The sequence below is a fragment of the Ricinus communis genome, chromosome 4 (genome assembly GCF_019578655.1).
Source record: "Ricinus communis isolate WT05 ecotype wild-type chromosome 4, ASM1957865v1, whole genome shotgun sequence".
In the NCBI taxonomy this organism is placed as follows: Eukaryota; Viridiplantae; Streptophyta; class Magnoliopsida; order Malpighiales; family Euphorbiaceae; genus Ricinus; species Ricinus communis.
Genome location: NC_063259.1, coordinates 18,164,467 through 18,236,555, shown reverse-complemented (window position 1 = coordinate 18,236,555; position 72,089 = coordinate 18,164,467). Strand labels below are relative to the sequence as shown.

General features: G+C 36.0%; 1 protein-coding gene and 3 non-coding genes across 4 annotated transcripts in view; all 4 read right to left on the bottom strand.

Annotated features, from left to right (window-relative positions):
• Nucleotides 1–25,141: 25,141 nt before the first annotated feature.
• On the bottom strand, nt 25,142–25,248 carry LOC112535080. The gene has a single exon (XR_003079279.2). It is a non-coding gene; the product is annotated as a small nucleolar RNA R71 (small nucleolar RNA).
• A 10,439-nt stretch (nt 25,249–35,687) lies between these two features.
• Nucleotides 35,688–35,792, bottom strand: LOC112535094. Its single transcript, XR_003079293.1, has one exon. It is a non-coding gene; the product is annotated as a small nucleolar RNA R71 (small nucleolar RNA).
• Nucleotides 35,793–61,076: 25,284 nt separating this feature from the next.
• LOC112535093 lies at nt 61,077–61,183 on the bottom strand. The gene has a single exon (XR_003079292.1). It is a non-coding gene; the product is annotated as a small nucleolar RNA R71 (small nucleolar RNA).
• An 8,212-nt stretch (nt 61,184–69,395) lies between these two features.
• LOC125369852 overlaps nt 69,396–72,089 on the bottom strand; it is a 2,858-nt gene continuing 164 nt past the window's right edge. The window contains exons 2-5 of the mRNA XM_048373125.1: nt 71,742–71,840; nt 71,358–71,516; nt 70,700–70,842; nt 69,396–69,940 (exon numbers count right to left, since the gene is read on the bottom strand). Coding sequence (XP_048229082.1) covers nt 69,396–69,940; nt 70,700–70,842; nt 71,358–71,516; nt 71,742–71,840 — 946 coding nt within the window. The remainder of the gene's footprint in view (nt 69,941–70,699; nt 70,843–71,357; nt 71,517–71,741; nt 71,841–72,089) is intronic.

Genomic DNA, 72,089 nt, shown 5'->3' with positions numbered 1-72,089 from the left:
AGGTAGTTTATAACCAGAAGCTCTAATCCTACTACGACCTTGATACTCACCATTTGTGCTAGTTTGCATCGATAGGTTTACTGCCTTAGATTTTAGCTACACAATTAGCTTATCAATACCATAAATAAGCAGAAGGGAGTTCTTCTAATGGTAGAATCACCCAAGGCTGCTAAGAGTAAGTCTAAAAAGAAAAAGAGAAAGAATTCTTAGAAGTCCAAGAAAGCTTTATAGGCTAATGAAGTTGTCAACAAGGATAAAGGAAAGTGTCACCATTATAGAAAGGAAGCACATTGGAGAAGGAACTACAAGATTTATCTGCTATTGTGAGAATAAGAAGCAAGAATAAGCTTCTAATTTAAAAAAAAAAAGAAATATATAGCCTTAAAGGCAATTATTGCCATTTAGTTTAGTTATTAGTTTTATTTTCCTAACTTAAAATTTAATAGTTGTTATGAATTCTTTTCTAGAACAATTTGTTGTTATTATTCCATTTAATAATATTAGGCAATTGTTACCTTGTTCAATTAAATGATCTATGCTTCTAGAATATCATACAAAATGTTGTATGATGTAAGAAAATAAAACCCTATTGCGAGAAATCTAAAGTAATTCTAAATAGGCGTAAATAAGTTATCTAACTTATAAATCTTATTAAATTAATAATATAATTTAATGGACTTTGAATCATAAGGTATACATGGGATGTATGATGCGCGCTATCCGCACACGGCAAAGTGCACCAATCGTATTAAGTAATACAATAATGAATAAGAGTATCGTTCCATTAGGGAGCTAATTGTGAGTACTACCTTCAATCATATACTAATGTTTAGAAATAAAAATGTTGTCTGGGTGTAGTAATATGTAAAAATAAAACAATCTTGAAAACAAAGATTTAAAGCTATTGGTAAACTTATCAAGGATAAAGCCTATTTAGGTAGTGAATCTCCTTAATATGTTAAGTATTTCATGAAACAAACAAAAACTAATTCAAATCAAGAGTTGAGTTAGAATTCCACAAAATTATGTTTAAACCTTTCTCAAGTGATTAAACCCTTAATTCCTAAGAAGAGAGCTGCTCCTTAGGGTTGGCTTCTGTGTTGCTCAACAAACTTCCTTGAGGCCTCTCACTTAAGAGTTTTGCAATTTGTCCCACTTGATTTTCCAAAGTCTAAATTAAAGCTTGTTGGTTTCTAATAGCAGTCTTAGTAGTCTGAAACCTTATTTCAGATGCCAAGATGAACTTCTCCATCATCTCCTCTAGATTACTCCTTCTAGGAGGAGCTTGCTGTTGGTTTTGTTGCTGAAATCCTGGGGTAGAGGTCTTTGATGATTTTGATTACTCCACCTAGGATTATAGGTATTGCTGTAGGGATTGTTCTGCTGCCTAGGAGCATTTCCCACATAACCAACCTACCCTGGCTTAGCCAAAGTATTAGTTTTTTGGCAATCTTGACTTTGATGACCACCCCCACGCTAATCACAAGTCATAGCCTATGCATGTCTTTCAGATGAAGACATAGTCAAAGCATCCATCTTCCTGCTGATGGCCTCTGACTGTGCATTTACAACTACTATAGGGTTTATCACATGGATTCCACTCCCTTTGACTCAAACCTCCTCTTTTGGATTTTTCCACTAATAGTTCATGACTACCATATCCTTAATAAGTTCCATAACTTGCTTAAGAGTTTTATTATTTAGTGATCCACCTATTGCAACATTAATTTATTGTTTACTTGTGTAATTCAATCCATTAAAGAATGTCTGAATTTGCAGCCATAAAGGTAAACCATGGTGTGGAAAGCTCCTTTGTAAATCCTTCAAACATTTCCAACAATCGTATAGAGTCTCATCCTCTTATTGAAGAAACCATGCTATGTCATTCTTCAACTTACTGTTTTAAAAGGTGGAAAATAAGAATTTCTCAGCCATCTAATTCCAAGTTGTAAATGTCCCAACTAGAAATGACTTTAACCACTTCTTTAGCTTATCCCTGAATGAGAATAGGAATAGCCTCAATTGAATAGCATCATCCGATAACCCATTAATCTTGAAGGTATCACAAATCTCTAAAAAATCATCCAAATGGATGTTTGGATCCTCGTTGGGCAAACCATCAAAATGCAATTGTTTTCCACCATTTGAATAATGTTCGGTTTGATCTTGAAGTTATTTGCCACAATATTCAGCCTCACAATACTCGATACGACCTCATTAAGAGTTGGACATGCATACTCTTGCATGGTTCTCTCCCTAGGTGGAGCTGCCATTCTTAATTGTTCCTCTTCTTGGTTTGGTTCTCCTTCTTAATTCTGATTCTGTAACTCCGCCACTGTTTCGGCTAAAGCTCGTTCTTTTTCTTCTCTTTGCTACTTCCTCAAAGTTCTTTCCAACTCTAGTTCGTAAGCGAATAACTCCATCGAACTAGCTCAGGTCATACACAAATTCAAGTACCTAGAGAAAACACAAGTACAATAAAGACATAAATAAAAAAATAAAAATGCTAAATCACTAGCTTTTGAATTATGTATAATATCACAAAAAGATTTTCCTAGCATCAGTGCCAAAACTTGATGCACATTGTCCGCACGCGGCAAAATGCACTTATCTTATCAAGTAATATAATGATGATTAAGAGTATCATACCACCGGGGACTTGATTGTGAGTACTACCTCCAATCATGTACTAATGCTTAGTAATCAAAATGGTGTTTGGGTGTAGTAATATTTAAAAATAAAAAAATCTTGAAAATAGAGATCTAAAATAATTAGTAAACTTATCAAGGATAAAGCCTATCTAGATAGTGAATCCCTCTAATAAGTCAAATATTTCATGAAACAAACAACAATTAATTCAAATTAAGAATTGAGTTGCCATACCACATAATTAGGTTTAAACCTTTCTTAAGTGATTAAACCTCTAATACTTAAAGGAGAGAGGGGAATCTCTTTCCAAATCCACTCACTTAGATCATGCATTAAGATTAAGAAACTATTGAACCAAAGGATCTTGTAGATCTATCTCTAGTATCCCAATCAATCCTCAATCCCTAAGATGTGATCAATTCATAAAAAGTTATCTCTAATCAGTTTATGCAAACAAATCCCAATCAATATGTTGACTTATCAATTGAAATATATAATTAAGCAACCAAAGGGACAAAACAACTCATAGAAAATATTAATTGCATTAACTTTGAATTAATCCATTCAGAGAAAATTAGGGTTCATCCAAATCCAAAAAGCAAGAAAATTAGTTCCTAAACTTCACAATAAAGAAATAAAGATTAAGGAAAAAAGATCTCAAACTATTCATGGAAGAGTAGAGATGAAAATCTTCAAATCGTGAATCTTCAATCTTATAATAATGAAGGAATTGATATTCTTCCTTGAGAAATGACCAATCAAAACCCTAAAAATGAAAGGAAAATGAAGTTTCTAAGTATTTCTCTGTCTAGAAAATGAAAATATGACGGAATTCCCCTAAAACAACCCTAAAAGTTCTTTTAAAAAGTGTCTTTCTATGCTCTATACGGGCACCAAATGGTTGTATGACGTTCTTAGCTCAAAATTACTTTTGAAGCAATCCTCTAGGTCACACGGGAAGGGCACACAGGCGTGTCCTCCTCCCTTGTCGTGCCTTGAACAAATTTCCATTCTTTGCAACTCACACGAGAAGGGCACACAAGCAAGTTCTTCTCATGTCGTGCCCATTTGGTCATCTCTTAATAAACAAGTGTTTCTTAGGCTGATTTCCATCTATTTTGATGCCAACAATTCTTCTTGTCGTGTAAGCTTTGCCAAGTACCTAAAAAGGATTGAAAACAAATTACAACAAACAAATTAAACTCAATTGAAGGTGAAATCAAGATAAAACATTACTCAAAAGTAAGTGCTTCTAGCACTTATCAATGTATGCTTGTACTTAGAAAGAGTTATAATAAAGTATCATATTAAGATTGGATCTTGATATAGAATACTTAGATCATCACTACTAGGATTATGCAAAAGTTCCACTTTAAAATGTCTATAACTTATAAATGCTCAAATTAATAAAGTTTTATAAGATATTGAAACCTAACTATGTGAGACATAGTTAAATCAATAAAGAGTGTTGCAAGACTTCTCATAGGATATATATTCTTATAATCATTAACTTCGATTTGTTCCATTTATGATATAGTGATAAATTATGTTCTATATAGGATATAAGCTACTATGTGATGTTTAAGAGAAATGTGCATAATTAGGTCAAGCTAGAAAGTTTGATCTAATAAATGTTAGTTTGTAATATGATATAAAAGGGATTTAAGATATCAACACTATTATACTCTTAAAACAAAATTGTTTGCGAACAAAAACATTGTATTGGAGCATTATCGATAAATGACTTATTAGTAGAATATAAAGATAAAAATGCCATTTAGGATAACAAAGTTAATCCTCCAACAAAACCGTTTGACCTAGTAAGAATATGATTGTTATAAGAAAGAGTTTAGTATTGGACACCATGATGGTTAACTTTGATAGTGCTTTAGTGCAAGAGGGAAATTGTTAGATTATGTAGTAAAGAGAAGGAGTTGTTTGATGATCTGTGTTAATTTATACATTATAATGATGGCATATAATTATACTAAAGGCATTGTTTTAATGGTGTGAGTTGTCATGGTATTATCAAGGAATAATCCAGACTATTAGAGATGAACACCATAGAATGTAAACTGAATGTAAGAGAAATTATAAAGCGAGTTTACAAAAAGGAGGTTCTCATTACAAATATTTCTAAACTTTGTTCGTAGTTCATGTTTGATAAAAAATTAGATATTCATCATTGGATATTAAGTAAGTGTTAGAGTATGACCTAAAGATAAGGAGTTGTCAGATAATCTATGTTAGTTTATACATCACAATTGATGATATACAATTATACTAAAGGAATTGTTAGACTCTAATGGTGCTAGTAATTGGGTATTATCAAATAATAATCTAAACCATTAGAGATGACCACCATGGAATATAGACACAAATGGAAGAAAAATTATAAAGCGAGTTTATAATGATGAGGTTCTCATTATGTATGTTCCTAAACTTTATTCGTAGTCGATGTTTGATCAAGAATTAGATATTGATCAAACAGTTGAGACTACAATAATATGTTATCACTTACTTATGAAGTAAGTAGTATGTATCATAAGGTTGAGGAATAAGGATTCTGAGATAAGCATATGGGTGCTTATTACAGGAATAAGTACATTGAATATGACTCCACTGAGTAGTCCATATGGAATTTACCCCAAGTGTCTATGGACAATGCTCTTATGACAATCATGTAAGACGTGATCCTTAGACTTGAGATAACAATGTATTATCTTATATGGGCATTACTATACTTTGATACTATCTTATGTCCTCCTATCCATGGAGTGCTCAAGGGATAATTATTGGGTAAAGTAAGAGTCATATGAAGATAATCATTATCAATAAAGAATTCATTGCCCAAGGTAATATGTCAAAGGAGCTTATCTTGTTGATTCTTGATATGATTTAACATGAAAATCATTGGTCAAGGTTATTTGAATGAAGATTATGAAAAGTGTTTCATAAATCTTATTCAAGATGATATATACGATTATCAAGAATAAATATGAGGATTAAAATGAGGCTTTAATCATTGGGCCTAAACTCATATATATTAGGCCTAAGTAAGAGTTAATGGGCCTATAGGATGCAACCTATGATGGGTATATTATCCATGAATTAGTGATGTGTGCTAAGTCAAGCAAGACTATGACCTAAGGCAGTGTACCTATCAGTGGAGTATAGCTAACGACGAGTACCAAGTGTCGTATTCCCCAAAGAACGTGTGAACCTAAATCTACTCAATCTTCTCTGTTATCTAATCACAGAAAATAAATGGTGTTAATGAATAATTCCTAAATTAACTAATAGCTACTCTAATTGTTGTCGAACTACGTATACTAGGGAATGATTAATTCAAGTAAAGGAATAACCCTTTGGGAATTCTTGTCTCTAAGGAATGGAAACTAAGGGTGGAATTGATTGATTGAATCCAATTTCCGTGGGAAAATCTCTACACAATTATGCCTTTCTCAAGGACACTAACATCTTAACTTAGATTAATTAGGTTGAAATCTCTTCCTAACTCTAATTACCCAAATTAGCATTATGTACCATTTAACACTATTGAGAGTTGTTAATTCTCAATCCGGTAGAACGAACATCCTATCTCTAGGCGAATTCGATTCTAGGTTGCAAGGGACAATCCAAACCTAAACGTCTTTCTCAAGATCATTCAAATTTCAAAATCATTCAACAAGATATGAAGAACAAATCAATAAATACTTCCATTGCAAACCAATATTGACAATCAATACATTCAATTCAAAATTTTTACAAAAAATTGCACAAAGAATAAACAAATAACTGAGATGGGATAATTGAAATACGATATATACATTAGAAAAGGATCTGAATTTCATATACAAAACAATAAAACATGAAAGCAAGTGTATATTAATATCACCACCCCACACTTGAAGGACACAATGTCCTCAGTGTACAAAATATAAGAAATGCAAAAGGACAAGGAAATAATACTGCCCTGACTATAGCTCCGTGGTGAAAAGAGGTGCATCATCAGGTATATCAGGGCGCTAGCTGGTCTGTGGTAGAGGAGTGGCTGCTCTCTGAGGGTCGGAAGTAGTGTCACATGCAAGAGCAAAAACCAACTGTAAAACCTAATCACCTAAGTTCACATAATTCAAACAAAAATTAATACCCAAAATGAAAGAAAAAAAATGAAAACTAAAGAATTAAAACGAAAATAAAAGAAACAAGCTTCTTTAAAGTCATAAGCTGGACTTTATTCTTTCCTTTGAATCAGAAATGGAGCGCCCAATTCACATGCTCCTCCACATCCAGTGACCCTCCAAGTTAATGCTTCAACCTCTGCCCATTAACCTTGAAATTTCCCTTTTCCGGATGATGCACTTCAACCGCACTATAAGGGAAGACTTGCGTCACTGTAAATGGCCCCGACCAACGACTCTTCAGCTTCCCTGGAAATAAACAGAGACGAGAGTTAAATAACAACACACTATATCCTACGTTAAATTCCTTCAAATTTTTCAATCGCTTGTCATGCTATTGTTTGGTCTTCGCCTTCTAGATTGTTGAACTTTCATAGGCTTGTTGACGCCACTGCCTTTGTCTACCTGCGCTATCCAAATCAAAGTTAAAAGATTTAAATGCCCATAACGCTTTATGTTCTAGCTCCATAGGTAAATGACAACCTTTTCCATACACAAGCCTAAAGGGAGTGAACCTTGTAGAACTCCTATAGGCAGTTCTAAATGCCCATAAAGCATCATCTAGCTTTGTAGTCCAATCTTTCCTACTGGCTCCTACAGTCTTCTCTAAAATGTGCTTAAGCCCCCTGTTAGTAACCTCTACTTACCCACTCATTTGTGGGTGATAAGGCGTGGAGAATCATTGAGATACTCCATATCTTTTAAGCACTTTCTCAAGTTGAGAATTATAGAAATGGGTTCCCCTATCACTAATTAATGCTCGAGGTGTTCCAAACCTAGAGAATAGTCTCTTAAGGAACCTCATAACTACCCTAGCATCATTAGTAGGCAAGGCTTGTGCCTCAAGCCATTTAGAAAAATATTCAATAGCCACCATTATATACTTGCATCCATACGAAGAAGGAAAAGAACCCATAAAATCAATGCCCCAAACATCAAAAATTTCCAACACTTGTATACTATGTTGGGACATTTCATTTCGAGCAGAAATATTACCTCACCGTTGGCATGCATCACAAACCTGGACATATGCTCGTGCATCTTGGAAGATAGTCGGCCAATAAAAACCAGCATCCATAACCTTCCTGGTCGTATGGTTTACGGCTTGGTGTCCACCAACCGGTCCCTCAGGATAATGCTTGAGAATTTGAATGATCTCCTCCCCATATACACACCTCCTGATAATTTGATCTGCACAAATTCTAAACAAGAAGGGGTCGTCCCAAATGTAATACTTCAAGTCAGCAAAGAATTTCTTCTTTTGCTGGCCCGTCATACCCTTTGGGAGTACCCTTGCAGCCAAATAATTTGCATAATCAGAAAACTAAGGAATAGCATTTGCCACCTGCATTGAGCATAGGTGCTCATCCAGAAAGAAGTCATCGATCTCTTTCTCATTAAGCTCCTCCAAATGTGGGTTCTCTAATCGAGAAAAATGGTTTACTGCAAGATTTTCAGCTCCTTGTTTGTCCTTAATTTCCAAGTCAAATTCCTGTAACAGAAGAACCCAACGAATCAATCTTGGCTTAGAATCATGCTTTGAAAATAAATACCTTAAAGCAAAATGATCCGTGTAAACAATTGTCTTTGATAGCACAAGGTAGGAACGGAATTTGTCAAAAGCGAACACGACAGCTAGGAGCTCCTTCTCTGTGGTTGTATAGTGTTCTTGGGCATCCGTAAGCGTCTTGCTAGCGTAATAAATAGGCTGGAATTTTTTCTCCTTCACTGGCCTAAAATAGCTCCAACTGCAAAATCACTATCATCGCACATAAGCTCAAAGGGCAGCTCCCAATCAGGAGAAACCATGATGGGAGCCATGGTTAGTTCTTCCTTTAATAACTCAAAAGCTCTTAAACAATCATCATCAAATTCAAAAGGTATATCTTTTACTAGCACTTGAGTTAAAGGCCTAGCAATCTTAGAAAAGTCCTTAATGAACCTTCTATAGAACCCTGCATGCCCTAAGAAACTTCTAACAGCCCTAACCAAAGTAGGGGGAGGTAGTTTACTTATAACTTCTACTTTAGCTTTATCTACTTCCAACCCTACATGTAACACTTTATGTCCTAAGACTATACCCTCTTGGACCATAAAATGACATTTTTCCCAATTCAACACAAGGTTAGCTTCAATACACCTAGCTAACATCCTTTCCAAATTTTGTAAACAATGGGAAAAAGAGTTACCGAATACAGAGAAGTCATCCATGAAGATCTCCATCAACTCCTCTATCATGTCATGGAAAATGGCCATCATACACCGCTGAAAGGTCGCAGGCGCATTACACAAGCCAAACAGCATCCGCATTACACAAGTGAATGTCGTCTTCTCTTGGTCTTCTGGTGCTATGGGAATCTGAAAATAACTAGAAAAATCGTCAAGGAAACAATAATACTTACAGCCTGAAAGCCTCTCAAGCATTTGATCGATAAAAGAAGGGGAAAGTGGTCCTTTCGGGTTGCGTCATTCAAGCATCAGTAGTCTATGCAAATCCGAAAGCCTGTTACCGTTCGCATAGGGATCAACTCCTCCTTTTCGCTTTTCACCACCGTCATGCCCCTTTTCTTGGGAACCACCTACACAGGACTTACCCAAGCACTGTCAGAAATAGGGTAAATTAAACCTGCATCAAGAAGTTTAATTACCTCCTTTTTAACCACCTCTTTCATATGAGGGTTCAACCGCCTTTGTGACTGCACCACTGGTTTGAACTCATCCTCCATCAAAATCTTATAAAGGTAGTAACTCGGGTTTATTCCTAGTATATCAGCCATCTTATACGCAAATGCCTTTGCATACCTTCTCAAAATACATAGCACCATCTCCTTCTCCTCAAGTGTGAGATGAGCGGAAATAATAACCGGTAATTGCTTTGCTTCATCTAGTTAGGCATACATTAAGTGTGCTGGCAACTCTTTCAACTCAAGAACGGGCGGCTCCTCTAAAGAAGGCTTTAGCTTCTTTACTCCTGACCTGTCAAGATCAACAAAACCATCAGTCTTTTCATCATTAACATCAGCAGCTAATAAGTGCTCTAGCTGCTCCAACACTTGTTCATTGGATAAATTATCCTTATTTTCTTGCATTGCCACTTGCAAAGGATCATCAATCATTATTTCCTGTAATTGAGATTCCACAACATCATTGATAAAATCAATCAAACAGACAGTACCATCATGCTCATATGGGTATCTCAAGGATTTAGTCAAATCAAATGTATTGCTCTCATCATCTACCCTAAGTTCCAGCTTTCCGCTACTAACATCTATCAAAGCTTTAGATGTAGCTAAAAATGGTCTACATAAGATCAATGGGACATCACTCTCACCATTCATATCCATGACAACAAAATCCACAGGAAATATAAATTTGTTAACTTTAACTAGCATATCCTCTATAATCCCTTTTGGGTACTTAACAGTTTTGTCTGCTAGTTGTATACTCATCATGGTAGGAGTTAGCTTAGAAGTGCTTAGTCCTAACTCCTCAAAGAATGAACTAGGCATCAAATTGATGCTAGCTCCCAAATCAGCTAATACTAGCAATTTCAATTTATCCCCAATCAAACAAGGTATAGTAAAACTCCCTGGATCGCGTCGTTTGACTGGAATCTTGCTCTGAAACACTGCTAAGCATTCTGCATTCAAGGTCACCAATCCCAAATCCTCTAACTCCTCTTATTGCTTAGAATTTCTTTTAAAAACTTCGCATACTTTGGCATCTGCGAAATAGCTTCAACAAAAGGCAAGTTAATCCGCAATTGTTTAAAAAGATCTAAAAATTTACCGAATTGCTGATCAACTTTATCCTGCTTGAGTTTTGCAGGATATGAAATAGGAGGTTGGTATGGCCTCAAGGGTATCTTCTTCAAATCCTCCTTCTCTTCAACTGCTCCCTTTTCTTTCTCCTCAGGCTTGTCTTTCTTTTTCAACTCATCCAGCTGCACATCAGAATCATCATTAGTGAAAGGCTTAGATGGACTAGGAAGTTCCTTACCTGATCTCAAAGTAATTGCTTTGGCATGCTCCCTTGGATTAGACTCTGTGTTACTTGGAAGCGTGCCTGGCTGCCTCTCAGCCATCATCCTAGACAACTGCCCAATTTGAGTTTCTAAGTTCTGAATTGAAGCTTGTTGATTTCGAATGGCAGTGTCCGTTTGTTGAAATCTGTTCTCTGAAGTTGCAATGAACTTCGTCGTCAACTCTTCCAAATTAGGTTTCTTCTATTGACTACCTCCTGGTTGATGGGGAACAGAATGCATAGGTTGTTGCGGATGCAACCTCTGATATCTTAGTGGACCTTGGTTATTGGAATTCCTCCATCCAAAATTAGGATGATTCCTCCACCCTAGGTTGTATGTATTGCTGTAAGGATCATTCTACTGCCTACCTGCAGAATCAACATGCTCAACGTTAGAAACATTAGTAGGTATAGAAGATGCAAACATACCTCCCGCTTTACAATTGGCACTGTAATGCGGTCCACCACAGAATTCACATCCGGGCTGAGCTGCTTGGATCGACATCTGAAGTTGTTCTATCTTTTTGGAAAGTAGCTCTACTTGTGCCGCCAAGGCTGCTGTAGGATCTGCCTCAGCCTAATATACAACAGGCTTTGGACCTCTAGCCCGTGGAGTTTGCCACTGATAAGTGTTGGTGGCTATCTCTTCTATCAAATCCTAGGCTTGCTCAGGTGTTTTGCTATTGATAGCTCCCCCTGCAGCTGCATCTACCATTTGTCTAGTGGTTGTATTCATGCCACTATAGAATGTCTGCACTTCCATCCAGAGAGGAAGACCATGGTGTGGGCAACACCTTAACAAGTCCTTAAAGCAACCCTAGGCTTCGTACATCGATTCTCCTTCACCCTGCACAAAAGAAGATATGTTATTTCGCATTTGAGCAGTCTTAGCAGGAGGAAAATACTTATTCAAGAACTTTTCAGCCAAAGAAGTCCAGGTAGTGATCGTTTTTGGTGGCAAGGACTGCAGCCATCTTTTCGCTCTATCCCTCAAGGAAAAAGGAAATAGCCTCAACCGTATGGCATCATCAGTTGTTCCATTAATCTTAAAGGTATCACATATTTCCAAAAAGTTTGCGATATGATCGTTCGGATCTTCGCTCGCCAACCCTCTAAATTGCTAGATTACATTCGGCTTTATTTCAAAATTATTGGCCGCCACGGGAGGCCTCACTATCCTAGTTTGCGTCCCTGCTAGAGAGGGCCTAGCAAACTCGTACATGGTCCTTTCATCATTACCTCCATTTGCATTGTGGTTCTCCATCTCACTAGTTTCACGAACAGGAATCTCTGCTTCAATCTCCTCCTCTACTGCCTACATATGCCTCCTCAGCAATCTAAGAGAGCGCTCGGGTTCAAATAAAGGCTCTGTAAGACTAGGATTAGAGCTCTTGGTCATAAACTACCTGAGCACAATAAAGAACAACAACACCAACAAAGAGGATAAGAACAAAACTATACACAGAAAACAAATTATGAACAAAAAGAGAAATGATTAGACTAACAAATATTAAAATTTCAATTTAGTTCACAGAAAACCGTTCCCCGGCAACGGCGCCAAAAACTTGATGTGTGCTAAGTCAAGCAAGACTATGACCCAAATCTACTCAATCTTCTCTATTATCTAATCACAGAAAATAAATGGTGTTAATGAATAATTCCTAAATTAACTAATAGCTACTCTAATTGTTGTCGAACTACGTATACTAGGGAATGATTAATTCAAGTAAAGGAATAACCCTTTGGGAATTCTTGTCTCTAAGGAATGGAAACTAAGGGTGGAATTAATTGATTGAATCCAATTTCGTGGGAAAATCTCTACATAATTAATGCCTTTCTCAAGGACACTAACATCTTAACTTAGATTAATTAGGTTGAAATCTCTTCCTAACTCTAATTACCCAAATTAGCATTATGTACCATTTAACACTATTGAGAGTTGTTAATTCTCAATCTGGTAGAACGAACATCCTATCTCCAGGCGAATTCAATTCTAGGTTGCAAAGGACAATCCAAACCTAAACGTCTTTCTCAAGATCATTCAAATTTGAAAAATCATTCAACAAGATATGAAGAACAAATCAATAAATACTTCTATTGCAAACCAATATTGACAATCAATACATTCAATTCAAAATTGAAGTACAAAAATCCCTAGATAAAGAACCCCAATGGGTTAATAAGTTTAGCTAATCATGTTCATAATCACAACCAACAAGAATTCAATTACAAGAAAAGAGTAAAGGTAGAGGAACCCGAATACACCCTTGGATGAGAGTAAATAGCTCCAATTCCTCATGCCCAATTTTGGATCGATTCTTGTTCCTCTTACTCGGATTGAAACCAATCGATAATCCTCGACAATCTTTGATCTTCAAAGAGAATCCAAGTGAAACCTTGATTCAAGTCTCCTTTTCTCTTAGTTTCAACTCAGAAAACCCTTAGACAGAGAAAAAGATGAGTTTTGGGCGTTCTAACCCTAGCTGCCTCCCTTTATCTTTTTTCTTTCTTTTTAAATGAATTTGACTAACTGCCAGGAACATGGCCGTGTTGATGCCCGTATTCCCAACACGTTATGGTGTTGATGCCCGTGCTCCCTAAAAACCTTTTTTTTTCTTTGATGTTTGTTGCATCCAACACGACCGTGTTGGTGGCTGTGTTGGGAACACGGCTAGTGTTGAATCCAACACGGCCGTGTTAACCTTCCTCATGGGCATACTTAGCTTGTTTCGGCAGCTTTGACGTCCAATTATGCTCCAATTCTTCCCTTTATCATACTTTGACTTCTTTTGGACCTAATGCACACAAACAGACACATAGGGTGAGTGTTGGGACCAATTCACATCCAAATATACATAAAATCAATCTTAAAAACCCCATTTAGATGTATGTATTTTATGCACATCAATTAGTTCTTATATTAATTCAATTCTATTTAAATAAAAAAAGCCAAACTTAAAGTAAGTTAAAGTTTTGTAGAAATCCTAAACCTATAAGAATGTTAATTAAAGGCCATATATATAGAAAGAGATGCATATGGGGCAATAAGGTTAGTTGCACATCTAAGAGAGAAAAACATTTTCTTGAGAAGTATACCTTAGGTGAATCAATCAATGAGGTTAATTGATTCATGCCCCTTACTTGGAACTAGCATTCAATCTCCTACATCTCTTCTCAATCTTCTAAAAGTGGTTTGGTGAGATTTTTTCTTAGAATCTTACGTGGATTACCAAAAGAGGCTGGTCACTTCAGTAGCTTTAAAGTGCATCAATCATCCTTAATCAATCAAGAATCAACAAACAAGAAGCACTCCTTTAATTGGCCAACAAATCCCTTTATAAGCCTTCTCCATCTTTTGCTTATTTTATGTATTATAACTATATCAATGAATGAGATCCTTAATAGGAATTAGAAAAAAATTTAAATTACTTTTGTTGCACCTTTCCTTGTATTTTAATATCAATTCCTAATAGTAAGAAATATGTCTTATAAGGTTGAGGTATTGCCAACATGTTACAAATCTTCTAGGTCACATACAATTAGGCTTTAAGTGAGGATCAAAATGAAACTTTAAGCATTGAGCTTAAGCTTATATATAATTGGTATAATTAACAGTTGATTTATTAATAGCTAATGGGCCTATAATATTCAGCCATGATGGTTTTAACATCCATGGATTAGTTTTTAATTAATCAAAGTCTAATTAGGAAAATAAAAGTCCAACTTAATATAAGCTAGGATTTTGTAGCAATCTTAAACCTTTAAGGACTTCGATTAAAAGGCCATATATATACAAAGAGATGCATGGGGCAGAAAATATTATGCTCTTATCAAGAAAATCCTCAAGTCAGTCACTGAATAGAATTAATTGATTCATCCTCTTTGCTTGGAATTAGCATTCAATCTCCTACATCTCTTCTCGATCTCTTAAAAGTTGTTTAAGATATCTTTACTTAGAAGCTTGTGTGGATCACCAAAAGTGGCTGGGCACTTAAGTATCTCTAAATTACATCAATCATCCTTACAGAATCAAGAATCAACAAAGTAAGAAGCTCCCATTGGATTGGTCGAAACTCTCTTTGTAATCCATCTCCATCTTTTCCTTGTTTTGTTTGTTATGACTACTTTATATCAATGCGATCACTGGTGAAAATTTAAAATATTTATTTTGCTTCCGTTGCACCTATTCTTATATTTTGTATCAATTCTCAAAATTGGTATCAGAGCCTCCTTTAATTAATTTAGTCATAATGGTTGCATAATAATTAATTAATCAAAAGCATGCAATTTGGTATTTCTGGGCAGTTTTTGGGATGTTGATGGTTTCTATAGCTATAAGTCAAATTTCCTGGTGATTGTTATTGCATATGAACCTCAATGGACAGAGCCTAATGCTTTAATCTCTTTTGATTATGGTTTAGGTGTCGGGAGTCTTAGATCATGCGCGTAGACAAATTTTTATGTGATTATCAACACCCAATTTTTAAATTTTGGGTGGTCAAATTGATTGAATGAAATTCATGTGTAATTATTATAATAAATTTTCTTGAATATTTGATGTTCAAAATTCATCCAAATCAATTTAGAATTTGATTCTTAATGATCAAAGCAAAACCATGCTCATACTACACATCCTAATGGTTCGGCATGTGCATTTATGTGTAGGTTTTGGTTTATTTTGATTTTGGATAGAAATGAATATGATTTAGAAAAAATTAAAGTACCTTTAGATATTTGAAAATTTATGACTTAATCTTCATGAATACCATATGTGAACGCAACATACAAATCAAGTGTTGATTTGATGAGTTATGCGGATAATATAGATTGTCTTGATGAACTCAACATGTGTATGATTTTTGATCTAATGGCAAGCCTTTTAAGGAGGAAAATAAGACGTAGATCATGCACATGATGAGTTCTTGAAGCAATCTTCAAGGTTGATTTAAGTCTTTATCATGCTCCTTGCATAGTTTCCTTGTCTCTTAATGTTTGCCATGTGAACCTTAATGATCTTGAATTGGCGTAATACATCCATAGCCCCCTGTACTTGTCCAAAATAGTCAGATAGCATCCTAAACTTCAAGTTTGACCTATTAGACACCTCTACTTAACTAATTACTCACACATAAACACCTGTAGGGTGATTTGGCAAGGCGCATTTCTTTCAGCTCTGACGCGCGAGTGAGCTGTTTTTTGGGACGCTAGCCGGATATAAAATAGCATTATTTAAAAAAAAGGTGGCTATCAATTTGGGGCCAACCATCATCTTCTTCATTCTTATTCTTTTCTTGATTTTTAGGGTTTTGTTAAGTTACATTCTCTATTTTTGTTTTAGAAAAATTTCCTTCTTCTCATGATGGAGCAGTCTAAAGTAGACCAATTGCCCTAAAATGTTGTGTTTCCAATGTATCATTATGAGCAACATGCTACATTAAAGGCTTCATGGACAATTTCAAACCCTAGACGAAGGTTTTTTGGGTGTATAAACTTTGGTATATTGCCATTTGTGTTGATATTTTAAAATTGTAGGTTGATTTACTTAATTTAATGTGTAATTTATTTATTTAAATTATAGAGGGTCGGTGCTTATAGGTATTTCATGTGGTTTGGTCCACCAGTGGCTGAACATTCAAACAAGTTATCAATGGGTTGTTGAGACGTGTTAGAAGAAGTGAAGATGAGATGCAAAGTGTAAAGAATAAAGCAAAGCTTCTAATGGTCTTACTTGTTGCTGTTTTTGTTTTCATTTTCTGGATTGTAATGCAATTGGCATAATTCTGAGTAGATATGATATAATTGTGTAGGGTAGTGTGGTACTAATAGTGCCTGCATGTTGTTATTTAGTTGTATAAGGTGATTCTAAAACCCTACAAGTGTTTATGTGTGAGCAATTAATTAAGTAGAGGTGTCTAATAGGTCAAACATGAAGTTTAAGGTGCTACCTGACTATTTTGGACAAATACAGAAGCCTACATATGTATTAGGCCATCTTGAATTGTTTGATAAAATAATTTAACTTTCTTAATAATGGATCTTTATGAACCTTGATGAACTAAATTGATTCCAGAATTAATGTGAATAATTAGCCTTGTTAGATCTTCTAATACTAAGAAGTTTCCTTGTTTGTAGTGATTTTTAGATAAGGATAAGGTTGGTCTTGTAGTTGGCATGTGACACATGATTAGAAAGTTAATTAAAATTTTGTTTTAATTAATATAACTATTATTAATCCTTTAGAATAAGGATGTTTGTTTTAAGGATCCTAGTTGGTCTACGATGTTGTCTTGATTAAGACAAAAGTTTGACTTTTGTCTTAATATATTGTTTGGCCGAATATTACCTAATTAATTAAGAGAACTTCTTTGTTTGTAAATTTCATTTGATTAATTTAAATTTTCATGAATTTATGTTAACCTAGAATTTATGTCTTAGTATTTTAATTTGACTAGGATGTTTGTCTTAATTAAGACATCAGTCTGACTTTGTTTAATGTTTGACTTTTTGTCCTAAAAGGACATAGGATTAGAATTAACGGTATTTCATAGGCAATTTGTTATTAACTTAATCTAATTTAATTAATTTTAATTCTCTATAAATTATTGCAACTAAGATTAAATTTTTGTTTCCTAATATGACTAGAATTAGTAAAGTATGTTTTAGTCAAAGGTTGACTTTATATCGTAAATTTTATTTTGGCCCAAAACACACTCTAAATAAGGAGAATTTTTATTTTTAAATACAATCTAATTATCTTAATTTTTCAAATCTTATTTACTCCTAATTGCATACAATGATCAAATATTTACTTCCATTTCATATGATGGATGGTTATTAATGTGTGCTACACACACGAGAAAGTGTACCGTTCCACCATAGACTAATTGTGTATACTATTCTCAAACCTTGACTAATGTTTAGCAACCAAATTATTGTGTGGAATGTTGAAACTAAAGATTAACTAAATTAAAACAAGAATTAAAGTAAATGAGAATATTGAATGAGGGAAGAGTCTATTCAGATACTGAATCCCCTAATCTATTTATGTATTTCATGAATTAATTAACAATTAAGTTAGACTAAGTCTCTAAATTAGGTTAGACTAAGTCTCTAAATTAGGTAAAAACCTTTCTTAAGTAATTAAATCCCCATTTTCTAAGAGGAGAGCAAGGAATCTCCTCTCAAGCCAACTCACTTAGGTCATGCATTAAGCTTAGGGAATTATCATGTCAAAGCATCTTGTAGATCTATCTCTAGTATCACAATCAATTCTCTATTTTTAAGAATGAACAATTTATAAAAACCTATCTCTAGACAATTTTATGGAAACAATATCCAATTAAACATCCACTTATCAATTGAAATATACAATAAGAAATCATAGAAGTAAGACAACTCAAAAGTAATGATTCAATTGCATAAAGAATAATTCAATCTATACAAAAGAATTAGGGTTCATCAACACCCAAATCGTAATAGATTAGTTCTACATACTGAAATAAAGAGAAAAGAAAAGAGGAAAGAAATTCTCAAACTATTAATGGTTGAAAAGATTAGAAAATCCTCCACTTCAATTCTTTAAACCTTAAAGACAATCCGTAGGGTTGGTATTTCTTCCTTTAAATTCTGGTTCAAAAACTTTAAATCTCTCTATAAACGATGTTCTAAGCTATTCTCTCTAAAAGATATATAAAATGTCCAACTCTTAAAAATATAACATAAAAATCCTTAAATAGTAAATACAGGGTGACATGGCGGCCACACCAGAAGAGTACATGGGGGTATGGACTTTCTGTGTGAGTCTGCTGTTAATTCTGACTATTGTGCATATAACCCACATGGGGAGAGTACATATGGGTGTGGACTTCTCGTATGCCTCTTGTGCTATCACTATAACTTATCCTTCTTTGCTATTTTTGCTATGTTTCTTAGGCTTTTTTTATTTCTTTTGCTTCTTAACTGAATTATCTTTAAATTACCTAAAAGAAATGAAAAGTATACTGAAAAACATATAAAACTCAATTGGACTTGTAAATTAATGCAAAATAAGGCACAATAGTAAGTGCTTTTAGCACTTATCAAACTCCCTCACACTTGAGCAATTCTTATCCTTAATAGAATCAAGAACAAGGAATGAAAACCCTCTCTCTAATAAATAGATATCAAATAATGTAGATGCCAATTACTCACATCGCCACAACCTAGAATTATCAGCTAAGTATTGATCCTCAAATAAAATACCAAAAATCAATAGCTTGATGTTAAAAATAATAGGAATGAGCATTTCTTTCAAACAACTCAAGCTCTCGAAAAGTAGGAATAAAATTTTTCCACTCCAAGCACAAAACAAATGAAATTCAATTACTTATATGTTTTTTCCAAAGATTTTAACATGTTCAAAATTGTCATTTTAATCTTTTGATGTGAGTGTAAACATTGGTGATGTTGAATCCCAATTACTCAACTAGAAATTTACACAATTACTCATATCCTCGAGCTTTCTTAAAGTTTTTCATTATTTTAGGGATTTGAGAATAGCAAAATAAAGCAAAAATCTCTTAATATTATAGTTTTTTTCTTTCTTTTTTTCAATCACAAAGGAATAGGTATGCACTTAAGGGTATCAAATGTGTCTACTTCAAACAAAACCAAGAGAAAGTTGAAAGTATTCATGCTCATAAACATAACTGAAGTTTCAAAATATGAAATTATGCAAAAACTGTCAGCCAATAAATTTAACATGGATACGAAGTTCAATTCACAAAATAAAACTAATTCAACTAGGTTGTAACTTAGCAAACAAACAACAAAATCATTATTTTGAACCTGTAAATCAGAGAAAGAGATCATAACAAGTAATTAATTAAACTCAATAAGCCTATGAAGTAAAACACTCACTAACAGACAAAAACAAACCCTTCCCCCATATTTGATTGACACATTGTCCCTAATGTGTTCGGCATACACAACAAAAAAAAAAGGAAGAAGGGGATTGCCCTGATTAGATTGATTTCCTATGGAGTCCAGAATCTATAATAGTTCATGTCACATTTATTTATAAACCAAAAAGCTAAGATGCAAAAGTAAAGATTATAATGATATACACTCATAAAATATAAAATAAAAGAAAACAAAATCAAAAAATCAAAAATATCCTAATTAAGTACAATCATCAAAAAATAAAATAAAAACATAAACAAAGCAAAATAAATGTCCAACTCAAATTTTAGAATAAAGTGGAGGCTCAATCCTCCATACCACTATCCCACCAACTGCAAGATCATCAACTGGTTCCTCATTGCTATCATCATCATTGTCATAGGAATCAATGTCATGGATGCTTGCTCCATCATCGAGCTAGACCTAGTGTTGCTGATAGAACTTGGGTAGAGGCCTCGGTAGAGTGTAATTCTGGGATTGCCAGTAATGCATCATCGAATCCTACAACCAGTCCATACTTATCTATTATCAATGTATCATCTCCTGTTGGTTCCTAAGCATGTCCATCACGCAGTTTTGATTATGTAATAGCTTGTTATCTTAGCATTGTAGGTCGTGCATCTACATCTCCAAATGATAAATTTGCTGCTCAAAATTAGTCGATTTTCTATCCTTATTTGAATTAGCATAATTGTAGGCCATCAATCACGATATGGCTCACCACCACTAGCCGGAGGATGAAATGAAGAAGAAGAAGGTCTAGCAATTGTAGGATCATCAGAAGCACTAGAGGTACCATCAGTGGCATGTGGAGGTTTCAATTGATATATTAGCGGAATAAAAGGAAATGAGTCTTGCAGAGGAGTTATAGCGGATAAAATTTGTTTGTGCTTGTCCATCCACTATAAAGTCTCATACCCTATAAGCTTTGGGAGGCCATCTAAAGTCATAATGGACAAACCCTCAAAAACACCCAAATTTTATGCTAACTAGGTGATATATATCTCACCGCAAAGACTACCTTTTTTAAATTTCTTTGCTTTCTCTATAAAATAGATTAGAAAGTACAAAGCAAAATTGCACCTAATATTTTAATCAAAGTGCATAAGATAGGAAAGGCCCTAACTCAAGCAATGTCCTCCACTCACACTTCTACACATTACAATTGTCATAAATAAAAATGCAGAAATCTTAAAGGAAAAGATATAAGTGTAGAAGCTTTAGATTTTTGAAGTGACATAACTAGGAGTATTTGTAGCAAGCTTTTCCCACACTCATTTCGCATTATGGGTACTATAAAATTTAAATGGAGCATACAAATAATCTGTAGAATTTACCTCATTCACAATGTAAATACCTATAACAACCATAAATTCATTCACGGACATCTCAAAATGCTTCCCCTAAGTCAGAATTTGATGCTTTTGTTTATCTAATCAATCTTTTAGGTAACTTCAAATCAAAGAGAGCAATAAAACTCAAGTTTAATCTCCCTATATGCGGGTTCAGAGATTTTAAAGAAGTTCTTCCAAGCCTGTTGATTTACTCAGCTCCTCAACTGTTCTTCAAAACCCACTGATCTCATAAAATCCTAATCGAAATGGCAAGTAGGAGAAAACTTCTTGTTGGCTAGGTGCTCAAAACGAGCTCTTGAAATAATCTCGGTAAATTGAATCGAGGGATGGTTCCTATTAAAAGAAACTAGAGGAGTGATAGTAAGAGGAATTTGGGAAGAGGTGCTCTCTCTTCTTAGTCATTTGGTAGGGAGTTACATGGTGGGTTTCTTAGCCATAGACTTCTTCTTAGGCGCCATGGTTTTTTGTAAAAATTGAAATAATACTCAAGCAAAATCCAACCAAGAGAGATGATAAAAGTGTGAAAGTGAATTGTACTCCATTCTTTAGTGTGTGAGGGAGAGTTTAATGGCATGTAGTGCCAGAAGGAAGAAGGAGAAGGAGAAGGAGATAGAGAGAATAGGAGAGTTGTTGCTTTGATTTTGTGTGAAAGAGCCTTTAAAAGAGTTAAAAATAATCTCTCTGTGTGACACAGTGAGACCACATTGCGTGTGCCTACCCGTGTAACTGTGGTGAGAATCTGTGCTTTTGACATATGTATGCACACGGGAGAGATACCGGTGTGAGCTAGCTGTGTGAGGTGGTTGTAGCTTTGGATGTTTTTTTCTCTTCTTACAAGACGGTATGAGCTAGCCGTGTGCTCTTCATATGAAACTATCTCATTCTCAGCTTTTTTGTAAGAGATGAGTAAACGGCGATATGACTTCCTATGTACTCCCCGTGTAAGCTTGGGTGATGCTCGGCCAATTTTTTTTTAATTTTCTCCCTCTTTTCACACGGCAGGGTGACTTAACAATTCAATACAAATCTAACATAGCAAGGAACCCCAGTGGATTCAACTAATCTAGCTACACATGTTCATGACTAAAATAAATAGGAATTCAATTACAATGAAAGAATAAAGAAATTGAAACATGTACACTCTTTTCCTAGAATTAGATGAACAACTCAAAGTCTTGATTCGCACTACAAATGATCTCTAGAATTGCCCCTTGATTTGCTCCAAAACTCCTCTTTAATCTTCAATTCAATTATAGAATCACAAATTTGACATTAAAAGGTGGAATCACCTAAAAGCTGCCTTGAAATGCCTCAAACACGTCTAGCAAAATTACAAAGGAAGATGAAGAGTCAAAGTCGCCGATCTGGAACTCCCTTTTCTCTTTTTGGCTCATTCAATTTATACTATGTGCAAATACGGGTGTGTTCTCACTCGTGTCCCTGAACAGAGGCTGTGTCTTGGCTGTGTTGGTCTCCAAATGACAGAATGAACTGAATCGAGCAAAGGCATGTTCTGGCCCGTGTTACCAACACGTGCCGTGTTCTCGACTATAACAAGGGCATGTTCTTACCCGTGTTAGCCAACACGGGCCGTTCTCCTAGGTATGTTATCCTCGGAAAACGTGCTGCTTCAAAGTGCTTAAGCTACACAGCTTGGAATTTCTACATAAGCTCTAACACGGCCTGTGTTGACTTTCTAAAAGTCAACCCAAGGTCAAACGCTTCTAATTACGTCCGTTTTCGTCCGAAATTAATCTAAAATTGCTCAAAAAACTAATGATGGACCTATAAAATCTCCTAGAATACGAAAGGACACAAAACACGGGTGATCTTAGAATAAAAACACAATAGATGCTAAGAAAATGCACAATAATATTGATATGCATAGTTTTACACATATTTACTGACATATTATTGTGAATTCTCTTAGCATTTATTATATTTTATTCAAGATCACCATGTTCAATAATCGCGTGTTCGAGAGATTTTATGGAATCCATAATAATCTTTAGCAATTTTAGATCAACTGCAGGCGAAAATGGATGGAATCAAAAGCTTTTTGACCTTGGGTTGACTTTTAGGAAGTCAACACGACCCGTGTCGGAGCCTGTGCAGAAATTCCAGGCCATGTAGCTTGAGCGCTTTGATTCAACATATTTTCCGAGGGTACCACGCCCTAGAGCACAGCCAGTGTTGGGTAACACGAGCTAGAACACGGCCTGTGTTTACTAACACAGGCAAGAAACACAGGCAAGAACACGACCATGGTCGATTCAACTCATTCTATCAATTGGAGTCCAACCGTATTTGCGCAATGAATAAAAGGAACAAGCCAAAAAGAGAAAGGGAGAATTCCAGATCAGCGAATAAAAGGAACATCAGATTCGTGATTTGGGTTTTGGATTGAAGATTGAGGAGTTTTGGAGAAAATCAAGGAGTAATTTTGGAGATCAACTGTAGTGTAGATCAAGGCTTTAAGCTGTTCATCCAATTCTAGGAAAAGGGTGTATATGTTTTGATTTCTTTATTCTTTCACTGTTATTGAATTGCTATTCGCTTTAGACGTGAACAAATGTAGCTAGATTGGTTGTACCCATTGGGATTCCTTACTATGTTGGCTTAGTATTGAATTGTTAGGATTGTTTGAGTTCCTTTCTATATTCTTTTTGCAATTAATAATTAAATTAAGCTTTCTTTACATTGAATGTGTTGATTACTGTTTATAGAATTCTTTAGCAATTGAGAAATTCTAATTGAGTTTGGAAATTTAATTGCAAGATCAGGTTAATTTGCACTTAGAGATAAGATTAATTAATTTATCGGATTAAGAATTAACAAAGCTTAATAGAGGCAGATTAAAGCTTAAGGCTAACTTAATAATCAATCATTAGGAAGAGATTCCAACTTTAGGTTCTTAGGTTTAGGAATTCAGTTGTCTTGAGAGGGAAACCGAATTCAGTTAAGAATCCATCCACGGGTAGCATAATTGGACTCAACAATCTGTTATCTTTTATTTGATTGACAACTAGTCTAGGTTCCTTTTGGGTTTGCTTTCTTGTCTTAATTGTTCTATTTACTCATTCATTCTCGCATTCCATTTGGAACTTATCTTTTAGTCATTAGTAAATCTAGAAACCATCTGTCATTAATTTTAGGCTAGATAACAAAGAACGAAGTAGTAACTCTAGGATTTCATTTTCTCGAGGAATACGATATTTTAATACTTGTCGTTGTGCTAGGCTACATCGATAGGTTCACTACCTTAGTTGTAGTTACATATGCAGCGCATCAAGTTTTTGGCGCCATTGCCGGGGAACTTTGTTTGAAAACTAGAGTGAAATTTGCTGTTTGTTACTTTAGTCATTTTTCTTTTCTATTTTTGTCATTTACTTTTTATCCATTTATTCATTCATTTATTTGCTTGGTTTGTTGCTGCCTTATTTATTTCAAATAGTTTATGACTAGGAGTTCTAATCCTGCACCAGTAGACCCTCTGTCTGAACCAAACCGATCCCTCAAGCAGCTAAGGAAGAGATTAGACGTGGAGGAGGAGGAGCAGATTGAGACTCCTGTCCATACACCAATAAACATGGGAGACGACACCAACAACATCGCTGAACAAACAGGACAATGTATGAGTTTGCTAGACCTTTCCTGGAGCGGACACACACTAGTATAGTGAGGCCAGCTGTTGCAGTAAATAACTTTAAAATTAAGCCAAATGTCATTCAGATGGTGCAGCAGCGTGTACAATTTGGGGGCTTGCCTAATGAAGTTCCTAATGCCTACATCATGAATTTCTTGGAGATTTATAATACCTTCAAGATAAATGGGACTACCGATGATGCCATTCGGCTTAGGCTGCTCCTATTTTCCTTGAGGGATAGAACAAAGAGATGGCGACAGTCCCTACTAGCTAACACTATCACCACTTGGAGTTCTTTAGCTGAGAAATTTCTTTACAAGTACTTTCCTCTTACTAAGACTACAAAGATGCGTAATGATATTTCTCCTTTTATGTAATTTGATGATGAGAGCATGTATGATGCGTGGGAGAGGTACAAGGACTTACTAGGATGTTGCCCACACCATGGTTTGCCATTATGGATGCAAGTGCAGGTGGGGCCATCAATAGTAAGACACTAGAGCAGGCCCATAATTTAATTGAGGAGATGGCCATGAACACATATCAATGGCAGTCTTCTAGGAGTAGGCCAAGATGGCAAGGAGTGGTGAACTAGGTAGATTCTACATCAGCCTTGGCATCTCAAGTGGAGCTTTTAGCCAAGAAGATCGACCAGCACTACGAGTTTTATGGTGGCCCACACTACAGTGCAAACTGTAATACGGGAGGTATGTTTGCTTCTTCTTCATCTTCTTCTTTTGCTAACCATGAACAGGTTGATTATATGGGAAATGCACCTAGGCAGCAGAATAACCCGTACATCTACACATACAACCCAAGGTGGAGAAACCATCCCAACTTTGGATGGCGAAATAACAATAGCCAGGGTTCAGTAGGATTTCAGCAGTTGCACCAGCTGCAACCCTAACAACAGACTATTCTCCCTCAACTACCTTAGAACCAGGAAAAGAAACCAAATTTAGAAGAGTTGATGATGAAGTTTGTGTCCACTTTAGAGAATAGGTTTCAGCAGACGGACACAACACTTAGAAATCAGCAGGCCTTCATACAGAATTTAGAGGCCAAATATCTAAGATGCTGGTTGAGAGATAGCCAGGGATACTCCCCAGCACCATAAAGTCAAACCCAAGGGAGCATGTCAAGGCTGTCACCTTGAGATCAGGTAAGTACTTAGCTAGCTCTTTACCTATGGTTGACGATGATATTGTTATGCAGGATGAGCCAGCCAGGAAGGAGCCAGAGCCTAAGGTGACAGAGCTTGCCTGAACTGAGGATAAGAAGATGAGTCCTGTGAGAGAATACCAATCGCCAAATCCATATCTTGCCAGGTTGAAGCAGGAAAAGGTTGATCAACAGTTTGGTAAGTTTTTGGATTTATTTAAGCAACTGAGGATTACCCTACCTTTTGTTGAGGCTATATCGCAGATGCCCAGGTATGCGAGATTCTTGAAGGAGATTCTAAGCAACAAAAGGAAGTTGGAGGACTTGGGACTAGTGATACATGAGGAGTGCTCAGCCATTCTTTAAAACAAGCTACCAGTAAAGAGGCATTATCCAGGGAGTTTTACTGTTCCCTGTATTATTGGTGATTTGCATATTAGTGATGCTTTAGCTGATTTAGGAGCTAGCATCAATTTAATGCCTAGCAGTTTGTTTGAAAAATTAGGTTTGAGTGAGCCAAAACCTACTAGGATGAGCGCAAAGTTAGCGAATAGGACTGTGAAATTTCCTAGGGGAATAGTTGAGGATGTACTTGTTAAGGTAGACAAGTTTATATTTCCTGTTGATTTTATTGTTATGGATATGGAGGGTGAGAATAGCGTACCTTCAATCCTAGGTAGACCTTTCCTTGCAACATCTAGAGCTATTATAAATGTGTGTGATGGAAAATTATAGCTTAGAGTAGGTGATGAGACTATTACCTTTGACCTTAGCACTTCTATGAGACATTCACTTGACCATGATGATACTGTAGATTCTGTGGATGTTTTAGATGATATTGTGGGGTCTAAATTGTAAGAAATATTACTTGATGATCCTTTGCAGGTGGCATTACATGTTGAGGATGAAGAGGAGTTGTCCAACGAGGATGTGTTGGAACAACTTGCTTGTTTGCTGGCTAGTGAGCCTAGGAGGTCTGCTGACCATTTTGTTGATATTGACAGGTCAGGGGTGCAGGAATTAAGACCTTCACTTGAGGAGCCACTAGCCTTAGAGTTGAAGTAGTTGCCTAAGCACTTGACCTATTCCTATCCAGATGAGGCGGAGAAGCTGCTAGTGATTATTGCAGTTGATTTGGCTCTTGAGAAGAGGGAGATGACATTAGCCTCTCTCAAAAAGTACCCCGAGGCCTTTGCATACAAGATTGCAGACATTCCTAAAATCAATCCCAGTTATTTTTCACATAAGATCCTGATGGAGGATAGTTACAGGCTAGTGGTACAGCCAGAGCGACGGTTGAACCAGAACATGAAGGAAGTAGTAAAAAAGGAGGTAATTAAACTTTTGAATGCATGTTTGATTTACTCTATTTCTAACAGCTCTTGGGTTAGTCCTGTGCAAGTTATGCCCAAGAAGGGAGGTATGATAGTGGTCAAGAATGAGAAGGATGAGCTGATACCGACTAGGAAGATAACTAGTTTTCGAGTTTGCATTGATTACAGGAGGCTTAATGATGCAACTCAAGAGGACCATTTTCCCTTTCCTTTTATTGACTAGATGTTAGAACGTTTATCAAGATATGGTTTATTGCTTTCTTGATGGTTTTTCAGGTTATTCTCAGATTCCCATTGCACCTCAGTACCAAGAGAAAACCACTTTCACTTGCCCCTATGGTACGTTTGCTATTTGTGTTAGCTACAATCTAAGGCAGTGTACCTATCGATGCAGTCTAGCACTAATGGCGAGTATCAAGGTCGTATTCCTCGGGAAAGTAAAAGCCCAGATTTACTGATGTAGATGATTCTATGCATATTTATTGATTGTTTATCAGTCGTTTATTCATGTATTTAAGTCATATTTATTCCTGTTTGATCACACTTTGGTATGTTTATGAGTTTTTCAGGATTTCAGACTCCTTGATGGGAAATTGATTGATTTTCGGGCAGAAACCAAGCTATATGGATGATTTATGCATATTAGATGTTTGTCGGAGTCGATTCCTTGATAAGCTCATAATTCGAGGCCTTTGCACAGGCAATTGCACGACCATGCACATTTGCACGGCCTCCCTTGCCCATTGCACGGGCCATTGTATGGGCATTGCATATTTGCACGGGCCGTGGCACGGGCCGTGCATATTTGCATGGGCCGTGGCACGGGCCATGGCACAAGCTAGGGCACTTCTGCCTATAAGTAGGCGCACGTAAATTGAGACAGGGTTCCGCTTTTGATTTCTAGACTTGCCTACGCGCGCGACCTTTCACTTTTGCACCTCTGTTCTTGACATTTTGGGAGACCAACGTCAGTTAAAAGGATTGATTTGGAGGATTCAAGCAAAGATTGAAGTTTCTAAACGATTGATCAAGACATCCGACATCCATACTTGAGGCTGGTTTCAGAATTGGCACTTGCGACATTCCCACTCCGATTCGATAGAAGAGCGGTTTTATGTTCCATTTTCTTTTCTGTTATTTATTTTCTTTTGTATTTGTTTCTTTCATTATGAGTAGCTAGGACTGCCGAACCCATTGGGGTTCACTTTTGTTGATGGATTGTGTTTAATTATTGGATTTTTATCTGCCATTTTTGTAATCTTCTTACTGTTTAGTAATAAAATTTGATTCAATTAATTTGAGACATTAAATTAATTGTCTTCTAGGTTGTTTCTTGACATTGAGAAATGCTTTTTACAACTAGAAATTAAATGGTAAGAACTGGTAGTTAACACTTAGAGATAAGGTTAATTCACTCACCGGATTAAGAATTAACAACTCTTAATAGTTCTAAATCACGCTTAGTGATGTGTGCTACTTGTGTTAGCTACAATCTAAGGCAGTGTACCTATCGATGCAGTCTAGCACTAATAGCGAGTATCAAGGTCGTATTTCTCGAGAAAGTGAAAGCCTAGAGTTACTCCTTTGTTCTTTGTTATATTAACCTAAAATGAGTGATGAATAATTTCTAAACCAACTAACAGCTACAAGCTAAGTTCTAAGTGAGATGCAGAAATAATTGATAAATAAAATAACCAAGACAAGAAAGCAAACCCAAAGGGAACCTAAACTAGTTGCAATCAAACAAAAGATAAAGGATTGGTGAGTCTAATTATGCTACCCGTGGATGAATTCTTAACCGAATTCGATTTCTCGAGAGAGAGAACCGAATTCCTAAATCTAATAACTTAAACTTGGAATCTTTTCCTAACGATTGATTCTTAAATTGGCATTAAGCTTTAATCCGCCTCTATTAAGCTTTGTTAATTCTTAATTCGGCTAGTTAATTATCCTTATTTGTAAGCGATTATTAACCAGTTCTTGCTATTCAAAATTTCAATTGCGAAATGGACTTCTGAATCACACAAAGCAATCTAAACACACAATTCACAACGTCTCATGAATAATGCATTATCTTATTAATACTGAAAGCAAGAAGAATACAAAACTAACCCAAACAATCCAACAATATAATACTAAGCCAACATAGTAAAGAAATCCCAATGGATTTAATCAATCTAGCTAATCATGTTCATTATCAAAATCCACAAGAATTCAATTACAACAATGAGTAAAGGTAGAGAAAACCCGATTACACCCTTGGATGAGAGTAAACAGCCTCAATTCCTCTTGCTCGAATTGAATCGATTCTTGTTCCTCTTGCTCGATTTGAAAACCAATCAACGAACCTCGCCCAATCTTCAATCTTTGAAAGCAATCCGATTGAAACCTTGATCCAAGTCTCCTTTTCCCTTAGTTCCAGCTCAGAAAACCCTTAGAGAGAGAAATATTACGGTTTGGGACGTTCTCCCCCGTTCTCCTTTCTTTCCTCTTGCTTTTTCTTTTAATTAATTCGTCCTGTTGCCGTGAACATGGCTGTGTTCCTGTCCGTGTTACTCTCTGTGGTCGTGCTCCCTAACGCCTCTTCTTCTTTGATGTTTGATGCACCCAACACGACCGTGTTGGTGCTTGTGTTAGGAACACGGCCAGTGTTGAAACTAGCACGGCCATGTTCAGCTTCCTCATGCTCGTACTTAGCGTGTTTCGGCAGCTTTGACATCCCATTATGCTCCAATTCTTCCATTTATCATTCTTTGACTTCTTTTGAACCTAATGCACACAAACAGACGCATAGGGTGAGTGTTGGGACCAATTCACATTCAAATGTCCATAAAATTAATCTTAAAAGTCCCATTTAGATGTTTGTATTTTACGCACATCAAATAACCCCACACTTAGCTCATTGCTTGTCCTCAAGCAATCAAAAGTAAAATAAGGAAAATAAACCACTAAGGAACAACACTTAAACTGACAAACAAGCTAGAGAGCTCCTGCACATATCCTTAACAAGCGTAAGTCAAAGAAAAAGAAATGAAGCAATCAATTCAAGTATCACAACCAAGATGCCAATAATTCGCAAAATATTGTCTCAACAAAATTATTCAGAACCAACTGCTCACTAGATTCACTCTAAATCACTTAAAGTGTTTAAAGGGTAGTGTTTAATCGCTCAATGCATCAACTACTGCCTTACTTACTATATGCTTGCTCTTAAATCCTACTCCTACCACTTATGGAGAGTCAACAACCATGTCAAGAGGTCTTTATAAGGGTTGTAATGGGGATTAGGTAGGGGTAGGTAAATTTGGTAAGAGTTGAACCTATGGTGTTCTGCAATGAAATACATGACCTGTACACAAGCCACAATGATCATAAGGGGTAAGCAATGGACAGTAGTCCAAGGTGGGAAATAGGAATCAAGTCAAAATGTTTAGCTTATTTACTTTCTTTCTTTTCATCACCTTTCCCTCTTATTCTTCTATTTCTTTTTTTTCTTTTTTTTTCTTTTTTTTCATAAAGGAAGAACATTCACATAATAGAGTGAATTTCTTTTGGATTGAAGAAAGCTGCTATAAGATTCCACACTATTCCCAATACAAAAATTCCCAATAAAAACAACTCATATGCAAAATCATAACCCAAAGCAGAATAAAACTAAGTGGTAATGGAATATGATAAAAAAAATGGTAAAAGAAGGGGTTATCTACAGAAGCAATAAACGAATGAAGGCTATTTGGCTAGAATGAAAAACCTAAGTGCCTCTATCATACCAAAGTGTTAAACTCTCCTTGTGGCCCTCATAAGCATTACCGAGCAAGTTCTAAAAGTAAAGGCGATGGTGGCACTCTCAACAAGAAATAAATACAAGCATATAAAGTGTATGCTTACAATTTAGGCTCAATTTCTCACAAGTGTGCTTTTAAATAGGTTCCAAACAAAAATCATCAAAACAGAATTAAATAAACCAAAGCAACTTAGTGCAAAAACTCAAACTAATTATCTTACATTCTTTCGCAAAACTCAACACTATCGGTTTTACCCGATCACATGGACATAAACAGGATTTCAAAAGCAAGTCAACAGTAAGAGCATCAAAACAAAGTGAAAATTTTTAAAAATTTTACAAACAATTACACAAAGAATAAACAAATAACTGAGATGGGATAAATATCAGCCACCCCACACTTAAAGGACACACTGTCCCCAGTGTACAAAATATATAAGAAATGAAAAAGGAAAAAGAACTAATACTGCCCTGACTATGGCTCCGAAGTGAAAAGAGGCGCATCGTCAGGTATATCAGGGCGTTGGTTGGTTTGTGGTGCAGGAGTGGCTGCAAATAATAAAATAAAGACTTAAAATCGAAACTAAAACAAAAATTAAATAAAATATGAAAACTAAAACTAATAAGATGTTTCAAAACAAAAGGTTAAAATATTAGAGATTAAAGATAAAAATTGGGGTGCCTCCCAAAAGCGCTTCTTTTTTATGTGATGAGTCTTCTTAGCTGGACTCATGGTGAAAAGCAAATGGGCGTGATCGACGACTATCCATCCTTCTTCTAAGCAAATGGCTTCAAGTATCCGCTTAGAGGGATAATCGTCAATTTCCTCTTCCCGACTGTCAAGCAAGCTGCCAGTATGATGGGCAAGACTCGCTCCTCGTATAACTACACGTAGTCATGATGCTCTAGGGGCTCTTCTAATTTGAAAGCTGAAGTTTCATCAATTGGAAGGATCGACGGTTGGGCAATTTCTTTAGGAACGTCGATGGTTTTCTCTAGTCCTTGGCTTGGTTCACTTACTAGAAGAAACTCGAGCTCCTCCAAGACTTCCTCATTGGATAACTCGTGCTCATCTTCCATCATCAAAGGGACTTATGGAAAATCCACCAAAAATTCCTCTAACTGCAACTCAGCATCATCAACTGTACGTTCCTATTGGTAGTCTTTCAGAGGGATCATGTTTGCCTCTTCCTTTTCTGGTTCTATCTCCATGTTCAAAGAGTCATCCTGCATAGAAGCATCATCGTCAAACATAATAGATAAACTAGAAAAATTCTCACCTAAACGTAAAGTGACGACGCTTAAGTGTTCCTCAGATTCAGTAGCATTTGATGGAGTTTCCAATTTCTCTTCAACTAGTAACTTGAAGATTAAGCCTACTTGATGCTCTATGTTCTTAATCGAGGCTTGTTGATCTTCAAGTATCCTCTTTATTTGTTGGAATCTATCCTCAAGACTTGCAATAAACCTCATCATCAGCTCCTCTAACACTAACTCTTCACCTTGGGTTGATGGTGCAAGATTAGGGTGCTGAAATTCTGGTGGTTCTTGGCCATCTAAGCACCATCCAAAGGGTGAATGAGTGTTCCATTCTTGATTGTAGGTGCTTCCATACGAGTCATTTGGCCAACTTCTCGTATAATTCACCTGTTCATAGTTATAAGAACAATGAGCAACATCACTATATAATGGACAATCATTACTCAAATGTAAACCACAACAAAATTCAAAAAAACTTGAGATGAAAGGATAGGAGTGGAGAGTTGATCGGTAGCCCTGCAAAACGATTTCACTCGAGCTTCTAAAGATGCACGGGTATCCCAATTTTTAGCACTCTCTTGGTTCCTGATCCCATTTTCCAACGTGTCATACAAAGAGTTTAGCATTGAACCTCCTTATCATACACTATCTGAATCATAAACATAACTAAATAAATATGTCCAAACAAAACAGAAATAAATATAAATTAAAAAAAATGGCTAAATTAACAAATAGCAAATTTCACTCTAGTTTTCAAACATTCCCTGGCAAAGCGCCAAAAACTTGATGTGTGCTACTTGTGTTAGCTACAATATAAGGCAGTGTATCTATCGATGCAGTCTAGCACTAATGGCGAGTATCAAGGTCGTATTCCTCTGGAAAGTGAAAGCCCAGAGTTACTCCTTTGTTCTTTGTTATATTAACCTAAAATGAGTGATGAATAATTTCTAAACCAACTAACAGCTACAAGCTAAGTTCTAAGGGAGATGCAGAAGTAATTGATAAATAAAATAACTAAGACAAGAAAGCAAACCCAAAGGAAACCTAAACTAGTTGGCAATTAAACAAAAGATAAAGGATTGGTGAGTCTAATTATGCTACCCGTGGACGAATTCTTAACCGAATTCGGTTTCTCTCTCTCGATAACCGAATTCCTAAATCTAATAACCTAAAGTTGGAATCTCTTCCTAACGATTGATTCTTAAATTAGCATTAAGCTTTAATCCGCCTCTATTAAGCTTTGTTAATTCTTAATCCGGCTAGTTAATTATCCTTATCTGTAAGCGATTATTAACCAATTCTTGCTATTCAAAATTATAATTGCCAAATGGACTTCTCAATCACACAAAGCAATCTAAACACACAATTCACAATGTCTCATGAATAATGCATTATCTTATTAATACTGAAAGCAAGAAGAATACAAAACTAACCCAAACAATCCAACAATATAATACTAAGCCAACACAGTAAAGAAATCCCAATGGATTTAATCAATCTAGCTAATCATGTTCATTATCAAAATCCACAAGAATTCAATTACAACAATGAGTAAAGGTAGAGAAAACCCGATTACACCCTTGGATGAGAGTAAACAACCCTAATTCCTCTTGCTCGAATTGAATCGATTCTTGTTCCTCTTGCTCGATTTGAAAACCAGTCAACGAACCTCGCCCAATCTTCAATCTTTGAAGGCAATCCGATTGAAACCTTGATCCAAGTCTCATTTTCCCTTGGTTCCAGCTCAGAAAACCTTTAGAGAGAGAAATATTAGGGTTTGGGACGTTCTCTCTCGCTCTCCTTTCTTTCCTCTTGCTCTTTCTTTTAATTAATTCATCCTGTCACCGCGAACATGGCCGTGTTCCTAGCCTTGTTGGGAACACGGTTTGGTGTTCCTAGCCGTGCTGGGAACACGGTTTGGTGTTCCTGGCCGTGTTACTCTCTATGGTCGTGCTCCCTAACGCCTCTTCTTCTTTGATGTTTGATGCACCCAACACGACTGTGTTGGTGCCTGTGTTGGAAACACGGCCATGTTCAGCTTCCTCATGCTTGTACTTAGCTTGTTTCGGCAGCTTTGATGTCCAATTATGCTCCAATTCTTCCCTTTATCATTCTTTGACTTCTTTTGAACCTAATTCACACAAACAGACGTATAGGGTGAGTGTTGGGACCAATTCACATCCAAATGTCTATAAAATCAATCTTAAAAGTCCCATTTAGATGTGTGTATTTTACGCACATCACTTAGTGCTAATCTGTAATAATATGATAGGAAGAGATTCCATTAGGTTAGTGCAGATTTAGGAACTCAGTAAGCTCGAGAGAGGAGCGGAGTTCGATTCAGGATTTAGGCACGGGTAGCAATATTGGTAGTTTATAAAATCAACCTTAGAATTCCATCACTTAGGTCCCCTTTGGGTTTGCTTCTTTGTTACGGTTGTCTTTCGATTGTCAGTTGCTGTTGTTCCTTTATTTGCATTCATAAGCATTAGTCAATTAATTTATACTTCTCACACCTTATTTCAGACTAAATAACATAACGAACAGTAGTAACTTTAGGTTTACCCGATCTCCAGGGGTACGACCTTGATACTCACTAGTGCTGGACCGCATCGATAGGTTCACTACCTTAGGTGTAGGTTGCATAAGTAGCCAATCAAGTTTTTGGCGCCGTTGCCGGGGAATTAATGGTGAACTAGAGTGAATTATTTTTGTGTTAATTTAGTCATTATCTATTTATTTATTTATTCTTTATTAATTTTTTTATTGTTTTTTTTTATTGGTGGTTGTTTGGTTGTCAGTTTTAGGTAGTTTATGACTAGGAGCTCTAACCCTGATCCCACAGCACCCTTATCTGACCCGGAGCACTCTCTTAAATTATTGAGACGACGTTTGCAGGCAGTTGAGGAAGAGGACGGAGTTACAGTTCACGTTCAAGGAGCTTACGCGATGGAGAACCTCAACCCCCAGGCCGATAACGATCAAAGGATGATGTACGAGTTTGCTTGACCATCTTTGGATAGGACGAAAACTAGTATAGTCAGACCTGCTGTAGCGGCCAATAATTTTGAAATAAAAGCCAACGTTATCCAGATGATCTAGCAGAGCGTGCAGTTTAGAGGATTGCCCAGCGAGGATCCCAATGCTCGTATATCCAACTTCTTAGAGATTTGTGACACATTCAAGATAAATGGAACAACCGATGATGCCATTCGCCTGAGATTGTTTCCATTTTCCTTGAGGGACAAAGCTAAGAGATGGTTGCAATCTCTTCCATAACAGACGATTACTACCTGGAAGGCGTTGGCCGAAAAATTTTTATATAAGTATTTTCCTCCCGCTAAAACTGCAAAACTTAGAAATGACATCTTCTTTTGTGCAGTTTGATGATGAAAGCATGTACGATGCATGGGGGAGGTTTAAGGATCTTTTAAGATGCTACCCACATCACGGATTGCCAATGTGGATGCAAGTTCAAACCTTCTACAGCGGGTTGAACCTTACGACGAGGCAGATCGTGGATGTTGCAGCAAGTGGGGCGCTAAACAGTAAGACGCCCGAGCAGGCTCAACATTTGATAGAGGAAATGGCCATGAACAATTATCAGTGGCAATCCTCTGGGAGCCGACCAGGAAGACAAGGAGTGGTTAACCAAATAGATTCTACAGCAGCCTTGGCAGCTCAGGTGGAGCTTCTGACCAAGAAGATTAACCAACTCCGGATCTTGAGTTCATGCAGTGACGTTGGGCTGCGAGATTTGTCTTTATCCGCACTCGGTCACGAACTATACTGCAGGAGGTATGTTTGTTTCATCTTCCTCTACTTTTCCATTCATTTCTGCTGTGTCTGCTGATGTTGAGCAGGTTGACTATATGGGGAATTCCCCAAGGCAGCAGAACGATCCTTACAGCAACACATACAACCCTAGGTGGCGCAATCATTCCATCTTCAGTTGGAGAAATAATAATGCTCAGGGTCCACTGGTTTCGGAGACTTCATCGTGACCATGACCATTTGGGCTGCACAAGCTCCTCCTCCACTAGAAAAGAAATCAAATTTAGAGGAGCTTATGATGAAGTTTGTAACATCTATGGAGATGAGGTTCCAGCAAAATGATAGTGCACTTAGGAACCAGCAGGCCTCGATTCAGAACTTGGAGACCCAGATTGGCTAAATCTCTAAGATGTTGTCTGAGAGGCAGCAAGGAGCGCTCCCTAGCACCACTGAGTCTAACCCGAGGGAGCACGTGAACGCCATCACTTTGCGTTTAGGTAAGTTAGTTTCAGCTCCTTCTAAGCCTGTTTTTGACGACTCCACTATTGATGTGCGGGTTGAGGCGAGCAGTAAGGTTAGAGAACTTGAGGGACAAAAAGTGAAATCAATTCCAGTCAGAGAATATCAACCTAAGATTCCTTATCCTACTAGAGTCAAACAAGCAGAGGCGAAAGAGCAGTTCAGTAAGTTTTTAGATATTTTTAGACAACTGCATATTAACTTGCCTTTTATTGATGCATTGGAGCAGATGCCGAAGTATGCCAACTTCTTAAAGGACATACTTAGCAAAAGAAGAAAGTTGGAGGAGGTAGCCTATGTTCAGCTTAACGAGGAGTGCTCAACGGTGTTTCAGAGCAAGTTTCCAAAGAAACATCACGATCCAGGGAGTTTCACTATTCCTTGCACTTTAGGTAATTTGTATGTTGATGGTGCATTAGCTGATTTGGGGGCTAGCATAAATGTCATGCCTACTAGTTTGTTCAATAAGCTAGGTTTGGGGGAGGCAAAATCCACTAGGATGTGCATTCAATTAGCTGACCGTTCTGTTAAGCTTCCTAGGGGAATTGTGGAGAATGTACTAGTCAAGGTAGATAAGTTCATATTTCTTGTGGACTTTATGGTTATGGATATAGATAATGAGCATGGTGTACCATTGATTTTGGGGAGACCTTTCCTTGCCACAGCTAGAGCTAAAATAGACGTATTTGAAGGGAAGTTAGAACTTAATATAGGGGATGACTATGTTACTTTTAGTTTACCCCCATTTGACAGTTCTTCCACCGACCATGTTCATGCCATTTGTAGTATTGATGAAATTGGTCCTGCATGTAATAAACAACCACAGGATGTACAAATGGATGATGCTATACATGTTTCTTTCCCTGTTAATATGTGTTATTCATCTGAAGAAAACAACTTGTATCCATTTGAAACTTTGTGCTATGATAGAGCCAAGAAGGGTAGTTACAAGTTTATTTTTGACAGGTCACTTAGCTGGAATTCGGAGTGGATGAATGGACATCCCAAATCGGTACAGAGAGCACCTCCTTGGTCATCTACCGCACACATCGGACCTTCTCATTGCGCTTATATGCCTCGACCCCCAACTTACTTTGAGCCCACCTTCTTAATTTGCCCGCGATGCAGGAATGCTGCTGCAGAGTCCAGCTAGATGACTCGAACAAAAAGAAGCGCCTTTGGGAGGCATTCCCGAATCTATTTATGATTTTTGAATTTTTGGACATCTTTTTATTTATATAGTTATTTGTTTTCAGTTAGATACTTCAGTCTATTTTTAGTGTGTTTTATTTTGAGGAGATTCTATTTTATTGAACCTTTTACTAGATGTTGCTTGGGATGTGTTTATTCTTAAGTTTTGCAGGAGTTAGCCTACTCGATGCTCGTACGTAATTTTGAGGACTAACATATTTTAGAGTGTTAAACCACACATCAAGGGCAGTATCCAGTAGACTTTCTAGTTTTTATCTCTTTTTGTTATCTTGTTTTCCTTGTAGTTCTCCAGTTTCTTTTGTGGACTCCCATAATTTGCTTCTTTGTGCGTATTTTATTTCTTTTTGGAGTGCCTACCTTGTTCCTGCAGGGGCGGTGTTTTTCTCAAGTGTGGGGTAGGTACCTTATTTTTGTGCAGGTACCAATTTTGTTTCTGCTGTTTTTATCCTGCTTTCATTTCCCTTATTGATTGAGTCCATTCATTCTTACTGTCCTTATCTCGAGTTTTGCTTTAATCCAGTAGTTGATAATTTTTCTCTTTTGAATGGATACCTGTATAGTTTTTTTTTTATCGAATCTTGTTGAAAGAAGGCAATGAACGAATCTCTTAGTTTCAATCTAGCCAGGTAAAACTGGTGTTTTTCCTTAGTTTTTTCATTTTACTTTATCTTGGATATAGAACACTGTTAATATTGATGCTTATTAGATTGTTTGATTGTTTAAACTTTGGTTTGAGAATTCATGCAATTTTATCCCACTCAAATGGTGAGGCTTTTACGCTCCTTCTGTTTTTTATTAGTGAGCATATGCATAATTTTTGCTTCTAGAACTTGCTTTGTGATGACTTTTAAGATTACATGAATTTTTTTTTTATAATCATGAGATGATTTGGCCACTTAGGAATTACACAATTTGGCCAAAAGCCTAACCCTATTTTTCCCTTAGTGAAACCATTTTGAGCCTTAGCCTTTTTCTTTCATTGTAATTCACCTCTGACACTCATTTTATCATTTCTGTCCATTCTACCATTCTTTCTACCATTATTACTGGAAATTATGTACGTTTATGCTGCATTTCATTTTGGATCAATTTGCATATATTCACTAAGTTACTAGATTTTTCGTAGATGCTCACTTCAATCCAAATGGTAAATATCATTTTACTACTCTGATTGAGCATTGTATTACTTTATCCTGTGTTATCTGTTGTTGCAGGAGTTAAAAAATAAAATAATAATAATAATAATAAAATAAAAATAATTAAAATTTATTTTCGAGCATCATCTTATTATTAGAGCAACTTAGTGTTCAATTTTGGTACAACATCTGATTATATTCTTGCATTACCTGCAAATTTTCCAGCAACTTTCACTTTCAATATTTCTCCGCACCCTACCTTAACCCCATTACAACCTGGCTCAAGACCCTTTGATCATGTTTATTGATTATTTCACAGTAGTGGAGATTGGATCTATAAGCAAGCTTATGGTAAGCACCATTTTCTGTACTTTTGCATTGAGAGCTGGGCGATATTCTTTTCACCTATATACACTTGTGTGTTTTGAGTGACATCTTGTAAGGCATGGTTCTCGAATTCTCAGTTTGGATGGTTTATCATTTTAATTATAGCATCTTTATTAACTTTGTTCTCTGTCTCAAGGATTTAGTGATTTAGGGATTTTAAGGAAATTCGTCATAGAGTTTTGAGACTTGTTTTGTGCTAAACTCCTGCAAATTATTTGATTGAGTTATTTGGTATCTGTTTGAGGAGCGAGTTGTTGATTGCTTGAGGACAAGCAAACGCCTAAGTGTGGGGTAGTTTGATGTAGATGATTCTATGCATATTTATTGATTGTTTATCAGTCGTTTATTCATGTATTTAAGTCATATTTATTCCTGTTTGATCGCACTTTGGTATGTTTATGAGTTTTTCAAGATTTCGGACTCATTGATAGGAAATTGATTGATTTCCGGGCAGAAACCCAAGCTATATGGATGATTTACGCATATTAGATGTTTGTCGGAGTCGATTCATTCGTAAGCGCGTAATTTGAGGCCTTCGCACGGGCAATTGCACGGCCATGCACATTTGCACGGCCTCCCTTGCCTGTTGCACGGGCCGTGAATATTAGCACGGGCCATGGCACGGGCTAGGGCACTTCTGCCTATAAGTAAGCGCACGTAAAATGAGACAGGGTTCCACTTCTGTTTGATCGCATTAGGTAGTGTAGATTTAGGAACTCAATGAGCTCGAGAGAGGAGCGGAGTTCGATTCAGGATTTAGGCACGGGTAGCAAGATTGGCAGTTTATAAAATCAACCTTAGAATTCCATCACCTAGGTCCCCTTTGGGTTTGCTTCTTTGTTACGGTTGTCTTTCGATTGTCAGTTGTTGTTGTTCCTTTATTTGCATTCATAAGCATTAGTTAATTAATTTAGACTTATCACACCTTATTTCAGACTAAATAACATAACGAACAGTAGTAACTTTAGGTTTACCCGATCTCCAAGGATACGACCTTGATACTCACTAGTGCTAGACTGCATCGATAGGTTCACTGCCTTAGGTGTAGGTTGCATAAGTAGCCTATCAGTTACTCCTTTGTTCTTTGTTATATTAACCTAAAATGAATGATGAATAATTTCTAAACTAACTAATAGCTACAAGCTAAGTTCTAAGGGAGATGTAGGAGTACTTGATAACTAAAATAACCAAGAAAAGAAAGCAAACCCAAAGGGAACCTAAACTAGTTGGCAATCAAACAAAAGATAAAGGATTGGTGAGTCTAATTATGCTACCCATCACTCTCTTGGTTCCTGATCCCATTTTCCAACGTGTTATACAAAGAGTTTAGCATTAAGTTCTAAGGGAAATGTAGGAGTAAATGGATAAATGAAATAACCCAGACAAGAAAGCAAATCCAAAGGGAAACTAAACTAGTTGGCAATTAAACAAAAGATAAAGGATTGATGACTCCAATTATGCTACCCGTGGACAAATTCTTAACTGAATTCAGTTTCTCTCTCGAGATAACGGAATTCCTTAACTTAATAACCTCAAGTTGGAATCTCTTCCTAATGATTGATTCTTAAATTAGCATTAAGCTTTAATCCGCCTCTATTAAGCTTTGTTAATTCTTAATCCAACTAGTTAATCATCCTTATCTCTAAGTGATTATTAACCAGTTCTAAACTAACTAATAGCTACAAGCTAAGTTCTAAGGGAGATGTAGGAGTAAATGGATAAATGAAATAACCCAGACAAGAAAGCAAATCCAAAGGGAACCTAAACTAGTTGGCAATTAAACAAAAGATAAAGGATTGATGACTCCAATTATGCTACCCGTGGACAAATTCTTAACTGAATTCAGTTTCTCTCTCGAGATAACGGAATTCCTAAACTTAATAACCTCAAGTTGGAATCTCTTCCTAATGATTGATTCTTAAATTAGCATTAAGCTTTAATCCGCCTCTATTAAGCTTTGTTAATTCTTAATCCAACTAGTTAATCATCCTTATCTCTAAGTGATTATTAACCAGTTCTTGCTATTCAAAATTCCAATTGCCAAATGGACTTCTCAATCACATAAAGCAATATAAACACCACAATTCACAATGTCTCATGAATAATGCATTATCTTATTAATACTGAAAGCAAGAAGAATACAAAACCAACTCAAACAATCCAACAATATAACATTAAGCCAACATAAGAAAGAAATCCAAATGGATTTAATCAATCTAGCTAATCATGTTCATTATCAAAACCCACAAGAATTCAATTACAGAAATGAGTAAAGGTAGAGAAACCCGAATACACCCTTGGATGAGAGTAAACAGCTCCAATTCCTCTTACCCAATCTTGAATCAATTCTTGTTCCTCTTGCTCAAATTGAAACCAATCAACGAAGCTCACCCAATCTTCAATCTTTGAAGGGAATCCAATTGAAACCTTGATCCAAGTCTCCTTTTTTCCTTGGTTTCAGCTGAAAAAACCCTTAGGGAGAGAAAAATTAGGGTTTGGGACATTCTCCCCGCCGTCTTTTCTTTCTTTCCTCTCTTCTTTCTTTTAATTAATTCCCCCCGTCGCCGCCAACACGGCCGTATTGATGCCCGTGTTCCCAACACAGCTGGTGTTTATGCCTATGTTACTCTATGTGGTCGTGCTCCCTAAACACTTCTTTTTCTTTGATGTTTGATGCACCCAATACGGCCGTGTTGGTGCCTGTGTTGGGAACACAGCCAGTGTTGAAACCAACACCGCCATGTTTAGCTTCCTTATGCACATACTTAGCATGTTTCGGCAGCTTTGACGTCCAATTATGCTCCAATTCTTTCCTTTATCATTCTTTGACTTCTTTTGGACCTAATGCACACAAACAGACACATAGGTGAGTGTTGGGACCAATTCACATCTAAATGTCCATAAAATCAATCTTAAAAACCCCATTTAGATGTGTGTAATTTATGCACATCACTTATAGGAGGATGCCATTCGGTTTGTGCAATGCACCTACTACTTTCTAGAGGTGTACGATAGCGATCTTCCATGACATGATTGAAGAATCCATGGAGGTGTTCATGGATGATTTCTCAGTATTTGGTAACTCTTTCTCCCATTGTTTGCTTAATTTAGAGCGTATGCTTCCGCGCTGTGTAGATGCTAACCTTGTGCTGAATTGGGAAAAGTGCCATTTTATGGTGAAAGAGGATATTGTGCTAGGGCATAAGATTTCACATGTAAGGATGGAGGTAGATAGAGTTAAGGTAGAGACTATTGCTAAGTTGCCACCCTCTAGCTCGGTTAAGGCTGTTAGGAGTTTCCTTAGTCATGCAGGTTTTATAGAAGGTTCATTAAAGACTTTTCTAAGCTTGCTAGACCTTTGATTGCTTGCAAACGATGTTCCATCTTTATTTTCTAATGACTGTTTGCAGGCCTTTGAGTTACTTAAAGAGAAACTAACTACAGCCCCTATTATGGTTTCACCTAAATGGGACTGCCTTTTGAGCTAATGTGTGATGCTAGTGATTTTGCAGCTGGAGCTGTTTTAGGACAGAGGATTGACAATAAGTTCCAACCTATATATTATGCTAGCAAGACATTGACAGATGCCTAGGAGCACTATACTACTATTGAGAAGGATTTGCTTGCTGTGCTATACGCGTTCAACAAGTTCCACTCATACTTGGTGCTATCCAAGACCATGGTCTTCACGGATCACTCGGTGTTGAAGTACTTGTTTAGAAAGCATGACAGTAAGCCAAGACTCATTCGTTGGATTTTGCTTTTACAGGAATTCGACATTGAGATCAAGGGTAAAAAGGATGCGGAGAACTTGGCTGTAGATCACCTTTCGAGATTGGAGAACCCGAGCCTAGATGCACTTGATGAGAGGGCTATTGATGACAGTTTTCCAGAGGAGTACTTGTGCTCCATTCAGGTATTTTCGGATGTCCCTTAGTTTTCCGATTTTGCAAATTACTTGGTTGGAAAAGTCCTACCAAAGGGTATGACATTTCAGTAAAAGAAAAACTCTTTACTGATTTGAAGTACTACATTTGAGAAGACCTTTTTCTGTTTCGAGTTTGTGCAGGCCAAGTGATTCAGGGATGCGTGTATGGGGAAGAGATCCTCCAGATATTGAGACATTGCCATGACGGACCAACGGGAGGTCATCAATCAGCTAACCACACTACTAGGAAGGTTCTAGAGGCTGGATTCTATTAGCCGACCATTTTTTTGGGATGCTAGAGCATTCGTGCAGATTTATTATGCATGCCATAGGTTAGGTAACATCTCTGCTCGTGATGAGATGCCCCAAACAAGCATTCAAATGGTTGAGATTTTTTATGTTTGGGGCATTGACTTCATGGGGCCCTTTCCTTCTTCTTTTGGAAATAAATATATCATTATGGTTGTTGAGTATTTCTCTAAGTGGCCAGAAGCGCAAGCTTTCCAGACTGATGATGCTAGAGTCATTACTAAGTTCCTTAAGCGATTGTTTGCTAGGTTTGGCATACCTAGGGCACTGATTAGTGATAGAGGGACTCATTTTTGTAATGCTCAACTGGAGAGACTACTTTAGCGATATGGAGTGACCCGCAGGTTTTCTACACCCTATCACCCGCAGACAAGTGGGCAAGTAGAGGTTACCAATAGGGGTTTGAAATTCATTTTAGAGAAAACGTGGTGGTGAGTAGGAAGGATTGGGCAAATAAGTTAGATGATGCACTTTGGGCATTCAGGACAGCCTATTGTACCTCTATAGGTTTTACACCCTATAGGCTTGTGTATGGGAAAGCTTGTCATTTACCTGTTGAGTTAGAGCACAAAGCCCTTTAGGCCTTAAGAACTTGTAATTTTGATGTTGATTCTGCAGGTAAACAGAGATAGTGGCCGTTCAATGAGTTGGATGAGTGGCGTTAGCAAGCATATGGCAACTCATTCATTTATAAGAAGTGGCATGACAAGCGACTGAGGAGCTTCAAGGCATTTCAAGTTGGGGACCGAATTTTGCTTTATAATTCATGTCTCCATTTGTTCCTATGGAAGCTCAAGAGTCGCTGGTCAGGACCGTTCGTGATCCAGCAGGTGTTCCCATATGGCACAGTTGAGTTGCATCATCCCGATAAGGGGAGTTTCAAGGTGAATGGCCATTGTTTGAAGCATTATCATGGAGACTCATTTGAAATTGAGGAGCGAGTCATTATGGTATTGTTCCAGCGAGATTGAATTTCTGCATGAGTCTAGCTACATGACTTGGTCAAAAGAAGCGCTCTTGGGAGGCATTCCCAAGCTTATCCTTTATATTTATGTGTTTCTCTTTGAGAATTTTATTCATCCTTTATACTTAGCTCATTTCTTTTTCATTTCAGTTAGTTTGGAACTTAGCACCTTTCATTTTTTATTTTGTGATTCCTTTGTTGTGCAAATTATTGAGTTATACAGGTGTTAGTGCAAAAAATGGAGCAAAAGCACATTTCTGGATTTCAACACGGTTTCAAACACGACCCGTGCTACTCAACACGGTCCGTGCCTAACTTCCCAAGGTGTGTTGGATGTGAAAAATGAAGTTACACAGTTTTCGAGAGTCACAGGGTCTACAACAAAGCTCGTGCTACTCTACACGGCCCATGTCCTAGGCGTATTGAGTATAAAAGTTGGAGATTACACGATTTTCGAGAGTCACACGGTTTATAACACTTCCCGTGTCACAACCGTGTTGATTTTAAGGCATTTGAGAACACGGTTTGATTGGGAGCATGGCTTGAACATGGCCCATGTCGTGCACATGGGCGTGTTAGATGCAGCGGCTATAAAAAAAGGAGAAGAACATGGGCGTTTGGCATATCACAACCGTTTCAGAGCAAAAATCTTTCTGACTCTTCTATTCTCTCGGGTATTCTCTACAAATTTTCAATTTTTGTGCAATTCTCTCATGTTTGACCATCAACCAAGTAAGCTTTTTTCTTTATATCCTAATTTCTTTTCGTTATTAATAGTTAGGTGTTATTTTTTTATTTAGTTTAATTATTATTATTTTCTTTCTTTCTTTTCTTTGCTTATCTATTTGATGTTATTTTGCTTAATGTTCTTTAGATTTTATTTTTTTTTATTGTTTTGTCTTATTTATTTTATTTTATTTTATTATTTTACTTTATTTTATTTTATTATTTTGTTTTATTATTTTATTTTATTTTATTATTTTGTCTTATTTATTTTATTTTATTTTATTATTTTACTTTATTTTATTTTATTATTTTGTTTTATTATTTTATTTTATTTTATTATTTTGTCTTTTTTATTTTATTTTATTTTTGGTTTAATTTTTTTAAGTTTTAAGTTTTAACCTCTCTGTTGGTTAAGGTATAATTTAGTTATTTAATTCTCATTATATAATTTTGCCTGTTCAGTCGTTATGCTGTCAGAATTTCGGCTAAATTTCTGTGCTGCTTGAATTATTTATCTGCTATGTATGCTTTGTTTTTTGTGCTTCTGTTAATGACTAATATATTTTCAGGAACAATGTCAAAACTCACCAGACAGCAGCCTCCATGATAGGCACACTACAAGAGACGTTGCAGTCGGACACTTCTTCTTCACGAAGCGAAGCTCCGGCACCAGCCCGGCCGCCCACGGCCGGCCAGGACCTCAGAGACCCTGGGCACTACTAGCCCCCGCGCGACATCGACTACTTACATTTGAGTCCCCAGACCACGAGCAGCGCTTCCAAGCCCTTTGATGGAAGCAAGTCGGGACTGGACAGTGTATTGACTTCACCGCGCTAGAGAGAGTCGGATTAGCCCCGAAGGTCAGAGAGCTCTTTGAGACCCTACCATATGCTCAATTCTTCGATATCATCGAGCCTACCTATTGGGAGCTCACTATAGAGTTTTGCAGCACCTTCTTTCTACAGCAGCAGATCACTTATTAGCATCAGCCGGATGCCATTTCTTTCAGGCTAGGGGGCAGACAGTTTTGATGATAGTACCATAGTTTGGGATGCACCTGGGGCTATGGACTTAGCAGGAGATCTTTGGAGAGCCTACTAAAGGTACTTATATACTCACCCCATCCCTTATGAGAGGATGTGGGATGAGATTGTGACCAGACTAGAGCATTACTACTCGAGCCGCTCGAAGGTGTCCGGCCTTCCAGACCGGCTCCGATTCTGCATACACTTCTAGTCTACACCATTACACGCAAAGGGGAGAGCTTTGGGATAGTGAGGCAGACTTATGTCTTCATCCTTTAGGCACTACAGCAACAGAGGAAGATATAGGCTTCCTCCTAAGAAATCAGATTAGGACCTTCGTGAGGAAGTCCAAGAAGATTCATATTTGTTTTGGCCCCTACATCACACGTTTAGCGAGGAGGTTGGATGTTCTGGATGATTATTTGAGTGACCTGAATCAGATAGGGGATCTGTTACTAGTAGGAGTCCGCCAGATGGTTAACATGGGGATGGTGATAGCTTCTCAGGGGCCCCTCAGCGTTGAGTATAGATTAGTCAGCCGGATCGTATAGGAGGTTAGGAAGGCCCAGGCTAAAGCACCATAGGACCCAGCTGTGGATGTACCAAAGCTATGACCTCGATATATACATGAGCCGGCACGTGCTTTCACCCCCTCTCCCGGTGCTTCATCTTCATACACTGCCAGCACCTCCAGTGCTCAGGTAGATGCTCTTATAGATCGCTTGGACAGGCTTTCAAACCTTCAGCAGTAGCACTTCACTGAGTTCAGGCAGTTCTGGGAGGAGACTAGAGCATTACTTCAGGGCTTTAACGTCCTACTGCAATAGCTCTTGGAGGGCCTCGAGAGGCAGGTTACACAATCAGATCATATGGTAGCTCAACTCTAGCGGATAGCTGATTCTGGAAGGGATGATGGAGTGCAGCGATTCTTTGATGACCTAGGTGATATTTAGCTGGACCTCAGCTATTGCTTCCTAAATGTGACCTAGCCTCCACTAGTTCCAGCTGCCACTCAGGACTCTTCACCGTCTACAAGCACAGCTCCTCTGAGGGATGCCAAGTGGCCCCTGACCTCACCTTCCACTCGGGACCCCCAGCACTTATTAGCAGCCCCACTAAGGACGCATCGATTTTCACTCCACCAGCCGCGACAGATGATCAAGGCAGTCTTCATTAGATTTTATTTCATTTTATATTTTTCTTTAGTTTATTTTTCAAACATGTTATGTACTTAGTTATTATTGATTTTGCTTTCCTTATCTGTACTCCCCATGCAGGGTACCCCCTATGTTTTACATTGAGGACAGCGTGTTCTTCAAGTGTGGGGTGGGTAAACCATATGTTCCTTTTTCTATGTTGTGATGCTCTATTAGCTGTATTTGAAATTGCTATCACTGACTATGTATATTGTTAGGATGCTAGGATATTATGTCTTTATACACTTAAGTATGCTATTTTTGAGCTGATTGACAATTTAATTTATAGGATTTCAGTTACTTTTCTTTGTTGTTCATTGTTCTTGGAAAAAAATTAATGGTGTTTAATACATCAGCCCTACTGGGTTAAACCGGTGTTACTTAATTATTTCTCAATTTGGTCAAATTTTAACTTAGAAGGTTGATTATGTCATATGCATGTGTTTCTGATGTGCATTCTCTTACACATGTTTCTCTGCCCAATTACTTGCGTTTTTGTGCATATTTATCTTGTTTTATGCCAGAATCACCTGTGTTTTGGTTCCTTTCATGTTTTAGGTGATCATTGATGAACATTATCAGTGTTTGAGGGCAATATGTGAGAAAACAGACTGGAATTCATCAAAATTGGACAAAGGCTAGCATTTCAAGGTTGAGCATGGCCTAGGTGAAGGTAGTGTTGATCAGCACGGCCTAGACTTTGGCCATGCTGAACCATTTGCCTTTTATTTTCAAATTTTGCTTTTTAGCACGCTTTTCGAGGCCACCACGGCCTCTAGCACCGGCGAGTGCACGGTCAGGGAGCGAGGGGTTAATTTTGGACTTGGAGGCTCAGCACGGCCTGGACTTTGCCCGTGCTAACCAGCACAGGCTTGACCACGGCCGTGCTGAATTAATTATATAGTTTTTTCACTTTGTTTTGAGGAGTCTGACATTCCTCACCTTGGAACTCATATACGCATGCGAGCCATCTCTTTCCAAACTTTGACCCTTGATTTGGGAGACAATTTAACGCATTAAAGGACAGATTTCAGTGGTTCAAGCATCGCTTTGAAGATCAAGAGTGGATTTTGAGGCATTCAAGAGGCAATTTAAGGTTCATTATTCAGACTTGGAGATTGAAGACTGTTCATCTGATTTGAAGAAGAAGGGTGTACATGTTTCCAATTTTCTCTTATGTATTTGTTCTTTATTTTGTTTTATTCATTAGCATGAGTAGCTAGAACCGTTGAGCCCATTGGGGTTTCCTATGTTGTTGGATTGCATTTAATGTTTGTGAGATTTTTATTATCAATGCTTGTTTTCTTCTTGCTTTCATTATTAGTAAGAAATCGCATTATTCATGAGATGTTGTGAATTGTGATGTTCAAATTGCTTTATGTAATTGAGAAGTTCATTTAGTAATTGGAAATTTGAATAGCAAAAATTGCTTAATGATCACTTAGAGATAAGGGTAATTGACTAGCCGGATTAAGATTTAACAACTCTTAATAGTAGTGGATATAATCTTAAGGCTAACCTAAAATCAATCATTAGGAAAAGATTCCATAGTTTAGGTTCTTAGGTTTAGGTATTTGATGTTCTCGAGAGGGAAATCAAGTTCAATTTAGAATTCGCTCACGGGTAATCACAATTGGTAATCAATATAATCTCTACCTTCATTAAAATCCAACTAGCTTAGGTCCCCTTGGGTTTGCTTTTTCCCTTGAGTGTTTCATGAAATCTTTTCAGACTGTTTAACATTTAGTTAATCACTTAGCTTGCATCTAGTCATAGAATAGTAACTTCATCAATTTTGTTAAGGTTAGATAACATAAGACATTACAGTAGTTCTAGGATCATCCTTTCCCTAGAATACGACCTTGATACTCGCCATTAGTGCTAGTCTGCATCGATAGGTTCACTGCCTTAGATTGTAGCTATATAAATAGCCTATCAATAGTGCTTCATTATCTTCCACCTCCTCCTTCTCTTCATCTAAGTTTGTAAAGGCCTCAATGCCTTAAGTCTCCAATGTATTGGGTGTTGACAAGAAGGCCAAGGCACACATTAAGGCTCTCAATCCAAAAGGAAAAGGCAAAGCCTCACAAAGCTCTAGAGGCAAGCCTCAAAAAGCTAAACATGCATTCATGTATGAGAAGAAAGCTAATAAGCACACACCTTCACATAAAAATTGTTCTTACAAGCTTGAGAAAGATAAGGGTGTGCTTAAACCCAAGTTTCAAGTAAAGGCCCTTTAAAAAAAAACTTTAAATCTAATGTTTAATGCCACTATTGCATGAAGCTCGGACACATCAGTGTGTTTTACTATGTTAGGAAGGCACACCTCCAATTAGGAGATCCTTGCATGACTAATCCTTAAGGACCCAAAATAGTTTGGGTACCTAATAAGAAAAAGACTTAATTTTGCTTTTCTAGGTATACTTCAAATCAAGTCTTAAAGAGGATGATTGACATGTGGATAGTGAATGCTCAAAGCATATGAACAGAAATGCCAACCTCTTCACACACTTGAAGAAATTGATGGAGGAAAGGCAACTTTTGAAAATAATGATAAAGGTAAAATTGTAGGCATTGAGACCATTGGTAAGAAAATCTCTCCTTTTATTGATGAGATTTCTTTAATTGATGGTTTGAAGCATAATCTAATGAGTGTAAGTCAATTATGTGACAAAGGTAATAAAGTTATCTTTGACTCTAAAGGTTGTCTAGTCATCTCCTCAAGGAGTGACAAGGAAATCTTAAAGGGGAAAGGTTCGACAACATCTGCACAATGTTACTAATAAATCTTTTGGTCTCTTGTGTCCATTTGTGAATTTTCTTGGTTGTTCTACATGACCAAAGAACACTATAGAGCTTTTCAATCCATCTGCCTTTTCTCTCATTAAGCCTTTTTAAGCCCTTTGAGAATTGGTTAGTTTGTCACCTCTGTTAACAAATTTATTTAGGGATGAGAAACAGAGGTAAACCTTAAATTGATCTTCATGCGAATGCAGAACCCTTTGAATTTCTTATTGTCAAATTCCTTCCTATTGTCTTTTATAATGGTGTGTAGTATCCATATCTATACATTACCATACTCCAAAAGAAGTTTGTTGTTCTTTATTCAATTATAATTGCCACAGCTTTAGCTTCAACCCACTTTATGAAATAATCAATGGCTATAAAAAGGAACTTTTCTACCCTACTAGAGGTGGAAAAGGTCCAAGTATATCCATACCACATGTAGCAAAAGGCCATGAACTGGTGATTGGGCGATGGAGTGCAACAGGTATATCTATAACAATCTGTTGTTCTTGGCACTTTGTATAAGCTTGTACTAGCTTCTTTAGAAATATCCTTGTAGAATTTCTTTTCTTGTAATTACAGCTTCATGAACTCCACCAATCCCTTCATGAATTTTTGTGAGGACTTATTCTCCATTTTTTTGTGACACATCATGACCAAGGATGATTTTTTATATAGTATTCCTTAGAAAGAGTATATTATTGAGGTCTTTACTATCTTGGTTATTGTGTTTTTCTTTTGTTGTAATTTTTCTTTCTTCAAGGTACTGGATGATCTCTTCCATTTAAGGACCATATTCCTCAATGATCAATACCTCTTATTTTACTATACTCAGCTCTTTGAGGATATAGAATGGCACATCGTTGCTCGACTCATCTTGCAAAACTAGCTTAGTTAAGCAATCTGCTTCTTTATTTTCATCCCTTATGACTTGGATTATGCTACACTATCCTTGACTCTTCTCAATTTATTTTAACATATTCTTTTCCCTATCTATATATTTTGCAAGGTCATAGTCTTTTTCTTTAAAGATGCCCATTACTTGGTTGACCACTAATTACAAATTGCTGATGATGCTCAAATGTTCAGCTTGGACAGTTAATGGCATTTTTAACCTAGTGAGTAATGCTTCATACTCAGCTATATCATTAGAAGCCTTGAATTTGATCTTTATTGAGCATCTAAGCTGCACATTTTTTAGTCCTTCCAAGAGTATTCTAGCTCATGCTTCTTCAATATTTGATGCCATATGTACATGTAAGGTTCACCTAATTAGCCTTTATGAACTTTATCAATGCCTTATGGCATGCTCATCTCTACCACAATGTTTGCCAAGACTTGTGCTCTCACAGCCTTTCTAAGCTCATACTAAACATCAAAAGCTCCCACTTGGAGCAGCCAATTGACAAGTCTTCCTGATGTTTCTAGTCTCTGCAATGCAGTGCTGGTTCATTCTAACTATAATTGTGTATGCTTAAAATTACTGCCTTAGCTTAGTGATGGTTCTGATGATTACAAAAGCTAGCTTTTCTATCATTGGGTATTTTGTTTCTACCCCCGTTCAATACTTACTTGTTTAATATATAAGCTTTTTCTCTCTATTGTCTTCTCTTATGAAGATTGATGTAATTGTCTCATTTGTAGTAGCTAAGTACAAATATAAACTTTCTCCACTCAATGGTATGTTGAGCAATGTTGGTGCACTTAAAAACTTCTTCACCTATTCAAAGTCTTGTTAGCATTCTTTTATCTATTCAAAGTTCTCGACATTATTCAAAGTTTCAAAGAAAGGTAGGCATCTTCTAGCCTAGCAAGAGACGAATCGACCTAGAGCAGTAATTCTGCCATCCAGCTTTTATATTTCATTTATGCTGCTTGGTGGTATCATCTCTATGATTGCCTTGACTTTATTAATATTAGCTTCTATCCGTCTTCGGGAGATCATGAATCCTAAGAACTTCCCAGCTTTGACACCATTTAAGACCAAGGCACACTTGTCCTAATTTAATTTAAACTGGAAGTTTAGTAGGATGTTGAATGCTTCTCTTAAATCTCAAGCATGATATTCAACCCTTGTGACTTGATGACCATATGATCGACATATACTTCTACTGTTTTACCAATCTATTCTTGGAACATTGTGTTATCCAATCTTTAATATATTGCCCCATCTTTCTTTAGGCCAAATGGCATCACTATGTAGCCGAAAATAGAAATTTTATTAATGAAAGATGTCTTCTCTGTTAGCTTAAGTGCCTTATCATAAGGCTATTCTCCTATCTTTTGATCTTAACAAACAAATTGATGCTTTGACTAATGATTTCTTAAGTTTCATTAAGTGTAGCATAAGTCAAGTTCAAATTGCAACCGCACCACAAGGGCTCGCCCGTGATCATCAACACTTTGGTGGTAGTAACTTCTAGTCTACAATTGCTCAAAATCACGGGTGCACCATGTAGGCTGCGACCGAAGGTTTGAAAGTAGAAGTCTCTAGCCTTAAAAAGCTTGAAATCACGATCGCACCATAGGAGGGCACGACCATGAAAATTAAACACTAAAGTATCCATTAGAAACCGCCAACGGTCATATCAAAAAGCCACTAATGTCATACCGCCATGTTAGATAGTCGTTAGAGGCATTTCAAGAATTGCAACCACGAAGCAAGAATTGTGACCGTGATTTATATTCTGACAAGTGCATTTAAAGCATTGTCTTAAAGCAAAATTGGCAGATCTTTTGGATTGAGTGAGTAATGGCTCTTTGGGGTTTTTAGGCTATAGAAACCACACCAAATGGTCATTTATGGTTGATCAACAAACTCCAAAAGTTTCGATTATTGTGCTTTGATTTCTTTACTTCTTTCAATTAATATTTCTCTTTATTGGTTGTTGAAAGAGCTTGAATGCTCTTGTGAGGTTTAAGTGTAAGCCAAAAACATTTAAGTTAAGATTTAAAGGTTAGCCTTAGGAAAGCTCTTGTAAGGGTTGTGTGTGAGCCTAAGAAACACAAGTGTGTAAGGTTTGGTGTGAGCCCTAAACACTAAGTTGGGAGTAAACTTGAAAAACTCCAATTGTAAAGATTCTAGTATAGTAAATACCCAATTATGTATTAGGGAGTAGACGTAGGGTTTGTTAACACCCAAACCACTATAATTCTTTGTGTGTTATTCCTCTCACCCTCTACTTATTCTTTCTTAACACAAAATTTTAAATTACCATCATTTTCCAATTCATCAATTCAACCCCCCTTCTTAGTTTTTAATGGAAGGCATTCTCCTTATCTTATTTGAACATTTAGATTTAATGGTATCTTGGCAGCATCAATAAAACTATATACCTCATAGTCAGTTGTTGATTTTACTAGCTGATCAATGTTGGGGAGCGGATAATTGTCCTTTAGGCATGTTTGTTTAGATACGTAAAATCCACACAAATTCTCTACTTTCCATTTGGCTTCTTACCCAACACCATGTTGGCTACCCACTCTAGGTAATGAGTAGTCAAATGAAATCTGCTTTCAAAAACTTGTTGACTTCTTCATCAATGACGATCTTCCTTTTTAGAGTAGAGTTTTTCTTCTTTTACTTAATTAGTTTGAATTCTGGATCAATATTCAACTAATGTAACATGATTGCTGGGTCTACACCCTTTATCTCTTGTGGAGTATTAGCAAATTTTTTTTTTTTTTTAGTAACACTTGCTTTATGCCTTAGGTGACTTAATCGGTTAACTCGGTACTAATTTGCACTGCCTTTTTTAATTCTCCACCTAAAGAGAACTTCTTCAGTTCTTTAATAGGTGCTACCTTATCTAGTCCTTCCTTGCTAAGATGCATCATTGTATCTACTAAGAGTACTTAACATGTCCCTTTGAGTGCAATGAGATAACATTCTCTAACCATTTTTTATTGCCATGCACTCTAAGAAATCCTGCATTTAGCAATAGAAAATAATAGTGCAAAATGTTTGTCGATAGATCAAATTTTATTTAATTTATGTTAAATCTATTTTATTTAATATGATAAAAAAATTCATATTATTTAATATTGAAATTTTGTGCATTTTTGTACATTTTAATTTTTATAGACCTATGTCCTTAACCGTTCTTCATCGGCAATGTCGTTGTCATTGAGCATGCTTCCTTTCAGTAAAATTTATCTTTAATAATTTATGACTGATAAGATTTAGTTAAAAAATTGGATTAAATTTAAAACATATATTTTTTATATTTTCTTATAGATTCTTATTGCTAGAAGACGCATACGTGGAGTAGCAAATTGTGTGTAAATTTATATTTTGTTATTTTAATTTTTTTATAATAATTTTACATTTAGATTGTATAGTGTGCTTTTAGTGATAAATTAATTAATGTGAAAAGTTATGAATTATTTGAATTAATTATTATGAATAATTTGTTAGTATTAATTATTTTTTATTTTTATAATAACTTATTTTAAGTTATGTATATTTAAATAAATACATAGGCATCGTGGGCCGACTTAATTTAAATTATTTTTAATTAAAAAATGGATCCGTTTTATAGGAGTATGTCCATTTTATAACCAAAACTCTACCAAAATTTTGGTAGAATTTTAAAGATAAAAGAATATCTGTAGAAAATAATAATAAGAAATGAATAAAAGATAGAATTATAAAATTAATAAATTTAGAATTAAGATTTAAAAATAAATTAATTTTATTCTTTTACGAATAAAACAGTATCCCTAAACAATAAAAATAAAAAATGTATGATTTTACAGAATTAATAATTATAAATATTTCATTTAATAAGGGATAAAAGAATATCTTGTATATGAGCATTGGCCGTAGAAAGTCATTCAGTGTCTTTCTCACTCGAGAGTGAGAGGTTACTGAATTATCAAGTATGCACAATTTGGATTCGCAATGTCTATACATAAATAAATATTTTAATGTGCATCCAGTATATTTGTACATGTTCAGTAGTCTCTCCTTATGTTATTCGTGTGCATATTAGAATATATGTGTATTATGCAATAAAACATATTCTATTTCGTGCATTCAGAGAATTAGGGGGAGAAGCTGCCAAAATTTCTACATATGAACAGATAAACGGGAAACAGTCATATAGACAGTGCATTTCTAAATGACATAAGTTCCTACCTTTTAGTTGAATGCAAAAGTTACAAGGAGGAGAAAATATTGTGTCGAAAAATGTTAAACAAACAGTATGTAATCTAATAAAATGTCTTGTTGAAATTAAATAAGTAACAATGAGTGTAGATCGTTAGTAGATGTATTAAAGGTTTACAGGGGTGTCCTAAATAAGGAATTTCTAGAAGGTCTGGAGTTTTATTCCTGATTATTTGGTGTGGAATTTTCATGGTAAAAGGACAATTAGAGTTGATAATAACTATGATGTTGGTGGATCAAGAACTGTTGTTAGTAAAGAAGCATATGATAAAAACTGCAAGATGGTAATGGATATTGTCGATCCTGATTTTAATGTGGATAACATGAGGGAACCCCTTAATACGGAAGCGCAAAAGCTTTATAACATGCTTAAAGTTATAGATCAAGAGTTGTGCCCCGATTGTAAGAGACATTCACAGTTATCTCTCGTAGCTCAACTAATGAGCACAAAGTCAGAGAATCATATGTTAGAAAGATGCTTTGATCAAATGTGTGAATTGATGAAGGAGATAGAGCTTGATAGGAATGTGTTACTAATAACTTTTACACCACTTAAAAGGTACTTTATGGTATGGGTATGCTAGTTGAGAAGATTGAATGTTGTTTGAACGACTATATGATATAATGAGGAGAAGATAGTGATTTAATTAGTTGTAAGTTATGTAGCCATCCTTGGTTCAAGAAAATATGTCAGGGATTAGAGAAGCGATAGAACACTAATGTAGCATACAAAAAGATGTATTACTTTCCTTTAACTCTTCGATTGTAGAGATTGTATGCATCAAATGCTACTTCGAAGGATATAAGGTGGCATGCAGATCATGAGGTTGAAGATAGGGCATGTGTCATCCATCTAACTCAGTTGCTTGGAAGCATTTCAATCAGACACACAAAATTTTGCACTAGAAACTCGAAATGTCAGATTGAGTCTCTACATGGGTGGTTTTTAACCATTTGGATAGTCAAGTCAACAATATTCTTCATGGACAATAATAGAGACTTTGTATAATATGCCTATATGATTGTGTATGAAGGAACAATACATTTTTTTGTTTATATTGGTTCTAGGCCGAGGAACCCAAAAGAGAAATTCAATGTTTTCTTGCAGCCACTTATCGCAGAGTCGAAACAGTTATAGGAAACTATACTTATGACATATCGAAAAATTAGAATTTTCATATGCGACCTATGTTGATGTGGACTATTAGTGATATTCTTGCATATTCAATGTTGTATGGCTGGAGTATTGCTGGAGGGTTAGCATTTGCATATTATATGGACAAGTCTAAAGCTTTCACTCTAAAGTTCAATAGTAAATAATCATGGTTTGACAACCATAGGAAGTTTCGGCCTACAAATCATCCATTTCGCAAGAATAAAATGGCATTCAATTAGAATAAGATGGTTATAGGAAAACTCCCACTTGCTCTTTCTAGACATGAAAAATTGCAATAGATGACTTGGGACTGAAAATAGTGATTGAAAAGGACTCATATGAAACCAATGGACCCATATGTAAAATATGCGGTTGGAAGAGAAAAAAAAAAGCATTTTCTAGAATTTACCATACTAGAACTCCAATTTCCTTCGGCAAAACTTAGATGTCATGCACATAGAAAAAATGTGTTTGATAATATATTCAACATTATGATGAATGTTAATGGAGAAAATAAGGACACATATAAATTTAATGACGAGCTAAATGGCTATTATCAGTGCCTTGAATTAAAACATGATGCTACCAGAAAGTGTGCATGTTTCAACTAGAGCAATCATGAATAACAAACTGTGCATAAAAGGCTCAGGTTATATTATTGATGAGAGAGGCTATTATGGTCAATTGTTAAACATTATTCATTTGGAGTATCAAGGTTTGCCAATAAAGAGAACTGTACTATTCAATTGTGAGTGGTTTGAATTGACACTGAACTTAGGTACAAAAGTTCATCCTGAGTGCAAGCTTGTTGATGTCAACCATAAGCACAGGTTTAGTCGATATGAACCATTTGTATTATCAATTCAGGCCACTCAGGTGTATTATTGCATATACCCAAGCTTACGTCAGGACAAGATTGACTGGTGGGCCGTTCATAAAATAAAAGCAAAATGTAGCATGGAAGTTCTAAAATCTTCATATAAAGCTCTATTAAGCCTCCCATCACAATTCTAAGAGGATCAGTTAAATATATATTTTCTAGTACAATTAGACAAACATCTAGTTTCCTTGAATGATATGAATGGTAGGTTAATGGAATTTGCAAATGAAAATAACAAAACTAAATATGAGTCGGGACATGATTCAGAAATAGATGACCAAAATGAAGATTCATTTGAGAGTGATAGTGACACTTAGTAATAGAATTTTCTTATAATGAATATCGTGTATAATTTCAATTTCATGAAGTGGCTATTTTTATGTTATTATCTAATTTATTTATTAATGGAGTTATGTGATGTTATATATATATATATACTTATATATATAATGTCTATAATAATTCAAATGGCAGATATAGAGTCTTGTAGGATGCACCAACAACACTCCACTACACCACCATCTAGTACATTATGCCTTAGGCCATTTATTGCACCACTTGTGGCCCCCTTAGCTAGGCCACCTCTCATAGCCCTAGCCCTACTATCTCACCACCATCCACTAGTTCCTCTCATTCTCCATCTCTTTCTCTATCTCTTTTTACACAATCTCGTAGGCCATCCACTACTTCTGCTCTACCACCCTTAGGTACCACATTAGTTGGATAATCATCTAGGAGATCTAAGCCCTAGAAATGGACTGAAAATGAGAGATAAATTTTATTATAAAATCTTATGTATTACATTACATAACTAAATCTACTTTATCATATAAGCTAACACCATTTTATTCATGTATATAGATTGTTGCCTTCACATGAGTGCTCTACTAGGATAAAAATATTTTCAAGAACAATATCGACTACGATGGCTAAGCTTAGAGGTTTGTGCCTAAGGAGACTAAGGACACATACTTCATAAAGTTTAAGATAATAATTAATTAGGATAAGTACATAAAAATACATTGTGGTTTCATCATTTGACAATTTTAAATATGTAGTTTTCTTAGACAAAAAGAGGCATGTGGTTACAAATCATGATAAAAAGGCATCTCGTCATTAAAAAGTTTCAATTTATAAGAATCCACCCACTATTACATTGATTGACCATCATTATCATGTTGTCTGTGAATGATAACATGATGTTGGAGCTTAATAACTCCTAATTCTAATATTTGGCCATTAAATCATGATTTTAAGTAGTCATTGATCTGATGATTTTGATTTAACGATCAAAAGATGATGTTTTGAGTTGTTAAACTCTAAATCTACATTATCAAATGCGATAAATATGACAAGGATGGTTGAGAGTGAAGATGGCTAAATCTTTGTGAACTGAAACTCTTTAACAGTGAGATACCTTTTTTCTCACGATATGTAACCATAAGCCTTATTTTGTCTAAAAGAAAATCACATACTGAAAGTTATCAAATGATGAAACCACAGGATACTTTTATGTACTTATCCCTAATTAATTTCCTTAAAAATTGATTATAATAATTATTTAGTAACTAAATACAACTACTAGTATTATTGAATTATAATTAAGAAAATTTTCAATTGGGAACCAAAGTATACGAAGGTCTCGTGGGTGATAGGTCCAAATTATATATAGTTATTTAGGATATTTTAGTGCTTTAATGATATAATTTCTATGTATAATTTGGTGAAAATATATATTTATACCTCACTTAAACTTAATTGTCCAATTTCAGATGTTATCAGCTAATAAACAAAATTTATAAGCAAAATACCAAAAAAATTAGCTTCATATGACGTGTTATTGTCAAGAGTAAGACCGAGATGCCTGGACTGGATAATTTAATGGGCTGGCTAAAAATTACGTGTCACCTAGGAGCAATTTAGTTTTTTTATTATTATTTAAAGATTTATATAAGTTATTTACTTATATAAGGATAATTAAGAGTTGTGATAAGGATAGTCTTTAGAAGACTTATTCTTGGTTGAGGACTCTATATATGTATATCTGCAGATCTAGGTTTAGTATCAGTTCTCAGTTACACCTCTTCCATCTGCATCCTCCACCATTTATGTCTTTATAGTTTTCTCTCTACAGTTCTTCATCATAAATATTTTAGCTTTTATTTTTTAATTATTCTTTCAAGATCAGGAAAGCTTTTGGTAATTGATGATTGGGAATCAATCATCTTCTTGCCTTAAAGATATTCTAGATCTAGAGGAAGTTTTTATTTCTTTGTTTTATTTTATGTTTAACTATTTAATTACCATGACAATGGAATTAGAGATGTTAGGCTAAGTTTTCTATTAGTATTTAGTTAAGCTTTTCTGCTTATGTATGAACCATGTTACTTTTATATTTAATGAATGATTTCTTGTTCAACATGTTTTATTAATTTAAGCTATTATTATTGTTTAAGCATCACATTAATTTAGTGATCATAGTTATTATGAAAATATTTAGGTTCATTGCATTAGAAATATCATGTTTGCTTTATCCTCTGTCGATTTAAGAAATTTTAGTATGTCATTAGCTTGAATAACTAAAAAAGAATGAACATCACCTCTCATTCATTAAATTTGTGCTTATTATAATAACAAGGGTAATACTAAGTAGTTGGTAAGACTAAATACTACTTTTATCATATAGTCTTAAGTTATCATATTTGCATATCTACTTTATTGTTTTGTTACTTTAGCTTATGAACTTTTATTTTTCATAAAACCTTGGTTTAGAGTGTTTAGATTCTTAGTTTTTATAATAAGACCTTGCTACACATTTCTTGAGAAATTGACCTTAGGTTGTTTACCGCTTATACTATATTTTAGTACATATACTTGTGAGTACTTTAGCACATCAAGTTTTTGGCATCGTTGCTAAAGAACTATGTTGAAATTTTATTATATTAACTAATTGTCAAATTTGTTTAGTTTATGTGTTTATGTGTTTCTGTTTTGATTTTAAATTTTATCTTTATTATTAATCTGAAATTTTCTTTGATTTTATATACCTAGCAGGAAACAAAATTTAGTGATTCATCAACTCAAAATTCCTACCATGAAAGGCAAGAAGTGGGTAATGAATTTGTGCCTCAAAAAGTAGAAGAAGAAGTTGGAGAAAAAATTAGAAGAAACTGAGATAATAACAAACATGCTAAGAGAAGTAGTAGTTGAAAGACAAATGGCCATGAAGGATTATGCACGGTCTATAATTGGTAACACTGCTTCATGTATAGTTCTAGGTGATGCATCTAGGAATTATGAACTTAAGAATATTCATTTTCTAGTATGCTTCCTTTATTTTATGGTATGCCTAGTTAGAATGCATTGTTATTTATTACAGAATTCTATGTCATAGTTCATACTTTCCCATAATCTAGATTAAATGATGATCAACTAAAATGTGGTGTTCATTTATTCATTGAAAGAAAAAGGAAAGGCTTTGTTAATGACCTTACCTCCAAAATCTTTAAGAACTTGGGATGAGGTTTACTAAAAGTTTATGAGTAAGTTTTACTCACATCAAAAGACTAAAGAATTAAGGGTTGAAATTTCTAATTTTTATCAGAAGGATATTGAATCTTTTCGTGAAATATGAGATCATTTTAAATCACTTTTATTACAATGCCTACATTATGGATACCCACCTCTAGTGACCAACAAATCTTTTTATGATGGTTTGACATAACAGTATCAATCTATGGTTGATAATGCAGCTGGAAATGCAATATTAGAAAAGACAATTGATAAGGTTTATGACATTTTTGAGATGTTAGGAACAAGTATTGAGATGGCCATACAAATAGCTAAATTAACCAAGCAAGTTAAGATACTTGCTTCAATCAACAACGCACCAAGCAATAAGATATGTGGTATTTGTGATATTTGTTTGTCTTTATGTACTAAGAAGGGGGAGGGGTTGAATTGGTGAATGTGAGAATCCTTATTATAAGCTCCCGTTTTCTGAATCTAGATATCAAGGGAATTACGAAAAACCCGATAATTAAAGTTATGCCTCTTAAGTGTCACAAATTTAAGGAAAAGTAAAATCCTAGTTAGGATATGAGTAATTGAGCTAAATATTACTTTTTAAAATCATACTGGACTAAATTGACAAAAAAATCAAGTTTTAGGTTCAAAATCAGATAAATTACCAAGTACGGGAACAAAATGGCAAAAATTCCAAAAATTAGCCAACCTAGAACCAATCGGCTCTGCGTGCAATGATCCCAATAGTGGTATCAAAGCCTCCACTGACTAGTTTTCTCATAAAGGTTGCATAATTATTAATTTATTATAAACACCCAAATTTAGGATTTTTGGGCTGTTTTAGAGATTTTATTCGTTGCCATAGTTATATTTCAAATATTTAGGTATTTGTTGTCGCATATGAACCCTAAGGCATAAAAATTACAATTTGGTAGTTTTTAAAAGTTTTGGATCTCATTTGAATATGGTTCAGATCTTCGAATTTAATGTTATGTGCATAGACAACTTTGATGCGATCATCAACACCTAATCTCTAATCAAATTTAGATGGAAAAATTAATTGAAATAAATGCATGGGAATTATTATAGAAAATTTTCTTGAACATTTGATATTCAAAATTAGTTCAGAATAATTTGAAATTAGATTCTTGATGATTAAAGTAAAACTGTACCTTGGTGATTCACTATATACCCAGTAGCTTTCTAGATGTTACTCCAAACACGCAATTCTTTCGATTGATCCTTAGTTCATACCTTTCCACTCGTCTTAAAAACCTATCGAGAGCTTAAAAATGCCCTTCTCTTATTTCAAACTTTACCATCATATCATCCACATACACCTCTACTTCTTTATGCATTATGTTGTGAAACAAGATAGTGGCTGCTCTCTGATAAGTTGCTCCCACATTTTTTAGTCCAAAAGGCATAACCTTATAGCAATATATTTCCATTCGGTATGAACACAATCTTCAGCTTTTCTACTACACCATCATGATCTGGCTGTATTTAGAGAACTCATCAATAAGAAATACATTACACTTGAGGTGGCACTGTCGACTATCACATCTATATGAGGAAGGGGAAAATCATCCTTAGGGCACGCCTTATTCAGGTCCCAATAATTCACACACATCCTAACTTTTTCGTCCTTCTTTGGGACCAGAATAATATTCACTAACCATTCAGGATAGTCGAATCCATCAAGGAAGTCATCTTTTACCTATTTAGCAACCTCTTCTTGGATTTCACTATAAAAAAATAGTGTTTAGCGACGAACATTTTTATCGGTAAAAGTGGAAAGCGCATTCGTAAACGAGTTTAGGGATAGCATAGCAATGGCATTCACCATCACTATAGAAGGCGTTGTTACATGTACAATGACGCCTACAGTATCCGACGATATATATGCTGACGGCATTAGCCATCGCCATAGCCTAAGTCTGTCGTCGCTAAAGGCATAGCCAATGAGGCATCGTATCTTCATTTACCGATGGATATAGTTGTCACTAATGTGTCGGGAAAAGGAGTCGTAGCTAAATCACCACTAAACATCTGTCGGTAAATGGTAAAATAAAAAAATATTTTTAATCCCATCGCCAATCCGTCGATAATCATTGCTATATTTATTTTTATTTTCAGGCTAATCTGTCGTTATTTTGTTCTATTTAAAAAAATTTATCTAATAGCTGTTGGTAATCCGTCGCTATTAATTTCTTTAAAATTAATTAGCATTTTTAAAATTTTAGATTAATTAGCAAATTTCATAAATAGAAATAGAAATAAGAATTATAAAATCAAAAAATATAAATAATTATATACAAAAAAATGCAAAGTCAAATATTGTACAAAAATAATAAAGTAAAATATAAACAGAAAAATCTCTAATAGGAGACAATGGACGAGGAGGAGTGGCCATGGTCTTAAGCAGAAGGATTCGCGATAGCAGTCACAGACACACCGGCTGGAGTAGTAGGCGTAAGTGGTGGAGCAAAGCAAGCACTAAACATGCGAACCATGTGCTGCATCGTCCGCTCGAGATCTGCTATGTAGGCGTTGTATTTCTGATCTAGATCCACTTATATCTAGTGTCTCAGTGCCTCTCCAGAGCGATCAGAGGTACTGTTACTGTTGCTGCCGAAGCTACGATGCTAGATGAAGTTGGGCGCCTCTAAACCAGGCCCATAATGTGATGCTTCTTGTCCCTGTCAACGATGTTGACGAACAGCTACAACATGTCAACGAGTGGAGGATCAGAAGAACCCTCGCCGGGTTGAGATGTAGCAGCTACCCATGCCTCAACAGTATCATCTAATAGACATACATTAAAATTAATTATCATATTAAATTGAAATAGAAGGAATATTAATTGATATTTTTAATATGTTATAAGTAACATACATCGATATGCTAGGACTTGTTGTCGATGAACTAGCCATCGATTTTGCTATGCAACCGGCAAAACAGCTCAAAGGTGGTAGGCCCATGACCTAACTCCCCAGCCTGAACAAAAGAAGATGGTTAAATTAAAGACATTATCTATTAAAAATTTAATTAATACTTTTAAATAGAGTACAAACTATTCATTCTTACGAGTGCCAGTCGGTGGTTGATCGCCGACCTCGACCCAGCCGCGTGACGAGCAAGGCTTGTACTAGGGCTGGTAAGATCACTGAGACAGTTCTTATTGTGGGTCTTAGTAGCTGCCTTCACATCAGGCCTCTTCTAGTACTTTGTTTAGTGGGCCTAGGTGTCATCTGCAACACATTAAGGCTGCTTCCCACTCCTCTTCCAGTGGGATACCATATTGCGGTATCTTTAAGCTGCCTGCCTATCCCAAGTAGGTCGGAGCTAGTCTTCGTACCTCAGGTCCTAGGTGAAAAATTTATGCAAGAAAAAAAATAAAACAAAGGAGATGTTAATATTAATCAGTTGTAGATAATAAAGTACTAAATAATCATATATTTATTACCTTCCACTCCATGAACTACAAGTCCTTCGTCGCCTTAGGTACAAATTGTGATGTGTACCCCTCGCGCTTTGTGGTATTCTTGAAGATCTTCGTGGTCTTTAATGTGAACTCTATCTATAGAGAGATAAAATCCAAATCCAATTGATGCTAACTTTAGGATCGTCTAATTCAGATCTATGATGATGGAACTAAAACCCTTTAGTTATAAAAAGATGTATGTTGCCACAATTCCAAAAGCTTAAAAGATTAAGTTTTGAAAATTGATAAGACAAGGAATTTGCAAACAATGCAATAAAACTTGAAAAGTCCATAAAGAACAAAGTAAAGAAATAACTCTCATTTTATTGATAAGAAAATAATTAATACAAAATTGATTGACATAGGTGGCCGAATACAAGGTATTTATAGGCCTCCTACAATCCTAGAATGACCTAGAAAAGGAATAAAATCACTTAGGAAGTAATATATTACTTTCTAAACTAAATAAGAAATAAATTCCTAAAATAACTAAAGAAGCACATGTCTCCTATAATTAAGGTAGAAAAAAGGAAATAAGTTATTTAGGGATTAAATCATTACTTTCTAAAAATAAGGCATATAAAAAATAAAAATAGAAGGTGCCACCCCCCCTTGTTGACTAGTAAACAAGTTTAAGTTTAAATCCTAATTACTTAAGGAGGTCACACGCACGGGCTTGCTCCTTAATTCCTCATTGGCTTAATTTGCTTCCTTAGTTCCTTATTAACTTGGTTTAAATAATTAAGGGCCAATTAGATTTAATTAAGCCCCATGGTATTGGGCCAAGCTAATAAGTCTTGGACTTGATTTTAGAGTTGATTCCTCATGGCTTATAGTGTCTTGAACCCAAATATTCTTTATAAGCCCAACAAGTGCTTCCTTCATCTTCTTGACCTTTGATCTTGTGATTGGTCCTTCTTGGATGTTTAAGTGTCTTGGGCTCTTGCAGTATATGGACTCTTAGCCTTTGGTCACATCATCCCCCCTTCTTCAAGATGATTCATCCTCGAATCAAAATCTTCATCATAATCAAAAGGAGATAAGTCAGTAACATTAAAGGTAGCACTAACACCAAACTCACCAAGCAAGTCTAGTTTGTAGACATTGTCATTGATGCCCTTAAGGACTTGAAATGGACCATCTCCTCTTGGCAAAAGTTTGAATTGTCTCTTGGTTGGAAAATGCTCCTTGCGCATGTGAACCCAAACCCATTTGCTAGGTTCGAACACCACTTTTGTAATACTTGGAAATTTCTCTTTTTTAATAATAATAATATTAGTAATAATTAATAACGAGTTTTTATTAATTTAATTTTACTTTATTTTTATTTGATTTAATTGGAATGATTTAAAATAAAATTTCAATGCTAGATAAAAATAACGGAGTTATTTCCTATATCTAATTAGTCTGATTTTTTTTTTAAAAAAATTAATTAAGTGAATTCTTTGGGAAATAAATTATATTTTTGGTCACTTAATTTTTCCTAATATGAAATTATGAATTAAATATTATATTTAAAAATTATCGAAGAATTAGTAAAGAATATTTTTATAAAAGAATTATTAGAAAAATGGTAAATTTTAATTAGCAAATGGTGCTAATTTTAATTGAAAAATAGTTAGTAAATTAATTAATTAAGTTAATTAAGTGTTAGGATTAAATTGATAACTAACTTTGGAATAAGGATTAAAATATAATTGTTTTAATTTGGGGTTTTAAATGAAATTTGTATGGTTGGTATTTTTGTAATTAAAGGTGTCGGTAGGAGTATTTTAGTAATTTCACAATTAAACGCAAGGGTAAATGAGTAATTCTGTATTTTTAATAATTTTAATTTTGGCCCAAATTAAATAGTTAAGGGCTTAATTGATCGGCTAAAGAAAGGTTGAAGGGTTAATCAGAAATTTTGCTGGACGTAATTGTTGGTAATTAAAGAAGTTGAGGGACTAAATGGTAAAGAAGAAAAAGTCTAGGGACTAAATGTCAATAAGGAAGGAAAGAAAAGAAGAGGAAAGAGAAGAAGAAGAAGAAGAAGAAAAAAAAGAATAAGAAGAAGAAGAGGAAGAAGAGGAGGAGGGCGTCAACCATCGGTGGCGTAGCGTAGGAGGCTCGTCCGCAGTGCGGCGGCGATGGCTAGGGGCGCTCCTATCGTCGGCAAGCCCGTTGGCGCCCGGTGTGCATTTGGAAGTGTCGTGAGCGTGAAAGTGGCCAGATAATGATTTTTTCTTCTGGCCGATCGTGGAGTTTCCGGTGACCATTTTGCGGCCTTCTTAGGCTCAAAATGATCAGCAACTTCTAGGCTTTCTTTTTCGGCGAGTTCCGGTGAACTTTGGCAGATCGAAGGGCATTATTCGAACTTCTCTCAGCTCAAGCTTTCTAATGGCACCGGTTTCGTGGCGATTGGATTCCGTTTGAAAATCGACGGCCGAGATCGTTTGTAAATTTCTCTAGATGATCGGAGATTGGATCGAAAGATCGAAAGGTGGGATCGTCATCTGCGCATCATCTCAAGTCCGTAGGTGCGCTCGGATCTTGGATCGGACTACGGAGGTTAGAGACGAGTCGACCGAGTGATCAAGCGTCTCGGTAAATTTCTAGCCTGTAGATTTTAGATTTCATTGATAAAAAGTTATGTATTTAATTATTATGTTGAATAGTAGAAAAATTATGTGAGGTTTATTAGTTAAAATAAACAGTTTTTCGGACCGTCTGCCAATAGTCATGTTTGTGTTATATTGTGGAGTTGGGAAAAATTAATGCAGTTCTGGTGGCCCGACTTCCTTTAATTAATCGCTGTATATTTAAAGTATTTTCTGGCAGGTCCTGGACCCGTTATAGGGGGGGTAGATATCTGTAATTTAGGGGAGGTTCTGCCGGATTCTTAGACAGTTAGTCCTAGGAGTTTAGACCTAGGGTTAATTGTCAAATATTTTAATGTTATTGATTAAATTGTTTTCCATGATTAGATAATTCGTCAGTTCAGCTCGCTCCACCCAAGGCATCGGAGCAGAGCTAGGAGGTCGTCAGAACTGTGAGTTAAAGTCATATGTCTGTTTATATGTGTCATGCCAAGATTTTGTAAAATAGTTCTGATTACACGATTTAATATTTTAATTATTTATTTATTCGCTATTTATATATGTTTCATTTTCTGCATTATGATTTTATTAATTGTGTGTTGATTCGGAATGGGTCGACAGTAGAGCATGCCACTTGATGGGTTGCATCAGGACTGGGTGCGCACTGGTAGGAATGTAAGACCGATAACAAAAAGGGTAAATTTAAAAAGGTAAATTTAGGACTTGCCATGGTCGAGCATTACTCTCTGGGCTGAGTAAAGTGAGTTTGCCGAAGTAAAGGTCCTTGGTCGAGCATTGCTCTCTGGGCACCGGCTTATTTGAAAACTAAGTGACCAGATTGGACTTAAGGACCCTGGTCGAGCTTCGCTCTCTGGCGCCAGTCTTATTGGAGTAAGAGAGCCGAAAGGCTAAGACTGATAGTGATAATTAAGTGAACGGGCTGGAGTTAAGGACCCTGGTCAAGCTTTGCTCTCTGGGCACCAGGTCTGTTAGAATGAGAGAGTCGAGATGTTAGTATTGGGATTAGGGTTCTACTGAAGTACTCTGTTTCATGGTATGAAATAAAAATTTATTTTATTTTATTTTGCAGAAGCATAGCATGACATATATTTTTATTTTAAATTAAGCAAATATTTTATTGAAGTGTTCATATTCGTTTTTGGGATATATGATTTTAACTCACTCTCGAGTGTGACAGTCTCAATTTCACTGTTTTTAAGGTGATTGTTAGTCTTTTTGCAGTTCTTATCTAACAGCCTGACTCTTCATCAGCGGGTTGATGTAATTGATTTTGGTATGTTTGACTTGTAAAATTTTAGATTCTCCGCAGTAGAAATTTTAGACTTATCAGTTGTAATTTTATGTAAATTCAGGTCTTGCCTAATTATGCTGGCAGACTGAATTAAATATGTAGAATTTGATGGTTAAGGCTTACTATGGGATTTGGTGGCACTAAGCCTACCCATTCCCTAGTGCCGGTCACGGGCCCATAGATCAGGTCATGACAACTTTCACTTGCCCTTTATTGGCTTGTTTTGCATATTGTTCAGCTTTCTTTCAAGGTTTACATGCACTTTCTCATGTAGCGCCTTCACAAATTCTGCCTTCTTTTTGCCATCTAGATTCACTTATTCTCTCAAAGGTAAAGGAATTAAATCTAGAGGACTTAATAGAATAAAGCCATAAACAATCTCAAAAGGACAAAAATTAGTAGAAGAATGCACACTGCGATTATATGCAAATTCAATCTGCGGCAAGCAATCCTCCCAAGATTTCAAATTTTGCTTAATCATGGTCCTAAGTAATTGAGACAAAGTTTTGTTAACTACTTCGCTTTAACCATCAGTTTGATGGTGACAAAGTAGAAAATAAAATTTTGTACCCAACTTTCCCCATAAAATTTTCTAAAAGTAGCTAAAAAACTTGGTGTCCCTATCACTAACAATGGTTTTGGCAATACCATGTAAGCGCATAATCTCCTTAAACAACAAACATGCGATATGTTGTGCATCATCGATTTTACTACAAGCAATGAAATGTGACATCTTAGAAAATCTATCAACAACAATATAAATAGAATCATGCCCATGCTTAGTCCTAGGTAATTCAAGCACAAAGTCCATGGAAATATCAATCCAAGGAGAACTAGGCACGGGTAAAAGGCATATATAAACCATGTAGTTTAGTCTTAGACTTGGCTTGTTTACACAAAATACACCTATCACAAATTCTAACAACATCTTTTTTCATGTTAGACCAATAAAAATGATCATGTAAAACACCCAAAGTCTTAGCAATGCTAAAAATCATGGGCTTCATGCACAAGCAGCTCATGCATAGAACATGTAGGTACACACAATTTATTCTCTTTAAACAAGTAGCCTTCATGCCTATAGAACTTATCAAAAGTAACTTTCTCACATGCTTGATACATTTTGCCAAAGTCATTATCATTTTCATATAAGCCTTTAATGTACTCAAATCCTAATAACTTGGCATATAGAGCAGCAAGTAATGCGTACCTTCTTGAAAATGCATCAGCCATAAAATTATCCTTACATTGTTTGTATTTAATTACATAAGGAAAAGACTCTATGAACTCGCTCCACTTCGCATGGCATCGATTGAGCTTGTTTTGCCCTTTCAAGTGCTTCAAGGACTCATGATATGTATGAATCACAAATTCTTTCGACCAAAGGTAGTATTGCCATGTCTCCAAAGCCCTAACCAACGCATATAGCTCTTTATCATATGTAGGGTACTTCAATGCGGCTCCATTCAACTTCTCACTAAAATAGGTTATTGGTCGCCCTTCTTGCATCAATACAGCATCAATTCCTAAACCTGAAGCATTGCATTCAATTTTAAAAGTGTTAGAAAAATTAGGAAGAGCAAGTAAAGGAGCATAAATCAACTTTTCCTTTAACATCTTAAATGCTTGTTCTTGCGCCTCCCTCTATTTGAATCCCACACTTTTCTTGATAACTTCAGTCAAGGGTGAGGCAAGAGTACTAAAGTCCTTCATGAATTATCTATAGAAGCTAGCCAATCCATGAAAACTTTAAACATCACCAACATTTGTAGGCGTCGGCCATTCCTTGATTGTCATGACCTTTTCCTCATCCACCTTAATTCCTTTTGCACTAATAAGAAAACCTAAGAAAACAAGCTTATCTGTGCAAAACTCATACTTTTTGAGGTTAGCATACAAACACTCCTTGTGCAAAACATCCAAAACCATGTGCACATGTTCCAAATGCTCATTCAAGGATTTGCTATAAATAAGAAAATCATCAAAATAAACAACCATAAATTTACCAATAAAAGCACACTTAACATGATTCATTAGTCTCATGAAGGTACTAGGTGCATTAGTTAAGCCAAATGGCATCACTAACTACTCATATAAATCATGTTTAGTTTTAAAAGTGGTTTTCCATTCATCGCCTTCTTTCATGCGAATTTGATGATACTCACTTTTTAAATCAACTTTAGAGAATATGCTAGAACCATGCAACTCATATAAAATGTCATTTAATCTAAAAATAGGATGGCGATACTTTATAGTGATTTTGTTAATGGTCCAGCAATCGACACACATACGCCAAGTTCCATCCTTTTTAGGCATAAGTAAGACAGGTACGGCACATGGACTCATGCTTTCTCTAATGTAGCCTTTGCTCAAGAGCTCTTCAACTTGTCTTTGGAGTTCCTTCGTTTCCTGGGGATTACTTCGATATGCTGGCCTATTTGGAATTGTTGAGCTAGGTACGAAATCAATTTGGTGTTAATTCCTCTTATAGACGGTAAACCACTTAGGACTTCTTCTAGAAAGACATCTTCAAATTCTTGCAAAAGAGACACAAAAGAACTAGGCAAAGAAGGGTCAAGCTCGTTACTACACAAGAAAGCCTCTTTGTACAAAAGTATATATATAGGCTGCTTCAAAAGTAAAGCTTTTTTCACATCTTTTTCTTTTGCAAAAAAGCTCAATTTTTTCCCTCTTTATTATCCACACTCAACTCTCCTTTTACATTTGCATCACTCTTTTTCTTTTTATTGTGCATCCTTTCATTCTCTCCTTTTCTTGCTCGTGTCTCACTCCTCTCATTCTTTTCCACACAAATCTCATTTTACTTAAGCGCCTTTTCTTTTCATGTGCTTTATCTCTCTCTTTCTTATCATCTTTTAATCTTCATATACTTCCTTGAGGGTTAAAGGTACAAGGGTAATAGGCTTATTATGCATAATAAAAGAGTACCTATTTGAAAACCCATCATGAATGACCTTCCTATCGTATTGCCAAGGACGCCCCAAAAGGATGTGGCTCATATGCATAGGCACTACATCACATAAAACCTCATCTTCATACTTGCCTATGGTGAACACCATTCTCACTTGCTTGTTTATCTTCACTTCTCTATAATAATTCAACCATTATAAGGTGTATGGTCGAGGATGCTTTAAAGTGGGCAACACAAGTTTCTCCACTAACAAGGTGCTTGCAATGTTGGTACAACTTCCTCCATCAATGATCATTTTGTACACCTTATCTTTCACTTTGCATCTAGTGTAAAAGATGTTTTCTCATTGCACCTCCTCTTCTACTTTAGCTTGCATGTTCATGGCTTGATATGCTACTAACATCTCTCTATATGCAGGCTCTTGCAAGGTCTTATCACTTGCATCTTCTAACTCAAGCATCTCATCTTCTTCACTTTCGCTAACAACTTCACCATCGCCCCTAAGGTACACAATATGCTTGGTTGGACAATTTGAAGCTATGTTCCCATATCCCAAGCATCTAAAACACTTCAGATTCCTTGTTTTAGTTACTAGACCCTCACTCTTCTCTTTTTCTTTTGCTTTGACATTCCCCCCTTCTTTATTAACTTTAGTGAACTCTTTAGATTTGTTGAAGCTTTTATCTCCTCCCTTCCAAGTCGACTTTCATGTAGAGGTAGTGGAGGCTGAATTGTTCTTAGTTCTTTTA